At 40.7% G+C, this 72089-nt stretch overlaps 2 protein-coding genes across 9 annotated transcripts in view; both read right to left on the bottom strand.

Annotated features, from left to right (window-relative positions):
• The window catches only part of ehbp1 (EH domain binding protein 1), a 160362-nt gene extending 156866 nt beyond the window's left edge, over positions 1-3496 (bottom strand). For 5 of the 7 annotated variants that reach the window (XM_039783401.1, XM_039783405.1, XM_039783406.1 and 2 more), the window contains exons 1-2: positions 3074-3496; positions 2010-2477 (exon numbers count right to left, since the gene is read on the bottom strand). In XM_039783401.1, coding sequence (XP_039639335.1) covers positions 2010-2113 — 104 coding nt within the window. In that variant the 5' untranslated portion in view covers positions 2114-2477; positions 3074-3496. The remainder of the gene's footprint in view (positions 1-2009; positions 2478-3073) is intronic. The other 2 variants (XM_039783403.1, XM_039783408.1) reach the window with 1 other exon arrangement.
• Positions 3497-34530: 31034 nt separating this feature from the next.
• b3gnt2b (UDP-GlcNAc:betaGal beta-1,3-N-acetylglucosaminyltransferase 2b) lies at positions 34531-64343 on the bottom strand. 2 transcript variants are annotated; one of them, XM_039784111.1, is made up of 4 exons: positions 64135-64343; positions 47223-47358; positions 46852-46955; positions 34531-39092 (listed from the first exon to the last, which is right to left on the bottom strand). In XM_039784111.1, the coding sequence occupies exon 4, from the start codon at positions 39065-39067 to the stop codon at positions 37877-37879; it is 1191 nt and encodes a 396-aa protein (XP_039640045.1). In that variant the 5' UTR covers positions 39068-39092; positions 46852-46955; positions 47223-47358; positions 64135-64343; the 3' UTR covers positions 34531-37876. The 2 variants fall into 2 exon arrangements, with proteins under 2 accessions (XP_039640045.1, XP_039640044.1); XM_039784110.1 differs by lacking the exon at positions 46852-46955.
• Positions 64344-72089: the final 7746 nt, after the last annotated feature.

Genomic DNA, 72089 nt, shown 5'->3' with positions numbered 1-72089 from the left:
CACATCTTTATGTATGGACACACTAAGTGTTCACCCTTTCTTCCAGTTACTGATGCCAGAAATGAAAGAACTGTAGGTTTTCAAAAATCACTTCTGAAGGCTTCAGGATTTCAGATCCATTTGAGCTCTGGGGACTGTTTCCTCTGCGTAGATGGAAAGTTTCCACTGCAACAATAACATACCGTACTGATGAAGTCCAAGGAAGGCAGAACGTGTACGCCAACGCTTTCTCGCACACTTTGAGCCAGGCATGCACACATACACAAAATCGAAGACAAGCAAAGACCCTGAGGCAACACTCTCAGCCACACTCTGAATGTAAAGGCAGAAATCTCTTGTATCCAAAGTTATTTAAATACTATTTTATGCAGTACAGCTGAAATTCAAGATGAGTGGTAGCATCACACACTGGCTACTTTTTACTTAGCACTTATCAATCTATTTCCAAGGGTTGCTAAATTTATCACAAACTACTATAGACAAGAACTAAATTACCTAACAACAAATGGCTGTATATACATATTTCTTCCATTTAATAACGAAAGGGTTCTGCTTAGATTGCAAGACAAAGCGTATTACCGACAGTGTGCTGAGCCCACCCACCCTTTGCTCTGGGAAGAGATGTACATTTTTCTCATTCCATTCTCCAACACGTTAACATCTGTCCCAGGTCTAAGCTCTGCGGGGCTGAGTTAGTCACGCATACGGAAAGCTGCTTGAGAATCCATGTCTGCAGGCTACATCTTTGCTTCTAAGTCCCTGCTTTTTACTCATTACCGGACACATACCTGCAGGCTCAAGTGTAGCATACTCATCTCCCCACACCTCTGAAAACACACCTCAGAGCTCCTGCACCTCCTTGCAGTGTATATCATTCATTCATTCACAACAGAAATATCTTTGGGTTGTACTTTTATTGTCTTATTGTAAATAAAAAAAGTTAGTACTTGATATATAATCGTGATTATATTATATTTGTATGATTCTTGACTCTCGCAGTATTTGATTTTCCTTATGCACCAAAAAAACAAAGGCAAATTCCTTGTATATGAAAATCTACTTGGTACTACCGGTAAACCTTCTTCTACTTCTTAATTTATACAATTCACAAAAAATGTTGTCGTTTTCAGAATTTCAGAATGGTATGAATGACTATGCAACTAAGCTCCTGTGATGTTTGAGCTAGCTTTAGAGCTGGGCGATATGGAAAAAAATCAAATCACCAAATACATTAATGCCGATATTGCCGCGATAATGTAGGGTTGACTATTGGTGCTTTCACAAAATATTAACTCAATGAGAGTTTTGATAAATAATCACCACTAATGTGGATACAATGGCTAAGTGGGTAAAGGCAAACAATAAAACAGCTAGTAAGTCTAGTTTAGAAACTCAAGTTTAGAAAATTACATCACTTTACTGTTATGTAGCCTTTACAACGAGGAAAAGACAGCACTTGCATCATAGCACGATATCCAAAATTTAAGACGATATCTAGCCTCATATATCCATGTCGATATAATATCGATATATTGCCCAGGCCTAGCTAGCTTTCTATACATCAATATAATAATAGTTCCAAAATTCCCTCATAGTCTCCCTACTTCCAGTGAAGTCAGAAGTCAGGATCAGATTCCCTATAGCATCCCTAGAGTTGGTAGGGATTTAGTGGTTTGCTTGCATTTTAGGAGCACAGGGAGGCAGCTTGAACCAAACCTTTCAGGTTGAAGGAAGGGAAATCTTTTTGCCTGCCACCCTCATTTCATGACTCAAACCAACCAAATTCAACGTTGGTGCACAAGATGGGAAAAAAACAGTAATTTTACAAGGCAGCCAGGCCCCTCCCAGCATGCAGACATGCCTGCACACCAAGGAGACTGAATGTGTGTGTGTCTGTGTGAATTATGGCCACCAGGAACGAGCTCAGCATTCCAGCACACAGAGACACACAGTTTTCATGGGGCTTAAATGACAGCACTGTGGTCGACTGTTATTCCCAAAAAACTCACCATTTCTTAGTGCATTCCACCATCAGTTCCTGATAGGAAGCCACGAACTGGAATTTGGAGGCATGTTTCCCCACACGTTGCAGTCTCTTCCAAACCGAGGCCATGTTTCTTTAGGAGCAGGTAGTTTCTGTGTACCTATCCCGTCCTGGACTTCCTTTCTTGGGCTTCCGTCGCACGAAGTCACGATAATGTTTATAGGAATCTGAGCACATCCAACCAGTGTAGACACATAATAAATATTTTACCGGAAGCACATTTAAAAAAAATCAGTGCACATCTAGTCGTGGCTGCTGGTCTTTAAAAACCGCCTGATAAATCCAAACGTAAGGACAGGGAATCTCTGCAGCAGTGGTCGAGATTTGATTTAACGGCGCGCATGTTGTTGTGAAGAAATGTACTCCATGATTTTGAAAGGCATGATAAGTAATCCACTTGGTATTAATATAATATTTCCATCTGGTGATCTTTCTGCAAAAGAAAGAAAAAAGGCACAGTCAGTAGAGCAACATCAGAACTGCAAAGCTCTGGCATTCCGGAGTATTCTCGCTGATTTCTAACGTTAAACGCTCCACTACCGTCCCCAATACAGGGATGCTTTGTCCGTGCAAAAGCTTTGTTACCGGCGGTTGTAGCACCATAGATGTTAAAACAACCCGGTTTATCTGCATCGCTAACATAACACTTTGTTCATGTGTAAGAACGTGTTTAGGACTCCAGCACCACCACTTCTGCTGCCAGCACAGCGCGCCGGGGGCTATTTACTGGTGTGGCAAGCTAACTTGGGATGTTTGATAATACAAAATATGGATGTGTGTATTGAAACATTAACCGAGAAGCAATGACATTACATTAAAATAAGTCGTGTTAACCATTCAGTCTGACAAAAACTGCTCCGAGACACGCCACCCAAAACTGAAATTCAAATAAACATTTTATAAACATGGAATATTTTGAGGAATGTCTCTGAATCCAGGGAATAGTCTGAGCCTAACCAGAAGGATTCAGCTGCTATGCTAACGAGTTAACATGTGAAACTAGGTTAACTGTGCCTGTATGACACTCACCTTACTGTGATATCCAACGCATTGTCCGTTATGTGTCCTTATCAGTAGTGTTAAGAGATGGCAAACTGTCTACAACAAACTAACAACCGAGCGATTGTAGCCCGCTTGCGAGCTAATGATCGCCTTCTTTGCAGCAGTACCGAGACCAGCCATACATACTGCTAGCCAGCCTGCTGCTAGCGACGAGGACTAGCCATCACAACACGGCACTAGCGGAAACCGTTGCTTGCCAGTTGACACATTTGCTCCACAGGTAAGCGCAAGCTCCAGGACTCAGGACTTGAGTCAGAGCCGACATTTATTTCAGCTTGAACCCAAAAACAAAGCTAAACAAAAGTATTCCGACCCCAGGCAGGAATTCCCACAGCAAAGTAGTTCAACTGTTACTGATAGTTTGACCGCTCTGTTCCTCTGGAGTGCGTAAAGTTAGACAACATTTTTAAAAGATTTCCGTTCGGGGCATTTCAAATTAAATCGCTACTGGATAGAGGAGCTAAACATACGTACATTATTATTATTATTATTATTATTATTATTATTATTATTATTATATCATAACGAATGTATAGTAAACCAAATTACATTTGTTTGTTTCCTATTTTAACAATATTGATTCGAAACATAATGTCCTTTTCGTCCAAAAGTAATACATGTATTTTATTTTGAAGGCTAATCTCTATACTTCCGTTTCTGTTCTATGTTTATCTAACCAGCTTGACCCAGCTTCGCCTCTCCATCATTTCGCCTGCCGCCTGGATGACTGAAGGCTGGGAAAGACGCCCCCGGGCATAAACCATTGGTGGAATTTTTTTGTGCCATTTACAGATTGTTTACTGATTCATGAGGCATTTCTAGGTTGTTGGTATCACAATGGTCAAATTCAACATCCTTCACCCTAACATTTAATCCTTGACTGTGTGTGAGTGTAGAGATAAGAATGCTTTCTGGCTCTGGCCTTTCCTTGGAATGATTGTTGCTGTCCTAAAGACTCATTCAGAGATGGATTAAAAGATCTATTGGTTGTGTATGAAGTCCCCAAAGCAAAAATGTTAAAGCTAAATAGCCAATTAGCCTACAAAAATAACATTTGTATGACATTTATATTCTTACTTAAACGAAACAGCAGCCTAACTGGCAAAATCATTTCAAAGCTTTGGAATCAAGACAATACATACCAGAGCTGGGACACTATAGTATCAAAGCTCACCCCCCTCAGGTTAGTGCTAATGAGGATGAGACTTCCACTTCCTGGTCCTGTCACATTAATAAGTGAGTGTTAACCTTGTACTCCTGCATGCCGGGGGTCTTTTCACATGTTAAGAGGAAATAAACACCTACCATCCATCAGAAATCAATACCCTCCTCCTCCACACTCACACACACAGACACAGACAGAGACACACACACACACACACACACACACACACACACACACACACACACACACACACACACACACACACACACATCTCTACACATCCTCCATACTCCCTGGTTGTAACCACTGGCTTGTAAATGCAAACTGTAGCAGGGGAAGCAGCACTGCTCATGGAAAGATTAATTTAATCTCAAAAAAGATATGGCTGTAATAACAGGAAATTGATATTGTATCCTTTTATATGGCACTCAGGGATATAAGCTGCAAGAGAGATGGTGGCTTTATTATGTTTTTTTTTCTTTTTGTTGGAAGGGGCTGGATGGAGAGAGATCCAGCAGAATATAAAATAACAAAGTGCCAGTGTTTCACTTTTGATAGTTACAAACATGCACCCAGGAGCCATATTTGCTCTTTTAGTGAACCCACACTTTGCACTTCAATATATCTGCCCCTGAAAAAATCTGGAACACTGAACAATCAAAAATCTGCTTTGTTTACTCTAATGTAAAATAACATATTTTAATGTTTATTCAATGTTAATGAAACACTATAAGGATTTTCACAGAAGTGACTGGTCACCTTCAGACATTTGCTTATAAAACACTAATATTTCTGGAAAAAAGGGGGAGTTCTCTGCGCTTCTGCAGACCACAACAATCCGGTGCAACCAAGGCAGGACACAACAGAATAAATAGCAAAAAATTGCCGGTGCAACACGGATGTCTTCTACTTGATGATTTTATTTCTTAAGGTGCATAACAGTGACTAACGTTTCGATGCATAGTTACATCTTCATCAGAGTCCTTATATTTCTGATTATAACATCTGCAATTTCACAAAATTGGAAATATATGCACCTCTAAATCAGGTTTCAGAAAAGTATCTTGCCAAAATGTATCATAGATAAATAGTATATTGGGTGTTTTAGGATAAAACACGTCAATCTTACCATCAAAACACAAAGCAGCATTTCAGATCAGCTTTCATTCAGTTATGTTTTTGTAAACTGAGAACAATTTGGGGTTTAGGGTCATAGCCGATTTGACAGCAGGGGGCCTGCTGATCCTGCTGCTCTGTGTCGCCTGTTTACATTTTACTCTGACAGAAGACAGGGAGCCTCCCTTCATGTATCAAGGAATGCTTTGATGTGACAAATGACCCGGTGCTAAATGACGCTTTGTGTGTCTGCCTGCCCACACGTCAGCAGAGGCTTCATTTTATACATGACACAGGAGGAGGACGGGCCTGCTGATGTGTGTCTGTGTGAAAGAAAGACTATATTATGGAATGACAGTGAGAGAAGAGTGCCAAAGGTCAAGTGGAGTCCTGTATGCCAACTCCAGACACCTCCTTTTTTGTTTTCTGAAATCAAATAAATGATAATTAGAAACCCCTGTTACCAAATGATTATTTTTATTTCCCATTTTTATGCATCCTTCAATTGCCTAATTATTTTTGGGGAAAACAGAGAAGGATAATATTCATTATCTCACAGCAAAAGCAATGTCATCCCTCACCATAACAACTTTAATGCTACACCAGGGAATCGTTTCATGTGCAAATAGATTATTCTCAGCCTAAAACACAAAGTGGGGCTGCAATAGAGAAAAACATCATACCCCCCCCCCCCTCCCCCCAACTGAGATTTGCCCTATTTGGCCTCAATACATTCTGTTTCCAATACTGTCACTTCTCCAGCCAGAGAAAATGATGAATCCAAACATACAGACTGACATACAGTCAGCAGTGAGTGAACACTCTGTCCAGAGAATGCCAAACATGATTAATGATTACCTGATTTATTGGAGTTAAAAGCAGGTCGTCCCTGCTGCTCATGCAGTCGTTGGGTAACATTTTGACTCTTGACGTGTGTGTTTGTTTTGTCTGATTCCACAAAGGATTTCATGAGAGCCACTGCCCCTGCTATCTCAACACAAAATGCTTTTTGCTACCCAAATACTATGAAGCACATTGCAGCTTTATTTTTGCACTGATGGGATTTATCAGTAGTAGCAGAGTGGTACTTAATGTGGGCTTTATATTAATTGTGTTAACAGTGATATTGTCTCTACCTGACTGCGCAAGGAGAATGAAAGCTTCACACCTTACTTCTCTCTGTGAAGAGCAAACAAAAACACGGCCTCCAGGATCTAAGCCAGCTCTTCAGGCGCAGGCGTTTGGTGTTAGACCACTTGAAAAGACCTGTTAACAAAGCAGAGTTCTTTAGATATAAGCCAAGTGAGTCTGAACCACTTCAGTGAAGCACAGATAGCCAAAAGTATAACTGACATAATTGTGGGAAGAACAGAAAAACAAGACATGAGGCTGGGGTAGGCAGTTTAAAGAATTGACCCTGTTGTGTTTTCTGTGTATCCAAAGCATGATATATCTTATTCCTCTTGCACTGGGTGATATGCTCCTTCTATGGGATGAACATGGGCACTGTAATTAGAGCACCAAATGTGTATTAATCCACAGCTGAAAATAGTCCACAATACATACACTTTTAAATCCTGTTCAAGTTTGGTTTGCTAAAAACTAAAGTGCCCATGCAGCTGTTTTCAGAAATGATTCAGCTTTTAAAAAAAAGTTGGGATACAGTTTGGAAATCAGAAAGTATTGCGAGACAGATTAACTAATTATCTAATCTTTGGGAATTGCTGGCAATAACAAACATTTAGAATAACTCCAGCTTTATCCTTTAACACACAGAAAATGGTCTGCTATTTGGAATTATGATGAGTAAGGGATACTCAAGAAAGCTATAACAATCATGACTATAACTGATTGTATTTTCATGAGGCAGCTTGGGTCATCATGTCATATTTTACTCCTTCCACAGATTCCTATTTGTGCTTGTGTCCCTGTTAAAATGTGAGTGCAATGCTCACAGTGCCAGATAAGCATCTTCCTCTTTGATCTGCACCATCTTGACTCATGGCAGAGTGTCTGGTGGTATCGGCGGCTCGCTGCGGTTACAGGAAGCCTCTCTGTTTCCCGGTGGATTTACAGATGGATGAAGGGCGTGGCCATTTCCTCTTGGAACGTTGCCATCAAAGCCACAACTGGGATTAATATGGATTTGATTTTTATGTGATTTGGTTTTATATTTCACTATGCAAATTGAGTCGCAACAGTTATTTTCTCCCTTCTCCATCACTTGTGTGCCAGGTTGGCCTTTTATGATACATGACACATCCATATTTCTTCCCCATTTGTAGTTATTAATAAAGTTTGTTGATCTCAACTGCAACGTCATAAAACACAAGACTTTCACCCAGAAACGCACGTTTGTGTCCTGGGAATACTACTTAAGGGGGTTTTAATCCAAACCCCGATCTTTTTTCTAATCTTAAGTAGTCATTTTGGTGCCTAAACTTAAATTTCGTCGGCGCATGACGGTCACCTTTTGTCTGCTAAACTCAATTGCAACGGCCCCTGAAAGGACTGTCACCTCACGCAGAGCCCTGTACCCGGCACACATTCACCTTTTGCAACTGCCTTTGAAATGACCGGCACCTCATGTCACGGTTATCGGTACCCTGCTCACGTTAACCTTTTCTTGGCTGTTTTCTTGGTTGGTTTATTATTTTTTATCATTTTGGACTTTTTGTTGGACAAAACAAGACATTTGAAAATGTACTGTATGGGCTTTAGGATATTGTGCTGGACATCTTTCACTGTAGACCAAACTATTAATTGATTAATTGAGAAAACATTTGCAGGTTAATCGATGATGAAAAGAACCATTAGTTGCAACTTCAATTCCAGTTTAGCGTTAATCTGATGAAGAGAAATTGTGCTCTGAACATCACCTAGGTGTAATCATCAAAACTTTGTGGTATTAGACTCTCAGGACCAAAGCGCAAGGGGTTCTTTCCAGAGGAGCCTGTTAACACAAAAAACATTCATAAATGCAGAAATCCATCAAAGACAAGACAGACAGGGCTCCATCAACAACAGCCCAGAATGCACTGCAGCCACAAGTTACATTTAAGTAAGGGACACAGGTGCAATCATATGAATATGCCAATACGTTATTGCTTACTAAAAGCAACAAGCTCACACTTGCTCTCTAAGGGCTGCCAAAATGCGTTCTGGGAACCAAAGGTAATTTCTCAACTGAAGTAGAATAAGACAAGACAGGTGGAGGGCAATAGAGTACAACGAAATGTAAATTATTACAAACCACTTCATCACTAAGTAACTCCTGTAATGAATAGAACATCTCAAATGGATATTTAACAGTGTAAAAGTGGATCAAAGGGTGACTTATTTTTTTTTACATTTATGGGCACATTATACTCAAGTCTTTGTGTCAGTGTCACACCACTGCGGTCAGAGCACCTCGATCTGCTACATCACTCTGAATTTAGAATGAAATTAATCTGTTTTGCCTGTTCTGCTGAGGAATGGTTTTTCAGGAAAAGCAAATTACCCATTTACACTCATCTGAGTGGTTATCAGATCCATGTCTGTGTGAAATTAAACCCATATTCAACCCAGGAGAGCCTGGACTGTGCACGAACTGCGCAATGATCCCTAGTTTGAAGAATCACTTTTCCTCTGGCGAAACATGGTGCTGATTACATATGGCCTGCTGGCTGCTGATAGTGAAAGCCAATACATCACATTCTCATTTTATGCTGACTGTGAGAGCGGTAGAGATATGTAGTGGCCAGTATTGCTTCACAATGATTACAAAATAAATGTTTACTCAAGCTGTCATGGTTTGAAATCCCATCATCTGCTGAGTGCAGTGTATCTGAATTATTTGAATGACCTGCAGTGAGGAGTTCAAGGTGCTTATTTTTCTTTAAAAGTAGAACTGGCAAAAAATAAATAAAAATCCATTAAGGGTCAACCCAATTTGTGCCTTGAGTCTTCAAAAAAAAAAAGTTTAAAGCATATGACAGTTGCGTTTGTTTTTTATTTAAATGAATCAGGATGTTTAACATATAAGCAGAAAGCAAGATCTTGAACTTTTAGGCTCAAACAGGGTAAAACATGATTCATCTAGCTTGAAGATATACAGTAGATTTAAGAGGTATATTGAAAATAAAGTTATTCTCAAATTTCAGACCAGCAAGAGATGTTTCAACGCTTTCCTCTGGGATTTATGAAAGTGAAGAAGAAGGGTCAGAGAAATGCTTAAAATATAAATGTAAATATGTGAGCGCGCAGCAGTATGATGGTGGAAAATATAACATGCATGCCCTGTTAACCTCCCCGACAGAAAGGGAACAACCAAGAGAGATGTCACTAGATCAGCACACTGCTGCAAGATCATTAGCTAACAAGCGTCAGCCAGTATCAGCTCACTGAATGAACAGTGACAGTCCAGCAGACAAGTCACTCTCCAGTTTCTCTCCCCAAGAGAGGGCTCTTCACTTCCATTCACACAACCTGAACAAAGGCTAAATGAGTCCCTGGATAGCTGTCTTGGGGCTTTTAGGGAACCCAGCCAGGCAGGGTTGAGTGCAGAATCACTTCCTTGTGACCTCCACCACCACCAGCCTAGATTAAACACTCCTGTCTGCCTTTTTAAATAGCTTGTTAATTAGCAGCAGGCTGGCTGGATGAAGTCATTAAGGGGTTCACTGCAGGAAGTAATTCATCAACATCACAGGCCTTGTTCATGTGCCGAAATCAATATAGCCTTTGCTTCTCTTTGGTGTTCCTTATTGATTTTGCTTATTGTGGAACAGGAGCTGTATCTGCTACAGTATTTGAGACACACTTTCAGGATGTTCTCTATGCTGTTTATTTTATTTAGGTGCAATATGTAATACTGCCAGCTAGTGTTTAAAATGCAGTACAAATTCAAAATACTGGAGAAAGTCCTCTCCCCCGCCCCCTCCTCCCCAGACTCTAAGTTCACGGAGGTTGCCGGGCTGATACCGCAGCATCCAACAATGTTGCTAGACACACATAGCCAGACATTACTTAACAGCACAGCGGAGTAGCTAACATTAGATGCTGGCTATATTGACAGTCATAAAAGCCTGTGCTCACGCGGAGCTCTGTACCCAACTGACAGGCACACTTTTTCGGCTTAGAATTACGGTAGGAACCCTGCTTCTGGGGAGTTTACTCCCCGGAGTCCTTATGTTTTTTCACCCAGTGTATTTCCTTGGAGAACGTTGGCACCAAGATCTTGGTTGCAGCTGTCGCCGTTGTCCTGCTGCACTCCCTGCTAAGCTCTGCAGTGCCCTGCAATGTCATGCTGCGTCCTGCAATGTCATGCTGCGTCCTGCTGAACCCTGCTGCTTCCTGCTACGTCTATCCATGCTCTGCTGGGCCACGCTACATCCTGTAACGCCCTGCAGCGCACTGATATGACATGAACTACTACGACTACCATTTGACATCACTCTTCCATTATTCAGTCCCTCCAGAAAAACGCGATTATGCGATCGCATAATTCAATGCATAATCAGCCAAAGTCCGCATATTCATGCGGAGGCCGCATTTTTTCAAATATGCCGCACTTTCGCCGCATAAATTGCCGATTTCCGCACAAAACATGCAGCGCTTGCATGATTTCATAATCCCCGCAATTTTCGTTGCAAAAAAGTCACATATATCTTAACAGAAAGTTGCAAAAATGTTGCGTTTACTCATAGACAGTATATAAGCGTTTACGCTTATATTTAAGAGCAGTTTAAGAGCAGCCATTTTCCCCTGTTGCCATGGGAACGTTATGAAGTGACGTAATTACGCGACGTGAACATCATCGAAAAGCAGGTGTTGGAGGTTGAATTTGACATGTACTTTGAGTCTCTTAAGTTGGTATCAGAAAGCTATCTTAATATCTGATGTCTACTCAAATTTCTTTGTTTAAACGTACAATATGTAACTTTCTGCCACTAGGGGTCTCTCAACCAAAACAATGGACGGTAAAACTGGACTTTTGATGACGTTGTGAAGTTGCGTGGAATTATGGGAGTTTTAAGTGTTAAACACCTTCGCTGCCAGTTAGAATGCATCAGTTCACGGACGAGTTTACCCGTTCAAGTTTATTCACGTTACGTTTATTCATTCTAATAAAATAGCTGCAGTTTCCCCAACATAATTACGTTTTTCTTGATTAGATTTTTATTTGTAGCTGACCAGTTAGCTCGTGAGCCAGCAAGCTAACAGTAGCCAGCAGCTAAAACACAAAATATTTCACATATCAGTGTCACCTTTTGGATCGTTTCAACACCGGGGCGGACGGGGTTTGTTGTAACGCTAGCTAGCTACTAAACGAGGCTGAGAGACGGGTGTGGGTGGGGATTGTCGGGGGAATCTCCGCGACAGCGAGCCAGGACGTTCGATGCCGGTTGTGCAGCAGCAGAACATCTCCCAGCTGCCCGGAATTATCTCCCCTTCACTTTTCAGTAATCTTAACTTTTCGTTTTGGTGCTTAACTCACCTTTTGTCAGGTTAATTTAGCTAACCGTAAAGACAGCTTAACGCGAAGAGGGGAGAAATTCGGCAGGGAGGAGATTTTCAGCGAATACACCGGTAGCGCTGCGGAGATGTAGCTAACTCTATGGATGGCCGCTGTTGTGACTCGGTGCCTGGTCTGATATGGTCCGTTTCCCGACGTTTAATTAAACTGCCGTTAGCACCAGGCACTGGAGATAAGTTCTGGCCGGGGGGTTGCTGTAATAAAAGTAGCTGGCTGATAGCTGACTGGGGGCTAACGATAGCTAGCTAGCTATGTGTCCCGGGGCTGTTGTCAGCTGTCATCCCCGACTGAGTCTCTCTGCGCCGGGGGAGTGAGGCAGACAGACCGGGGTGTTCTAGCTGGCTAAATTAGCATTAGATTAATCGTCTATCTATACAGTTAACGTTGCTAGTGAAGTTATTCGTGGGTTGGCCCAGTCCTGTTAACTGTGGTCTAAACAGTCATACTAAAGCGTGTTGAATGATGTTGTAACCTCATAATGTTACCCACAAAGCATTAGCATCAATGTTAGCTACTTGTCGATATTGAACTTTCAAAATAAATAAGGTATCTGTTGTATTACTGTGATAAAAAGTGGGATGTAATTAATCACAAAATGATGCTTTATGGCCAAAAAAAGCAGTATTACGGTTAACAAGTATTTGTGGTGGGGGGGGGGGGGGGGGGGGGGGGGAGGGGGGGGGGGGGGAGGGGGAGAGGGGGGGGGGGGGGGAAGGAAGAAAAAGGGGGGGGGAGAGGGAAAAAAAAAAAATTGTGGTTAAAGATTTGTGGTGGAATTTGGTGGGGTAAGAAAAAAAAAAAAAAAAAAATATATATATATTTTTTTTTATTTTTTTTGTTGTTTTTTTTTTATTTTTTTTTTGTTTTTGTGTTTTTTTTTTTTTTTTTTTGTGTTTTTTTTTTTTTTTTTTTTTTTTTTTTTTTTTTTTTTTGTTTTTTTTTTTTTTTTTTTTTTTTTTTTTTTTTTTTTTTTTTTTTTTTTTTTTTTTTTTTTTTTTTTTTTTTTTAAATGTAATTTTTTATTTTTTTTTTTTTTTTTTTTTAAAGGGCGGGTGTTTTGGGAATCACTTTTTCTTCTTTTTTTCATCAAACCGTTTTTGCAAGTTCCCGCATTTTTTGTAAGTTCCCGCAATTTCATCGCATAAAATTGCATAAATATCCCGCATATTCCATCGCATTTTTTAAGAAAACGTTCCGCATAATCAAGGATTTTTGCCCGCAACAATCCCCAAAAAAATCCGCGTTTTTCTGGAAGGACTGATTATTAATGTGACTATTATTGCCACTGTTCATCATATCCCCAACCAGCACCGTCAGACAGCGCCTACCAAGAGCCTGGGTCTGTCCGAGGTTTCTTCCCAAGAGGGAGTTTTTCCTTGCCACTGTCGCACTGCTCTTGAGGGAATTACTGTAATTGTTAGGGCTTTGTAAATTATAGAGTGTGGACTAGACATATTCTATCTGTAAAGTGTCTCAAGATAACTCGTGTTATGATTTGATACTATAAATAAAATTGAATTAAATTGAATTAAAACACAACGTCGCCGCCCTCTCCACCCGACGGACAGACACACTTCCTCGCCTTAGAATTACAGTGAGAACCGCTAAAAATAACACTACCTTGCCGTCCTCTCCACCTGACTGAACACACTTCATTGGCTTAGAATTACCGCAACAATCGCTAAACACACTGCAAACTCACGGTCCTCTCTTCCCTATTTACAGCCCCCCTCTCTTGGCTTAAAATAACTCACCGTTTAATGGCTACGGCCGCTGAACAGGCTACACGTTGTAAACAGCTGTGGTCTGCTTGCCTGGTCCTCTGGTAACGTTAGCTAGCAGTTAGCAGGGTTAGCATGGCGGCGTTAGCCAGGACCAGTCGGGATCACTTTACTGGCTGTGTCTCAATTATGATTGCAAGTAACCAACTTGGGTACTCTAGCTATTTACTGTAATTCAATGTGAGTACACAAATGTTGAAATTACATAAAATGCCCGTCCCTTGTAGCCGTGATAAATTATCCTGAAGCTAATACTTACCTGTTCAGGAGGAAATTAGCCAACTCAGCTGTCTCAATCTTTCAAATACATCTCCAATATTTACCCGGGGATTGTCACGTCTCTGGTCACGCAACTGTTAGAAACATGCAGTTTTTTTTAGGTCGGGTAGAATCTATCTCCATTGAACCTCTTTGTTTGTTTGCTGCTTTTATTGCTGTAATAACGTTACAGCTGTAGCGCGCTGGGTTTGCGTTTTTACAGGTATATCTGGCAACCCGGCCTGGCTGTCAAACTGGGCAGTTGATAACAACACACAGGCCAAAACACAAAGAGAAATTCCGTCACGGAACGGAAATTTCAAAAGGAGAAAATACTGGCATTAGCATTGTTGTCAGAAAAGATAGTATTTCAACTTAGCATGTTTCCTCAATATGTGATGATGTATTGGGGTCATTGTTGGATTTATTACAGTAAATACATTACATGTTGGACCTTTAATTATTTGTTTTATTTTGCAAGGACAGCAAGTGTCGCTTAGTCTGTCAGCCCACCACTTTGGTCTAGAAATTGTTCCATGAAATTGTGTGCAGATGTTTATGGTCCCCAGAGGACAAAGCTTACTGACGTTGGTGATCCCCTGACTTATCCTCTAATGCAGAGATCTTCAACAGGGGGTCCGCAACCCCTAGGGGGTCCTTAAGAGTCACTGCAGGGGGACCGCCAAATTATTGTTTAATACTTTTTTGAAAGTCTAAAAAATAAACATTAACAAGAATCCAACATAACGGCCTATTCATAAAAAACAACAACATTGATGATAGACCTACTGGCCTATAGGTAGGGTAGCCACTATAGCCATCCACAGATACAGCAAAACATACACTGTGCCTTCCACATGTATGTTTGACATTAAAACATGATGATATATAAATATGTAAAGAATATGTTATTTTAATAGCTTAGTATTGTAGGGTAACATAAAAAGGTGTGTGTAGGCTTTAGGCCACCCTATAGGACCAGTTTATTATGCATCTCAATTTTATATAATATATGGTCCCAAGAGGATGAATCCTAATGACTTTGTTGATCCCCTGACATTTCCTCTAGCACCACGATGTTGACATTTGTGGTTTTTGGTCAATTTGCCCTTTGCTTTTGGTTTATGACCAAATAACTGCAAAACAGCTGTACTTGATGTTTAATAATAAGTAGCCCATTTTAGCATGCTCACATGCAAAGATGGAGAACATGGTAAACCGCCTACATCAGCATGTTAGCACTGTCATCATGAGCATGTTAGCATGCTGATGTTACCATCTCGCTTAAAGCACCACTGTGCCTTCTGTACAGCCTCATAGAGCCGCTAGCATAGCTGTGACTGTAATCTTGTTACTGTATAAATAACTGTCTGTTCTGCAACTCTCTATTGCTATAAAGCTTTAGTGACTAAGACTATTTTACCAGAAGCAGGAAGCAGCAGTTTGTGTACAATAAACAGTAGACAGTCTGGATTGTTTGCATGTGAGTGTTCCTTAATCAAAGTCATGTTTCCACAGCGAGGACCGTTTGTTTATAGTCCTCTTCCACTTAAATGAGCCGGTTCCTCGGTGGCAGCAGGTCAGGTCAACTTCCTTTTAAAGCAGAAATAAAGTTATGGAAAAACATGACACTTTGACAAATATCTTGCATTAACATCGGCTATCAGTGGCTAATCTGAAAACTCATCCAGATGTGAAGACTTTGGTTGACAATGCAAGGCTTTCAGTGCTTCGTAATGATGACTGAGAACACATTCCTCTGTTGGAGGAGGACGGAGGGTCACGTGCATTCATATATATTTTGGGCTGGGAGAGAGTGCTATTCATGTTCGTTTTTAAGGGAAGAGGAAGTGTTACCTGTCTCAATTCCACCACCCTGATTTCTGCAGATATTCGGCTGATTTGAACTGGCCTGTTTCCAGTCACGATGCCACTTCTCTTGCTTTCCCCTTAATGCAAACACAACAAACCATTAAAGGCTCAACACTTCCAGTCAGCAGTATTCATGTAATTATCCTCTTGTGTCCATTTGTCATTTAGCTCTGACACTGCGGACAGAGAGTTTGCAGCAGTAACATAAGTCAAGTGCTTCCAGAGTTTTTCGTGAAAGACCCCATAAGAGTCTCTGTGGGGCAAAACTCAGCAACAGAAGTGAGAAATACAAGAATCAGGTGCTGGTTATGTTTATGTATCGCTTAGATGTCAGGCTGTGGATTCCCTTTTCTCTTGTTGAACCGAGCTGAATATCAGACTTGAATGTTTCTTTTCCCTCCGGCTGGTTTGTCAGAGAAGAGAACTTCAATTTTCTCCCCGCTGTCAATGAATAAATAAGAACAGTTCCTGTCTGCATATTGTTAGCTGTAAAGCATTTATTCCATGAGACAGAAAGCAGACAGTGATTTATAATATTTAGCCGAGGGAAAAACAAAATTGTGTTTGAGCTGCAAATCAAAGCAAAGAGATATGAAGCAACAAATATGAGCAAATCCCCTGTTCCCTCATTTCACAACAGTTGTGAAATATGTCAGCTCGTGTTTTGAGCAACAGTTGCTTTGTAAGGTCAAAAGTTCACCGTAAAAAACAATTTCAAGTCATTAATATACTTCAGTACGGATATTAAACTTTGTATTGTCATTTTCATGACACCTCTCATAGATACTGTAATATTAGCCTAATGATACGTGATAATGAACCAGTTATAACATACAAACTATTCAGTTCATGACATTGTAGAGGAGTATAGCAGTGTTTTAGCAGGTACAGGATACATACATTTATTATTGTCATGAAAGTATAATCAGGAGAAAATGAAAGCCTGTATTGAAAGTTCACTGACAGGCTGTGATGAAACTGTGCTGATTAGTCACATTTTGGTTTTTAAATGTCAAACTTCATCAATTTTATTCTATTTCAGTATTATGTTTAAATTAGGGCTGCAGTTTAAGTTCATTTTCATTATTGAACAAAGCGACGATTATTTTCTTGATTCATCTGATCTATAAGATGTCGGAAAATACTGAAAAATGCATTATGAAAAGCTCAAGGTGAAGTGTTCAAATGTCTTGTTGACAGATCACGAGCACCTAAGTATGTCACAAGATAAAGAAAAGCCGCAACTCATTACAATTTAGAAGCTTAAACTAGAGAATGTTTCGCATTTATGCATGAAAAAAGTTGTGAACTAGCTGTTGTTGTTATATAAGACATACTTACTGATACAGACTTCAACCTGTAAAACAAAGCTTGAATACTTAAAGATGTGATGATTCAGCATGGAGTCATGCTTATGATTGCTAATACTAAACAAACTTTCAGAAGATATTTCACAACACCTGCGGCTTATGAAACACTGCTTCTGTTGCAGTGCACAGTCGGCAAAATCTGAAAAAGTCTCTGCTCTTCAGAGAAAAGCTCGCTCTGTCTCCCCTCTTACACACTGAGATTGGCGCACGGATAATTGATTTGCTCTGCAGTTTATTATCAGGAGTTTTTCTCTCTGGCTGTCCAAACATATTGAAGGCAGGAGCGAGGGCTGGAAGACTTAATAGTCTTGGCAGTGTGTCCACACAAACTAAAAGCAAAGAATTTAACGACTGGGAGGAAAAGGAGATTGAATAGAAAAAAGGAAAAAAAAAGAGGAAGATTGAGGATGCAACAAATATGAAGTTTATGTGTTTGAGAAAAGAAAAAAAAGAAAAAACAAAATGAATTTGGGAGCACTGAGTGTAGAGTCTCCTTTGCTGTCAAACTGCCCTAGAGCGAGACACTCAACCCAGAAACAAAGAATCCATGCCCATCAAACTTCCATTGATGAGGTTTAAAATAAAAAAAGCAGAAAAATGGAACGAGCAGGAGGAAAAGTAGCTGCATCAGAAAGAAAAAGAGGAGGATAAAGAGAGAAAGTGCAGTAGGAAGCCTAATATTCTCCTTGGTTGATCGCCAGTCTGCTTGCCAGCCCACTCATTGCTTGCAGGTGTAATAACATGCACTGATCCCGTGCTGGGGGCTGGGGGTTCAGCAGCTCACAGAGAAGCTATTTCTACACCCCTCTCCTCCCTCTCCTCTGGAAAACAGCAGCTCAGCTAGTAAAAGGTTGCATGTCTCTGTCTCTATCTGCCACTATGAAGACACTGGCATCAGCCATTAGGAGATGAGCCCAGATACAGCCTCCATCCTAGTCCTGCTTTATTATCGCTTTTATAGCTGTGCTGTTGCATTAAATCATGTTGAGTGTTCTGGACTTGAAGCCACACTATTGCAAGTACCTCATCTTTTGTGATGGGCCATATTTAATAAACCATTTTGGAATCTAATATTAGTAAAGGGGGGAGTTAAAATCCAGTTATTGTCATTCAAGCGGCTGAGATTATTGATTATATTTTAACATGTTATTGATCTCAGGAGGGGAATTCTCTCCTCCACTGCAGGTCAGAGGTCAGATTTAGGGGTTTGATGTCTTGTTTTGAAGCAATTCTGCTGCATACTGTAACTGTAACTGCTTTCCTATTTGGATTACAGTTTGTAGATAATATGTCCAGGAACGAATTGCTGCTACAATGTTCACCACTGTCACTGCATGTGAGGTTCTGTACTCCTTATACCCTTCCCCTGTCAATTATTCTCCACGGTAACATGTAAGATCTCAAAATTCCTCTGCACAAAACAGACAAAGTCTACAGTTAGTAAAGAGGTAAAAAAAAACATGTAGCATCACTTCTGCAGATCTCAAATTGAACCACTGTGTAGTCAAAGTTACTCAGGCATGAAGAATTAAAAAGTGACTCTAATCAGAGAAGAGGATAAGTGGTGTAAACTGCACTGAGGGAAATTTAAACCAGATGGTGGTTGACTCTGGGTCACCATGGCACTCATTTCACACAAGGCCAGACAGATGTTACGAGTTAATATAGTTGCAAATGTAGTGAGGCTTTTGGGAAATAAGCTCAGAATAAGAATCAGAAAATCAGAAAAAGATTTATTGCCAGTTAAGTAGCACTTACTAGGAATTTGATAAGATAAGATAAAATAAGATAATACTTTATTGTCTGTTACACAAGTGTTACAGAAAATTGTCTTTAACAAGGCTCCAGTCACAAAGAGACATTCACACGGACATATAAAAAGAAGACATGGGGGTGTTAAGGTATCAGCTGACTGTGGTGTTCATTTTGTGCTGTTCAGTATGGCTGTTGCAGAGGGGATGAAGGATTTCTTGTTGGTTTGGTGCATACATAAAAACATATTTAAACATTAATATGAAATGAAACAAAATACATATAGAAACAAAACACACACACACACATATAACTATATAACAAATAACATACATAACTATATCACATTAAGAAAGAAAAAAAAGAGGCTGTGTGGATGAGTGCAGGATGTGCAAAAATGTTGAGAGACGTACAAAGTTCAGTTATCGACCTACTTACTGCATGTTTGATAAGCCATGTGTTCTAAGAGCTTGTATTTTGAGATGATGTAAAATTAGACCTCTTCTAGACTGCTTCCCAGCAGGACTGCAGAATCAGAATCAGGTTTATTGCTAAAGTAAGTTACACTTACAAAAAATTTGCCTCGGTGGTTGGTGCATACATAAACAAACAATATTAAACATTAATATGAAATAAACAATAGATACCGAAACAAATACATGTAAGTTTAACATAGGCAAAAGGAGGCTGAATGGATGAGAGAGACTGTGTGTTACCATTGGTCCACAATAACAGTATAATTTACACTCTCTGATATTATTTCTACAAGATGGTTATACATGATGGAAGCAATAAACAAGTCCCCCAGAGTATAACATACTCAGATTTTAAGCCAAAAATATCACAACAATGATAGACCTTTCTCTTTGGGAAGTTATGGACATGGCTCATTAGCTCAGAGACTCTGAGGTACAAAGCGAGGCTAAAGAGCAATGCCACCGTGCTGGTTTGTATGTGTAACTCTATTATATGTTTGTAGGTAGTATCTTATTGAGGCATATTACATAAAACCAGCACTTAGTGAGCTGCTGACTTCTCCAACTGACCCTGTTTTCCCTTTGAGAATCAAGCATTTGAAGTGCTGCAAACAACACACCAATACATTCATGTTCAGCAAAAAAAGGCCTCCTGGGTAACTCAATCAGAATAATTCAATTCATTACTTCACTAAACAGACTGCTCCGCTATAAGTGAATACAAACAGTTGACACAACATAAGACAGCGGACATAAAATGTAGACAAAGCTGCCTCAGTGTCACTCAGAAGCTAGCAGCTAATAAAAGAAATACAAATAGAAAACCTGATTACTGACTGTAAAAACTTGTGTTAAAGCCCACTGGTTTAGCTGATTTTTGTGTGAAATAAAGCCCCTTTAAGCCATATTGATTTATAACTATAAATTTGATTATATTGACAATATGTTTCTGCACTGCATTAGAGATCACTTGTCAAACAGTCTTTTGATGTTGAGTTACTGTTGATGAAGTTCCTATTTGTTGTGCTCTTTTGTATCCAGCTTTCTATTTATATATCTATTATCACCTAGTCTTGCTTTGCCATCCACACGCTGCAGAGCGGAGAAGGGTCTGGCTAGTCCACATAGCATTCCATGATGGGAGAAAAACGTGCTCTGGATAATTGCTATTTCTTTTAACCAATCACAATCGTCTTGGGTGGTGCTAAGTGCTGGACAGAGCCGCTGTAAAATAGTCGTGCGAGAGAAAACTCAGATTGGAGAGATAGTCTAGCTAGCTGTCTGGATTTACCCTGCAGAGATCTGAGGAGCAGTTAACCCTAGTCCTCATAAACCCACCTGAGTTTCAAATTCCAACACAAAGAACGCGGAAGGAAACGGACATCGGCGAAAATACATGCATCCGGCGGAATTTCCTGCGGCACCGGAGCAATCCTGGAAGTGAAACGTCAAGGATGTAGACTAATTATCACCAGACTACCCAGTATTTCTTATGTAAAACTCAAGTCAAAATGTAAAATGCATCACCTGAAAGAACTATCAGAAACAACTGTTTCATTGTAGACACACATAGCCGTCTACGTCTGAAAACTGTCCTGCACCAAACTTCTCTTGCACCTAACCTTACATATGTCTCAGTTGTCAGACAACTGAACGAGCATAACACAATGATTTGATCGAAAGCTACCTGTTACTGTAACCACCTTTAGCTCTTGTGCTTTTGTGTCCTGAGACATTGGTCAAATCAATATTTAATGATCGGGAAGTTGTATGACAGAATAAAGTTGAATAACTTGGCTACAGCTTGATCGACTATAGTGACATTTAAAATGAGTGATCACAGAGGGAGGTGGTATAGGCAGGGCCGGGGCTAGAAGGGGGGTATGGGGTGGCACCAAATATGATTGGCTCCCCCTGGTGCCCCCTCCCCCCAATCCATTGGGCTAGAGTGCTGTCAAGCTGACAACTGTGATTTCTACTGGATCAGAGTACTGTCACTTGGCTGTCTGTGAAATTAATAATGAATGTGAAGTTTTATTTCCTATATTTCTAAGCAGATTCCGCAACGCTACCAAGCCACGGCCGAGCGACATGCGTTGCCGCAATTTTTCGAGAGGTGCACATCAGGCTACGGCGTAGGGTCTGGCGTAGGGTCTGGCGTAGGTCCGGCATAGGGTCCGTGTCTCCACGTACTTACGTACGTAGCCACGACTTCGATTTTACGCAGAAGCATAAATCACACTTAAGGATGAGCAGGGAGAGGAAGTAGGAGAGACACAGCAGTGAAGGTTCAAGTTGAAATCAGTTATTCCAGTTGGGATTCTGTGCCACCACTTTACTTTCCTCCGTGGTCACATCTGCTTTTACTGAGGGAGATAAAGATACAGTTCGCTTTACTGTTTGTTTGGTTTGATACAGTGAGAAGGCCGTTTGACGCAGGTGAGAGAGCAACGGTATGGCAAACAGTCCTCACGCGCAGCAGGTCAGATCGTCTGAGGGAAGGAGAGGAAAGGGGAGAAGGGAGAAGCACAGAGTGGAAATAAACAGAGGATGCTTGAAGTGTTTTAAATAATTTCACTCGGTTCAACAAAAGGAAGAGAGAATGAGATAAAAGGTAGAAGAGAGGAGAAGAAAGAGGAGAGGGTTCACAGAAAACAAGACATAGACCGATTGAGGGAGCTTCATGAACGCCCAGATGAATTATGAATTAAGATGAAAATGAGTGACTTAGGGGGTAGGGGTATTCCCCTGAGGTGTGTCTTATCATTAATAAATATGACATTATAGAAAGGACATTAAAAGATGGTGTGATTAGCAAACACCTTTTCTCAACTTTACATCTAAAATCATCTAAAGGAAATAAGCAACAAAAGAACCAGCTAATAAACCATTGATCAGCCAGGTGCAGACATGTCCGGTCTTGAACTCTACTGCTCTGCTTTGGAACACAAACTCCCCACACGGGGAGAAGTCTCAAGGCATTCCCATCAATCTGGCATTTCCAGCTGCTTGTTAATGAAAGATTGGGCTAGGAGTCAACCTGTCTCATAGAATACAGCCAATACAGTCGCATAACGTTGACACTAAGTGTATCAGTAAAAACGACAGTGACAATCTCATTTGTTTTCTGACAATATCCACTGGTAGCCGCTACAGCATTGTTGAACTTTTTATCCATCCTAATCCAGTGATGTTTCTCACCACTGAGTGCAAAACATATTAGTCCAACAAGTCTTTCAAACCATACGATGATATAGGTTGTTTATTCCTAACCTCTAATACGACCCACAGGAGCGTTTTATAAATTAGCGTCCCTAGCGGCGGCAGGAAATACATCCCCCAGGAACGTTTTCCGTCCTCATATCTAAACCAAAACACGTCGTTAATGTTGTGAAATGATCGCAGTTTGGTTAGGTTTTACTAACCAAAACTACTTAGTTAAAGCTTTAGTGCGTAACTTTTTGATATTAATAAATGCCCGTTACATTCAAGCCGTTGCTAAATGAGTTGCTACAAAGCTAATTAAGACTATCAGCTCCACACAACTCTCTCTGTATCTCTCAGTATGGCTATGTTCAGAAGATTGTGGCGTCTGGCGACTTTCCCGCGCAGAAGCTAGAAGATAATGACCTCTTCTGAAGAGTCCGTCATGTTTTTTTTAATCCTCCGTGTCCTCCTTGGCTACCAGCAACTGCGTGGAGGAGGGGTGGGGGCTTGTATAATGTTGATGCGCCTACAGTTTTGTTGTCATTACTTAGAATTCCTCATGGGGGCGACAGAAACTACGCACTATAGCTTTACGTTTCGAAAAAAGATCTTGGTTTCGGTTAAAATCATCTGTTACGTTACTTCACTTCTGGTAACGCGTGTGACACAGAATGTGACATAGTTCTGTTTGTAAAAAACACTCACAGGGTACTTTTATTTTCAAATAGGACACAAACCCTAGGTTCCTGGGTGAAAGTCCTGTGTCTGTTTGACTCATCCACCGTCCAAACCTATCTCTGTAGTCGGAGTTTGGCGCTCTTACACTTCGTCACCTTACTTCCTGCTTTGCTTCCGTCATAATTACTAACCCACTAGAAGATGCCGCCTCACAATAAAAAATAAATATGGGGCGTAACTGCTGCTTGAACAAACAACTTAAGGGATCGGGCGAGGAATGTCTCAGTTAGTATTATATTAACTAGAGTGAACACCGTAGCGTTTCTATTTCTAAAGATTTCCCTGCATGATTTTGGTCTGGAAAACATCGACTGAGAATCAAACGAGCCTCGAAGCTGGACCAAACAGCAAATTAAGTGGCTACAGGACGTCTTTCATAGCTACTTATTCATCTTCATATTTGGTGCCTATTTATGTTCCTCAAAGCATTCTTTTTGCTGAACACTGGATTGCCAATTTCACACCTCTAATTTGTTCAGAAACCAATTCTGGTAGATATTGTAGGAGAAATTTGATGGTTCTCGAACATACTGACGCCTGCGCAGCCAGACCATAGCCAGACAGACAATAATGAAGCAGAATTTGTGGTACGTGTTTGCAGCCAAAAAAACTCACACATATATTTCTGTTGGATATTTGAACTCTTACTTCTTTCTCTTTCAAAAATATCTCTATTATTTGAGTCTGTTTCAAGACACCATAATTCAAGAGTACAGGAGGGGACGTTGGGGCTGCTGCACCAGGCACTTCATCACACTGTAGAGGTCACACACGCATTGTAATAAAACATTTTACCTGTGTTTAGTCTCTTGGGGAACATCATGGATCCTGGATCATGAGTGTATGTTCACAGGGTCTGGTTTAACGAGTCCTTGTGCTGTTAACTTCAGTATTAATGAAAACAATGTGGCTGACATGCAGCAGTGTTTAAATGCAGGTAAAGATCTTCCACTCCTGTGTACTGCAGCATGGGTGGAGTCGTATTAAAAGCACATTGTAAGTCTGCACGCTGCAGCAGCCACACTCTGAACTGCAATCTTTGCATTTTGATATTCTTTTCTTCCATGAGTCGGGGCAATGATATCCTCAGCTACGACTCTCCAGGGCCTCTCTGCTCATGCCATCATTTCCCTCCTCACACTTCTCTCTTACATTTTCTCCACTCTCTAGCCTGTAATGAAATATTTCTCTTTTCTCTCGCCTGCCTTTCTTTCTTTCTCCATCTTTCTCATGCCACATTCCCAATTATCCATCATTTCTTATTCTACACTGCTTCTTCTGTTTCTTCTAGGTTGCCTCCCTTTTGATTCCCTTCCCTCATCATTTCTCTTCTCCCCAAAGTATTCAGAGAATTAGAGCACAACTTCCTCCCTCTGAAACACAGACTGGAAGAGCTGTAAGCTATATGATCATTAAAACCAGGAGGTGGCTCATCCATCATAACTCCCTCCCTTCAGGACACTGTTTCAACTTTACTGTTGCGGTAAATTGCCCTTCTTTCCCTCCTGTGAGCAGAAAGTGCTTCATGTTCAGAGTCATGTACCGTTCGGCCGACAGTGTTCGGTAAACACTGAGTCTCAAGGGTTTGTGTTTAAGCAGAATCATTATTTTTATTACGGTAATCAGTGGCTCTTTAGAGAAGTGTTTCTTTTTTGTTAAAGGGGTGATAGAATGATTATATAGGGTATTTCACACTGTTCCTTATGGTCTCCTAATGGGGTATGTAACATTAGTTGGGCTGAAAATGGCCTGGTTGATATTTTATTGGCCCTTATGCATCCCTGTGTTTTGGCCCTATTTGTAACAAGAGCTTTTCTTCCAAATATGGTATGGTCATGAATATTTAGATGAGCTGCGCGCTGCTTGGTTGAGCCTTAGCCCCGTACACACACATAGAGACGCGCTGATTGGTTGAGCGACTCGCCATACACACGCATTAGAGGTCGTGTGCGCTGATTGGTTGAGCGAATCTCCAATACACATACATTAGCAAAAGACGCCAGAATCTCATATTCCAGACACTGCAATGTTTCCTTACCAAATTCACTTCTGAGACTTTTTTTGCGAGAAATCAACGATATAAAGCTCAAATATGGGCCGTTTTACGAAAATGGATGGCTAATTGCAAATTTGGTAAAACTGTGTGTCGGAGTTCAGCTGCCTGTGTTAGGGCTCGCCGCCTGGCCTGCCTTCCTCCACAGACCCCGGCTTGCTGTGAGCTCGATTGAGTCTGAACGGCTGCTGCAGCCCACAGCACCTCATACCCGCGCAAAAGTCACCGTTTGGGCTGGTGGACTACTACCAAACGCCGCTGCTCTGACAAAGCGCCAGGGCCTGCATCTCCTCTCTTCCTGCTAGCTAAATGGCCCGGGTGTGTAGCAGCCGGCGTCAGCAAGCTTGTTACACCAGCAATCTCTTACCAAATGTTACACACATGTCACGCCACTTAGCTATACAACATATAACTATATGTTTTATAAAGCTAACAACGGTGTCCGATTTCAAGTTAATGAATATTTGTGAGCTGTACCGGTTTCTGTTGCCGCACTGTCCCTGCAATCCTATGTGTACATATTGTGGCTAGTTAGCTTAGTTATTTTGGTCGTAATTTGAGTATATTTACAGTTTGAATTTCATCACGCCACTTATACAACATATAACTATATGTTTTATAAAGCTAACAACGGTGTCCGATTTCAAGTTAATGAATATTTGTGAGCTGTAAGGGTTTCGTTAATGGCGACTGTCCCTTCAATCCTATGTGTACAGATTGTGGCTAGTTAGCTTCATTTTTGGTCGTAATTCTATTTACAGTTTGAATTTCGTCACGCCACTTATACAACATATAACTATATGTTTTATAAAGCTAACAACGGTGTCCGATTTCAAGTTAATGAATATTTGTGAGCTGTAAGGGTTTCGTTAGCTGCGACTGTCCCTTCAATCCTATGTGTACAGATTGCGGCTAGTTAGCTTCATTTTTGGTCGTAATTTGAGTATATTTACAGTTTGAATTTCGTCACGCCACTTATACAACATCTAACTATATTTTTTATAAAGCTAACAACGGTGTCCGATTTCAAGTTAATGAATATTTGTGAATTCCAGAGGAATTCTAAGAGGAGGCTAGCTAGCTCTCATTGATAGAGCTCCATCCAGCCGCAGGCTCTATCAATGAGACTCATGGACAAGCGGCGTTTATTTTCCCAATCGTTTGTTTAAATAACTCAACACATTATAATTACACACATTATAAGATTAACTAGAATCTGTGGTAAGAGAATGCTTGCGTAACAAGCTCGCCGACCGCTGCCACCTCACATACAGCGGGCATTTAGCTAGCTAGCAGGAAGAGGGGAGTTGCAGGCCCTGGAGCTCTGTCAGAGCAGCGGCGTTTGGTAGTAGTCCACCAGCCCAAACGGTGACTTTGCGGCGGGTATGAGGTGCTGTGGGCTGCAGAGTGCGCCGCGAGCTCAATCGGGCTCACAGCAAGGCGGTGTTACACCGGGGTCTGTGGAGGAAGGCAGGCCAGGCGGCGAGGCAGCAACACAGGCAGCACCAGCCTCTGAAGTCCGACACAGTCGGACAAAATTTGCAATTAGACATCAATTTTCGTTAAACGGCCCATATTTGACCTCTAAGTAGTTGATTTCTCGCATAAAAATTCCCCGAAGTGAATTTAATGGTAAAATAGCATATGAACAATGTATACATTTTCTGAGATCTGCGCACCTAGATTCAGAAGACTAACTGATCTCAGGTCAGTTGTGTAGCCTATGTAAATGTTGGGGCGTGACCGTTCTCTTAATACACCCATGGGCTGACAAAGGTTCCGGTTTTGGGAGGTTGACGTCAACTTCCAGCTTTGTTGGGATTCGCCCGTTTTCAGCGGCAGTTTCAAAATATGAAATTTTCATAGTAAAAGGGTGTCAATGGGATTTTGAGCTTCTATGTATGTCCTATTTACCCACCGAACTGTCGTTATTCAACTATGACAGGGTAAAATCGGTTTTGCATTCTATCACCCCTTTAATGATTGTGTTTTTATTGAGAGAATAGAGAACATTAAAACATTATACATCTTAGATTTACATTGGCAGCTTCCCCTTTACCTTTTAAAGTGTTTCTTTGTAACTCACTGAACATCAGTGCTCTGACAGAGTTGAGTGTTTGATTCCCCGGGTAGAGAGAGGCACCAAAACTGGAAGTTCAACAAATAATCTACTAAATTATATATATATATATATATATATATATATATATATATATATATATATATATATATATATATATATATATATAACACAGTGGGGCAAAAAAGTATTTAGTCAGCCACCAATTGTGCAAGTTCTCCCACTTAAAAAGATGAGAGAGGCCTGTAATCATAGGTACACTTCAACTATGAGAGACAAAATGAGAAAAGAAATCCAGAAAATCACATTGTAGGATTTTTAATGAATTTATTTGCAAATTATGGTGGAAAATAAGTATTTGGTCAATAACAAAAGTTCATCTCAATACTTTGTTATATACCCTTTGTTGGCAATGACAGAGGTGAAACGTTTTCTGTAAGTCTTCACAAGGTTTTTTGTTGCTGGTATTTTGGCCCATTCCTCCATGCAGATCTCCTCTAGAGCAGTGATGTTTTGGGGCTGTCGCTGGGCAACACGGACTTTCAACTCCCTCCAAAGATTTTCTATGGGGTTGAGATCTGGAGACTGGCTAGGCCACTCCAGGACCTTGAAATGCTTCTTATGAAGCCACTCCTTCGTTGCCCGGGCGGTGTGTTTGGGATCATTGTCATCCTGAAAGACCCAGCCACGTTTCATCTTCAATGCCTTTGCTGATGGAAGGAGGTTTTCACTCAAAATCTCACGATACATGGCCCCATTCATTCTTTCCTTTACACGGTTGTCCTGGTCCCTTTGCAGAAAAACAGCCCCAAAGCATGATGTTTCCACCCCCATGCTTCACAGTAGGTATGGTGTTCTTTGGATGCAACTCAGCATTCTCCTCCAAACACGACGAGTTGAATTTTTACCAAAAAGTTCTATTTTGGATTCATCTGACCATATGACATTCTCCCAATCCTCTTCTGGATCATCCAAATGCTCTCTTGCAAACTTCAGACGGGCCTGGACATGTACTGGCTTAAGCAGGGGGACACGTCTGGCACTGCAGGATTTAAGTCCCTGGCGGCGTAGTGTGTTACTGATGGTAGCCTTTGTTGCTTTGGTCCCAACTCTCTGCAGGTCATTCACTAGGTCCCCCCGTGTGGTTCTGGGATTTTTGCTCACCGTTCTTGTGATCATTTTGACCCCACGGGGTGAGATGTTGCGTGGAGCCCCAGATCGAGGGAGATTATCAGTGGTCTTGTATGTCTTCCATTTTCTAATAATTGCTCCCACAAGTGATTTCTTCCCACCAAGCTGCTTACCTATTGCAGATTCAGTCTTCCCAGCCTGGTGCAGGTCTAAAATTTTGTTTCTGGTGTCCTTTGACAGCTCTTTGGTCTTGGCCATAGTGGAGTTTGGAGTGTGACTGTTTGAGGTTGTGGACAGGTGTCTTTTATACTGATAACAAGTTCAAACAGGTAACGAGTGGAGGACAAAGAAGCCTCTTAAAGAAGAAGTTACAGGTCTGTGAGAGCCAGAAATCTTGCTTGTTTGTAGGTGACCAAATACTTATTTTACCGAGGAATTTACCAATTAATTCATTAAAAATCTTACAATGTGATTTTCTAGATTTATTTTTCTCATTTTGTCTCTCATAGTTGAAGTGTATGATGAAAATTACAGGCCTCTCTCATCTTTTTAAGTGGGAGAACTTGCGCAATTGGTGGCTGACTAAATACTTGTTTGCCCCACTGTATATATATATATATATATATATATATATATATAATTTTTTTTTGTAATTATATATTTTTTTTTCTACATTTTTGTTATATGCTCATTTGTTGTATATGTTTGTCGCAAACTATGACTATTTCATATTTTATACATCTCAACACCTTAAGTGGCTACTCTGTCAGAAATGCAACAGAAGAAAAACAAGTGGTTTACTGTACATCCTTGCTTAAAATGAAGTGCATGTCGAATTGACAGCATCTGAAACCTCTTTCCGGTTTTCCAAAACAGACAATCTGACAATAATGGCTACTTTATGCAGCGATTAGCCAGGTGTCTTCTATCACTTTTTGTGCAACAGAAAGAGAGACTTTCCAATCGCTTTTAGTGCGATACATCATGACGTGCCAACAAAGACTTGCAAAAGACACAGAAGTCTTGGAGAGAGATTGTAACAGCAGTGAGATGAAGCCTGGAGGAAGCGGCCAGCGGCCAGTGTGGCCGTTTGAAACAGGTATAAACAGATCTGCCTTTAGATGTGGTCAGACAACATATAAGACTTAAAGGTGCTGTAGGTAGGATTGCGAAGATCCAGGACTTAGCCAAAAAATTTGAACTTCGACAACTTCTCAGTCCCTCCACCCCTTTCTGCTTAAGCCCAAAACTCCTAACTCCTAAGCCCCTCCCCCCACATGGGAGAATGAATGCGTGTGCATGAGCAGTGATTGACACGCAGTTGGCCCTGATTGGTGCATCTGAACAGGGAGCTGTGGATTTTTGCAAATCGCACTACAGGCTGTAGGTGGTGCCAGAGGAGCCGAATTGTTTTATTTGTATTACCTGCTTCATGTAGTTCTACTGGAACATAGGGTCAGTTTCAACAAATATGACAGAAAGTTAGTTTTATAAGGCTTTAAGTTAGTTTGAAGTATACTGAACCCTAAACTGTGGGCTGAGAGTATTCATCACATCAGCTAAGTTTCAAACTGAGCTCACAAACTTTGGTCATCTGCAGCATCATGTCTGTAATGTACATGCATTGTTTCCTGTGACTCTCTTGTGCATGTGTAACATGGTGTTTATATACAATTCATTTTGAGTCTATGTCACTTTTGTTTATGGCTTGGTTTGCTACTAATATAGTTTGTACATATAAATAGACAAAATATTGAAATAAAAGAAAGCAAACTTTTATATAGTGCGAACAAGAAATGTATATTTATTTAGTAGAAAGCAGTTCCAATGAAAACTTCTCACACTGATTATGGGAAGACATGTTGCTGGTTTTTAATGCTATTTTTCATTACAACTGTATTGGGAGGTAAAGGCAGACAATCTCAGAAACAATCTCAAACACAGTATCTCTTGGCTGAAAAACCACTACATGTCGTATTGTAGCATTTAAACATCAACAAACAGAAATGTCTTGCATGTGGGAGATTTAACTGGAAAGTGGAGATTTGGATCAAAGTAGTGACTCACTCCCTCCATGTCACATCCTTTGCCAGGCAAACCTGTGACCGACTGTTTCCTCCACTTCACTTGTTCCAATTTTCCAAGTTTCAAACATCTTTGGTTGTAGGAATGAGACTCAGTCAAAATACATGCAATTATATAAAGATGCAAGACTAAATGTATTTTAGCAGCACTGGTAGTGTAATTTCACCCTCTTATTTAGGTTTCACAAAGGCATGAAAATGTAATTTTACTTCTTTTTATTTCCTTGTATTACCTGTAACTGCTGCAGGACTGATCCAAAGTCTGAAGTGTGATTAATGTCAGCTCACTTCCTTCAACAAAGTTGCTGCAGAATACAGAACCATTCAGCCTGAAGGATCTGATGAGTTATCTGCTTTCATTTTATCTGCAGGCACCAGTTAATGCCAGAGGCTTTCACTAGCCTCTACAAGCATTAAAAATGTATGCTGTTTGCGTCATGTATGTGTGTGTGTGTCAGATGGTAGGTGAGAAAGGGAAGGAGGGACAGGGTTTCTGTGTGTCCGTGGTCCACAATAAGAATGCTGCTTCTTTAGTCCCAGAGAGATTATATTCATTTCAATGAGGAAGTGAAACCTCCTGAGACCCTGAAGTGCACATCAGCTCATCTATGTGTGTGTGTGTGTGTGTGAGAGAGAGAGAGAGAGAGAGAGAGAGACAGAGAGAGAGAGAGAGAGAGAGAGAGAGAGAGAGAGAGAGAGAGAGAGAGAGAGAGAGAGAGAGAGAGAATCGCTGCTCCCATCGATTTCTGAGAACTTAAGTTTCGGTATATCATCCCGGCTTCCTGGCAGCGTGCTGCTGATGCCATCCATGAGTCAGGATGTGGTCAGCTTTGATGATCACCTCGGGGAGTCAGATTTATTAGATTGTTGTATCCAATCAAATCCCGTCCCACGATTGGCTGAGTGAACAGAGACCGCTTTAATAGACTTTTGAGGATTTAATATATATTGTCATTTTCTAAACTAGTCTTAACCTTTACTTCCCTAAAATGGAGATTGTAATTGTGTTTTTTGTTAAATTGAGCCCATGATCAGATCAACTGTACATGTCTGTCTCAGCTGGTTTAAAGTCCACATTTTGTCCTTAAATCTGTCCCACAACACATACACACACCTTGTGATCTTGCTGCTTCCCAGTATCCTTTTTATTGAACATTCTGTACACTAATCCTCGAAATGAGATGAAAATCATACGTTTATATTATGTTGTCTGCATTACCCAAACAGCAACAACCATCCTAAAATAGAGAATTTATGAAGGAATACCAAAACAAGTTCCCCAAAATTGATACAGATATATACTCTCTATTTTCAATGAAATCCATCAAGTATAAGAGTATGATTTAAACTGAAGTAAATCAAATTAAAACCAAACAGCAAAATAAAACCAAACAACAGATAGAGGAAGAGAGAAAACTAAATAGGAAACAGAGAGAGAAACCTTTTGAGCCTGGATAGCTCACCTAGAGCGTGCGCCCATGTACAGAGGCTTAGTCCTCGACCCCTTTCATGTCTAAAGCTGCCCTATCTAATAAAGGCCTAAAATGGCACAAAAAAAAATCTTTAAAAAAAAAGAAGAGAGAAACCTTTCACGTCCTTGAAAAAAATTTAACTGGACTGAGCTCAACATCAAATTCCAAGCTTTTAGTAAAATGTGTTGGAAATCCTTCTGCTGGAGAAGAAAGTGGAAAATAGTTATGAGATGCTTAATGTGTTGCTATTGTCCTAAGAATAATCCCTGCCAACAGATGCAACGTGGCGTCTATAGAGGAAAAGGAAACAAGGGTGGAGATTTCAAAATACACAAACATACAACGATAGTTGTGAAAATTCACGTTTTGAATAATCTGTGGTGGTATTATTGGTTTTAATTCATATCTGGGACATGGATGCTTTGCTGTGCACACTTCACTGTGAGGCTTAAGAGATGCTGTGCACCTTATTAAGACTGAATACAGTGAAGCAGATCAGGGCACAGATGTTTCACTTGGATTTTCTGAGTCTTGTTCCCGTGAAATGGGTCTGGGTCTCCGAAGGTACGGAGGCTAGGCTTTCTTTGGCTGAGACTGTTTCACAAAGTGGACTCTATCTCTCCTGGCAAAGAACAAGATAAAACAGAACATGTGTCTTTTTCAAATTTCCTTAAAAGGTCATTGGATCATTATCAGTGAGATAATAGTACGCAGAGAAAACACATACACACGCACACACACAGGTTTGTGTCACTATCTTTGTGGGGACCCATCATTGACATAATGCATTCCCTAGCCCCTTACCCTAACCTTAACCATCACAACTAAATGCCTAACCTTAACCCTTACCCTCACCCTAAACATAACCTAATCATATCCATACTCCTACAACCAAGTCTTAACCCTCAAATAGCCCTTTAAACTTGTGGGGTCCAGCATTTTGGCCCCACAAAGCTGTCGGGACCCCACTACTGGACTCCCGGTTTTTGGACCCCACGAATATAGTTAAACAAGCGCGCACACACACACACACACTCTTGTGAACCTCTTTGCTCTCCCACACCTGCACCAGATGAGGACTGCCACCACTTTAGGAATATGGTTGTCATGACAACCATGTCCCATCTTTCCCTTATCCCCATGTGAAGAAGTGGAGGGTAAACAACACCCGTGAGAGGAAAGGGCAATGAGTTTGTCTCTGGGGCTGCTGCTGCTTGTGTCTTATGTAGTCCTTCTTTGGCTCAGTCTCAGCATATTTATGCACATGTATTTGCTACAAGAACGTTTGAATTTCTGTGTGTTTATCAGCAGTTTACTGTTGTAGATTGTTGTTATAATTTTACCCTAACAATATATGTTGGTTGTCAATCAAACTGCAACTTTGAAAAGCTGTCCATTAAACTTAACCGAGACATCAAAATGTTCCTCTTAAGTTGCAATACTTATTGTTTTATTCAAATGTATTACTAGCAGTGATTAGTTCCTCCAAAATCCTTAGTGCATTGCATTGTGGGAGAATAGTGTGCATCAACAGCACACACAAAAATCAACCGTATTTAGTATGCAAACTGTGTGCTTTGAGTATACTTAGTCTCTTTACAGACTTAAAACCTGCTTATAATTGGTATGTAGGGTGGAATTGGGACACAGCATATGTGTCAGTGCTCAAGCAGTTGATACTCTGCTGCCCTCTGCTGCTGAGGTACTTTCACTGCATGAGCCAATAGGAATGAGATCATTGGGGTCTCCATTTACAGGTCATATCCAATGAATTGTTCTAAAATCAAATATTTTTAATTTCTGCATTACATCTTTAACTAGTTATATGGGCTGCAGTAACCATCCGATTTATCTCTAGTTTTACATGTGCTGGAATGGTTTAGTACAATGGTTTCCATTGTACTAAACCTAAATCCATTGTTCTTCTACAAACGTAAAATACTGAATACTTTCACCTCTTCAAGCCTCTAAAAATCCTTCAAATAAAATAATGCAAGAAGGAAAATCCACTTTTTGAAATTTGCCTTGACACCATCAGAAGTGAAAGTAAATCTGCATGTTTTACTAAAGCATCTCCCACAGAATTAGTTATTTTCAAGAGTGTCTAAATCCTCACTGCTTGGGATCAAATTGAAAGATACAACCAGAGGTTTTGCACTGCAGACTACCACCTGAGCTGTAAACTTATGCCTTGAGACACAAAATTATTTAGTTGAGTTTGTGCGGGTTTATTATTAGTTGTCTTATGCCACGGCTCAAATTTCAGAGCGCTGGTATGATGGTCACCATAACTGGAAAGGATGTGCTTTACAAGAAACTTGGGCCAAAAAAATAGCATAGAAAACAGTATTTACAAAAACAGCAAAATATAACTTTATTGAAATACTCAAATCTAGGTATTAAAAAAAAAAGCAATCACGCTTAACATGAGTGAAGGATTATCTTACACATACAGTACATACAAACAGGCACATATTTGGTAATCACTTCTGACTAGTGCGACTGGTATCTCAAATCACAAGGAGTCTGAAATATAAGTTAATGGCTTGTGAAATGCAAGGCTTCGTCCAAGGTAATGTCTGATATTTGATCCAAATCCTGATTGATTGAATGTCCAAACACAATGTCCATTCAAATCACATAACTACTTCTTGCTCTGGTTAGATTTTATTGGATATTATCCCTCTGGTTGGCTCCGTTATGTTTATTAAAAGGTTTCCCTGTCAAGTTGACTAATACATTTCCCTGTGTATCAACATCATGGAGCTGGAGCTACAGTTAGGGTTTTCGGCATATTGATGGTAAAATAATGTTTTTCTATACCTGCTAGCTTACGGTTCTGCCTTGAAAACAACATCTACAGAAGCTCAGACAATGACACATCCAGGCTACTGAGACCAGAGAAACACTGACTGTATAAACACAAGTTGTGCGTGTCAAAAGTAACGGAAAAAAAAACAGTCAAGCAAAATTACAAAATAAGGACGCAGTGATGGATAAAAGTTAACAAATAAATAAATAAAAAAAAAAAATTTGTGAGAGGACAGAAAGATCAGACAGTAAAACAAAGAAAAAAGTTGCTCAGTGTGGACAACTAGAAAATACCTCTACAGCCAATCGTCACACAGCCGTAACAATTAAAAAAAAAAAAAAAAAAAAAAAAAAATTATGACTTTGAAAACATGTAAACATTTTAAGTAGCAATAAACTGTGTGCAGCAAGGACAGAATGTAACATTTTAGATTTTAAGATGGCGATACGTGACCCAAAGAACAAGAATAGAGTAGCTGGTGCTTGGACTTAAATAGAAGAAATGGAAGAGAAAAAGCCTCCACTCGGTTCTTGGCTCCTGTTTAGTCTTTTTAGTTTGTTTTATCCTACATGGAGTTGGATGGATTCTAGCATGAGGGCAATTTAAAAAAAATAATAAAAAAATAATATAAAATAGTGTCCAGTAAGTCGGCAATCCGAGAAAAAACTAACAAAATTAACCTTTAAAAAGAACCACAGTGACAGTATTTACTTTATTATTTTTCTTGTGTCAAACCCCCAACTACCTGACACCGATGTAGGCTAAAAGTAACCAAATAAAAAGTTACATTACAGTAAAACAACTGAGAGATGAGTTGCTTTAAGTGACAGTTTGGAGCATCTGAAGAGTCAAAGACTGAGATAATATATTAGGTCTTGAAACACAGTTTTAAGTCATGGGAGTTGTCAATGTCTGTATAAAGCTCTGCATCTTAACAGATCACCATCCTGACCAGCAGGGGGAGCTCTAACAGAGGCTTAGGAATGTCGCACTTCTCTCGGATCAAAAGTGGAACAACCAGGGTTAAGGGTCAGACTGAAAGTTATCACCAGTGTTGAATCCATGGATCAGGTCAGTGTCATTCCGAGTATAAATACTAAATACAGAAGAAAATCCACTTCAAAGTGGATTGCCCCCAAAACCTTGGTTAAGATATACATTCATGTTACACACTTCTCTGAACGGAGTTTGAGAGAAACAAGAGAGCACCTGTTTCACTGAGACATGTCATATTACAAAAGGTGCATCTGAAATCTCTGACTGTCTTACATACAGCTGAAAAGGAACATTACGTAACATAAATGCCAAGTAAATATGTGCAGCACTTCTCTCATGAAAACTAAAGCCATACAGTAGAGAGCTGAGCACTAGCTTTCAAATAACGTGAAGACTTCTGTTGCAAAATTAGTTATTCGCCATTTTAAATCACCGCCAACAATGTCCTGAAAAGAAGGTAAAACAAAGACAAAATAAATCATTTCCTCCATAAACAGATATGTAACATTTTGAAATGAAGCCTTCAAAATGATCAGTGAACATTGACAATTTGTCAAGTAACAAAGTCTTAGTTAGCTTACACGTGAATTTCCACCATGATCAACCTGTTTTAAAGCACTTTTGATTCACGGACATCACAGTAAAAACAACATTTAACAGCATTCAACATTTCCACACAACAGCTGCAGACACTCATGAGGCAAGTTACAGCGAGTATTTCAGACAGACTCTCTACACTGGCAGCTTGAGCTAACATCTGAAAATGCACTTAGGGTTCATATAAGCGTTTTATCCTTTCGTGTAAAGTGATCACCTGAAGCAGAATTAGACAGCATTTGGATTTCTCCATCCATGTCGAAACAAGCCCAGACCTGCTGAGCTGTACAGAGATGGACTCACATTCCGGTTTCCTGAAAGCAAAGTGTGTATTCACTCCACCAAACACCCCATTTTGAAGCTCTATGGACGTTCTGAGGAACTTTTGTCGTAACATGATTCATCTACAAGGTAAACTCAGAGGAACTATAGTCAAAATAATGAAGAGTGACAATGATGAATTTAACATAAATCAAAACTACTTTTCAAAAATGAATGAATGGTTTGTGAAGTTCTGACGGTATGAGTTTTTCTATGTGGAAAAACTGGTTTAGTTTAAATTGAGCTATTTACAAGTAAATACTTTGGGGAGTGTGGATGGGAATAGCAGCACGAACTAAGCCTCCAGCAACAATTACTAGGAAGTGTTCACCGGGAAACTCTTTTAAAGCCAGCAGCAGCAAACTGCTGCATGTGGGAACCATTGGTTGTTTCCAAGGCGTGAAGTTGAAGAACATCACTCGTTTATTTACTTTTGAAAGTTGCTGAAAACTATTGTTCTTTTCACCACTGCCAATAAAGACAGTGTCTTTTCCCTTGACCAAACAACACAGAGTCCCAGGTGGACAGTTCTTAGTCTCCTTATTTATATAATACAGCATTGAGATGCTCCACCACAGAGCTGAAACAGTGTTAAAGCATTAATAAGGCCATATAAATAGTTTTGATATAAATATGTGCACGCAGAGAAAGACACGGACACTTTTGGTGGAGTTCGATCGACAGTAAAGCAGGGATAGCTTGTCTACGGAAGTCGACATCAAGTCAAAATACTATGGTGGCCAGAGTTAATGACACGTCCTTCCTCATTTTTAGAGGTACAATGCATCAACTTCTCCAAGCGGAGGCTCCAAGTGACCTTTATAATAATATCTTAACTTAAAGCTGCCAACTCTTAAGTCATGACCCTGTTCACAATTAAATATTTGTCACTTTGACCTCTTGGGAACAACCTGAAAAATGTCTTCTTTTCTAGGGCCGTTTCAATCACAACTGCCTGCTGCGGAGCCATCACTGGCAGTTCAGGTTAGGACTGCTGAGCCAGGCCCAGATCTGGATCATCTCCTGCGGGGTCCTCGGGTGAACGAGCATTAAACTCTTGTAGGCGCAGGGGTTTGACCTGTACTTCATCTCTATGTTAAAGGTCCTGAAGCCTTTGTGCTTCTCGGGGGCCAGCCCTAGCTTCCGAAGGCACATGCCCGTGTAGACGTCATCTATCGGGTAGAGCGCTACATGTTCTGACACATTGTGCAGACGGGCAGCGACGACACCAGAGTAAAGGTACCCACCACCTCCTGCATATGGAGGGTACGTCCCGATGTACATGCTCTCTGGGATGAAGTATTTGACCTTCTTGTCTCGGTGGGGGCCTGCGTTGGTTATCAAGTCACCCACAAACAGGTCCCTGGCTTTGGGCTCCGAGAGGCCCTTGAGGAAGTCCAGGATGCGGTAGGTATTGACAAAGACGTCGTCGTCGCCTTTGAAGATGAAGCGAGCACCGGTGCAGCGAGTCTGAATCCACTCTAGGAAGAGAACTTCTTTGACAGTCAAGTTGAAGAACGAATCCCTGTAACCCCACTGGATGATGTCTTTATGACGGACGCTCTCATAGCGCAGCATCTCGGACAGATCCGGGTGGTGGTCCCCGGCTGTGGCGTTGCCGAGAAGGAAGATGGTAACCACCGTCCGATTGGCTATAACACCAGCCTTTCCCCAGGACTGACGGATGGCCTGGCGGCGGTCGAAGTGCGGTGCCAGGGACTTGACAGCCAGGAGCAGGAACGGCGGCTCCCTACAGATATCGGGCTGGTCCACCATGATTGGGTAGGAGCGGCAGTGCATGTAAATCAGGAAGTCCTTGAAGCGTTCCGGTAGGGAGTTGTAGTCTTTCACCTGAGTGGTAACCCTGGAGTTAGGCTGGCAGGGGTCAGAGGTCAAGCTGGTGTCGTTAGCCCAATCAGGCAAGTCTGCGTCGCTGTAGTTAGCCCCCAGGATGGGATTGTTGTGAAGGTCCAGAATCTGCTGCTGACGATTCCAGTAAGCAGGGCTGGGAACCAGTTTGTTCCAGAATGGTTTGGAGGGGATGCGGACCTTGTGACCGTTTTTGTCTTGACTGTTGTGTCGGGAGATGATGATGAAGATGAAGAGGTTGACCATCATCACCGTCACCACAAGCTTCAGTCTCCTCCACAACAGCGCCATGACAGTGTCCTTCCCCCGTCAGCACCTGAGCAGACACACAGAGAAAGAAATAAAGATGTCAAGGACAGGAAAATACTTTTGTTCATAAGCTGCATTTGAATACCATATGAGAGAAAGGACAACCTGGGGAGGACTTCTATGTAGTTGCTCACAGACAATATGGACCATTATATTCAAAGTCTGTGTAGTTAGATAGGGATCAATCCTGATGTACCTATAAAATATACAACTTCACAACAGAGTGTGACAGCCCAGCAAAAAAAGCAGATTGACAGCTCAAATGCAAATTCAGGGAAAGCAGCTGCTGAACAAGCAAGCCACAGAATACGTCCTTTAGATATGTATGTTGCGAAGTGATTCATAACTAGTGGACGATGACCATTTCACAAGGAGGCATACAACTTTCTGTAGAGCCATCAAACATTTAAGTAACCTGTACATATACATTACAGTGTGGCTTATGTATAAACTGCATGTAGCATTAACAAATAGTCACTTTAATCTCACTGTAACTAAACAAATAGGTCTATAAATGGGCAACTACTGTTGAAAACATGTTTGTAATAGAGAGTTCATGCAACTATGATTTTAAGAGAGAGTCAGTCTGGACAGGAATTTATGATGGAAATGGTAATGAACATGTGCTTTCCATTTCAAGAAAGTCATCAGTTTTTATGGCAAGTTAGGGCTGGCACAATGGTGAAGTTTGTAGTTTGCCACTTCTCTCTTTGTTAAGAAGGAACTGGTGGGAAGATTTTTCAACCACAAGACCAATGTGATACAAAGTCACATGCATATGCACAAACATTGTATTTATTACAAACGGCTGGAGGAAACTTCAGAAGAGCACTATCTAAGAATATCTTGAAATCCATATCACATTTCCACTTCTAACAAGAGTTAGGGTCTCTCTCTCTCTCAAATACACAACAAAGCTTAAACCGGTTAACCACAAGTCAAATCACAAATCCTTTTTTATTAGTATGGCAAGCTGTGATGTTTATTACCCCACTGCACAACACTGAAACAGAGAATCATTCTGCAAATCAACAATCAACAGATATGTCCTTCAGGTTACCAAGCAGTGTGTAACTTTTTGACTCACCGGCCAAGTTGGCGGGTAGATGGAAAAAAAAAATCCACTGGCCAAGCTTTTTTTTTTAACCGGCCAAAATATAAAATTGCTGGGGTTTTTGTAACATGCATCACATAAAAACTTTCTGGTTGGGGTTGCAATCCTGCTGGTTTATCGGACGCCAAAAATCACCATATGCTAAAAAAAAAAAAAGTCAGTAAACTTAAGGGAGGTGATGGGTGGCGTTCCGGTGTGTGTGTGTGTGTGTGTGTGTGTGTGTGTGTGTGTGTGTGCGAAGCTCCGACGTGCAGAGGAACAGAAGAGTAGCTACAGCTTCACCAAAATGAAGACTGAAAAAGAGAACTATTTTGGTACAAACATTTACCTGCCATGTGGCAGACAGCCCTCTGAAACTTACTCCTCGCCAAACGGAAAATGTACCCGCATTTGGCGAGTGTTAATATACCGTAGAACCCTGAGTGTGAGTGTGAGTGTGAGTGTGTGTGTGTGTGTGTGTGTGTGTGTGTGTGTGTGTGTGTGTGTGTGTGTGTGTGTGTATATATATATATATATATATAACATGATCAATTTTTACACTTCAACCCGAGCATACTGCTTTGGGTCTTTTGTTGAGTGATGATGACATGTTGCTTACTTAATTTAAGCAATATAACGACAGAGGACAGTTTCAATAAAGCCAAATATTTGAGGATGTATCGTCACCTTGGTTTTGTCCTTCTTGGCCAGGGTCAAATGAACCAAAAAAATAGAAAAGAAATGAGGACTACATGTGAGTAGAGGGTTCGAACAGTTCCAATGGACAATACAGCCTTTCAGGAGGTTAGAGTGTGCCTCAGGTTTCTGCTTTGGCATGCTCACACATCCTAGCGGATACATTCTCTTTTTTTACTGAAAACGACTGTATCCTGCCCCTCCCTTTTTTTTTTCCTTCCTTCTTGCCAGCCACATCGACTGTACATCTGCTCAAGCCACTGCAGGGTTTTCATTAAGTTATTGATGAACTATGCCTTTGAAATTCTTGTGCTAGTAACTTTTCTATGCCAGAAAACACTGAATGACAAAAACAATCCACTATTATTAAAAATGACATTTTTTGTCTTTATTTTGATAGCTGGCAGTAGAGTAGTGACAGGAAACGAGGGGAAAGAGGAGGGATGACATGCAACATGATCCCCAGCCAAACGGACGACTACATGGCCAACGGCTTAAACCCCTGGGCCACCAGGACAACTTACTTTAACTTTCCAATTTTAATTCTGAGGCTGTAAACTTCAAACTACACATATCTGTATAAACAACAATTTGAAACCAATAAAACAAACTGATGACTGGATGATATAAAAAAACAACAACTGATAAATAGCAAAAAGCGTGCAGCTTTTGAGCCAACAGGCCAGAGGGTGAGTCTAACAGCCAAAAGTCTCAGCATCTGGGAGATATTATAGTCATTTTGGGGCAGTACATGCTAGAAGCTCTGTTAGGCAGAGCGGAATTTTAAGCTAAATGCCAACATTGGCATTCCAACATGCTTAAAATGGCAATGCTAACATGCTGATGTTCACCATCATCATGGAGCGTAGCAGCATGCAAACATTTGCAAATTAGCACCAAATTACAGCTGAGGCGGATAGGAATGTCATCTTTGCAGGTTAGGATGGATGGATGGATGGATGGATTATTATCATCATGATGCAAAGAAAGAGGTACAGATGTAAGGAAAGAGAAATGCAACACAGCCTGACAGAGCTATAGATGTTCTAAAAGATGTACACAAAAAGAAAATGTATTTAAAGGTTAGCTCTCTGATCCCCGTTATAAATATGAACAACACTAAAGTGGCAACTTATACAGGTGTACAAACTTTACCTTTAAGTTAAAATGGATACCTGACTCGTGCTTCAGTGGCCTTATCGTCCTCTGCACCACTGCATGTATCCTTACTCCCTCTGCATCGTGTTACTCTCTCGGCATCCTAGCAACAACTCTGCACTGCTGCGCCCCAGTTTGCTTTCTTTCCTCCCTTTCCTTGTTTACCCCCTTTTATCCTCACCTCCTCTACCTGCCTTCTCCTATCCTCCCCTTTATGCCCTTTCCTTTCCCTTGAATTTTGCTGACATTTACGTGGAAACCGAGAGAAAAGGCCAGTCACATTTACACAGTTCGATGAAACATAATCCTGAAGGTATATCAGTGTTATATTACCAACAGGGACAAGCACACACATAGCCTTTTCTTTTGGGCCCCCTTCTTTCCCGCTTTTTCTCATGGATGATTAAGCTTTCCTGTCCTCTGTATCCCCATACAAACAAGGAGACTTCTGGGGAAATGGGTGGGCGGAGGGAAGGGGTGGGCGGGGGGATTCTAAGAAAGGAACAACATGTTGACAAGACCACAGCTTCCGTATGTCTAATTAACCGTCAGTAGCGCAAGGCTAAACATACACCTACCTGCCTCACCCTGATGGAACATCTGTGGCTGGTTTGTTTCAGCCGTAATGTTGCAACAAGAGTGTTTTAGCTGATGCTCCCATCAGTGGATCAGGTATGTTTACTACGTTTACAACGGCTGTAATAATCTAAAATCTGGCCTTCGATGAAACTGTTTACATGGAAACTATTCCACTCACATTCCAGTTTTAATGCCAAAGAAAAGAGCAGATTTACGACTGAGGGAGCCCTCATCACATTTAATAAAAAAGTGTTAAAGTGATTTCCCTCCATTATTCAATTGCAAACTCCTTTCCAGTGTTTCCTCTGTATTGATTTGACCGTGGCGGCCCCCCACGGCAACATTTCTACCCCCCACGGTATCAGAAATAGGGCTGCATTGTTAGAGTGCATGTCGGAGAATAGCGCGGACAAACAAGGATAACTAGCCAGTTGAGATTGTGTGTGTACGTCCTTGAGAACTGTAAGTCATATAACTTATGTTGTCAGTTCATTTAAAGGGAAACTTCACCGATTAGCATTAATCTTTGTATCAGTAGAAACCCGGTAGTATTTTTGAATGACCGTGCTTCCCTCCCTCATGTCCCCCTGAGAGGGGAGATCTCTGTATTGTGGGTCTGGAAAAAAGCCTCAGATGACGCAAAATGACGATTTTTGCGTCATCTGAGGCTTTTTTGCCCAGAGGCAAAAGACTACAGCCTGTATTAGGAGCCACTTCCGCATAGCCCAAAGGGGTTGGACTGTCGGCTTTTTCCGGAGATTGCCGAGGAAAAAACGAGTGTCAGCCATCTTGAATCCTACGGCTTCTCAGCAGGAGCAGAAACTGTTCATCCGGACGGAAATTTTAGAACAACAATTTTGTGCATTCAAACTACCACAACACGTGTACCACCGGGATACATTGGAACACATCGGAGAATATGCAGGACACTTTATTACCGACGCAATACTCCACACACTACGGCGAACCGCGCGCCACGGAGACCAGCGGTGCTGCTCGATTCCTCTGGCCGGTAAACTGACCTCATCAGCGGCGAGCGTTGAACGAGTGTGCCCGGTGGAAAACTTACGCTAGCCGGCCACCTGTTCCACCAATCCTTCTTGCAAGTGTCCGCTCATTAAACAAACTGGACTACATCCAACTTCAACGAAACTCCCAACGTGAGTTCAGAGACTGCTGTGTTTTTGTTGTTGTGGAAATATTGCTGTGGACAATCCAGCCTGCTGTCACCGGGTAAGACTACTACTGGAGGTGGGCTGTGTTACCCCGGACTGCCTGTTGCAGAAATGGGGTGATTTGTATCCAACTAACTGCTAACTGCTGGTGGAGTTTGTGACTGTAAAATGCCGACAATTCTAGCTACATCCCACGCAAATGTACGGCTGTGTTTATACTCGATGTTTATACCACAGCCCACCAAGAGCTAATGCTAGTAGCTATGTGTTAGCCTTCTTTTATTACATGGTTTGGTTGAATTCTAATGTAGAATGCGGTCTGTTATTTCTTGATAACAGACCGCCGCTAAGGATAACACACCGTTGCCATGCATAACAGAGCGTTGCCATGGACACAGTTCTGTTCACTCTGGAGCTATCAATCAATCCGCTGAAAGAAGTCCAGATAATGTATCAGCTGTGGCAAAAAAAAAAGCTTGTTTTAAATGTGTAACCACTTGAGCCACGGTGAAACGTTTTTTCGTGTATATGGTTGAAATGACAATAACACAGTTGTTGAGTTGATTGTCTCACTGTCTGTCTGTAAAGGGTAGGCGTGGCTTGGGAGTGGCCTCATACAGCAGCAAAGCAAGTGCATTCTGGGATTTGGTGTCTTTCATCCATATGAGCCAAAAACACATTTTCTGGCTTATCTCGGCCTAGAAGCCACCAATTTCAATTTTCTTTTCACATTTCTACTACATTAGTGACCCAATTTAAAGATATATTCAGCTTTCCAGCGGTGAAATTTCCCTTTAAGCCTAGTCTTTAAATTTAAATTAAGTTAACTGGTGATTTTGGTTGTTTGTATTCTTCACCTGCTAGCTAAATTGCACGTGGCTGTTGACTTGTTAGCGATTGCTGAACGCCATTGCCCACGTTTGTATTTTAAGTGCATTATTTACATGCTGAAGTAGTTACACTGCATTAAGATAATGTAATTAATAGTGGGTTTATTGTTATTTGCTACAGAATGCTTAGCCTATATGTCAAGATAAAAGTTGGCTTATATAGTAACTTAAAAAATACAGTTTAATCACAACAGAAAATATGCCTCATTGTGTGTGTGATTAGAGGTGAAAAAAAAAATATTAGTTTGTGTTGCAGCGAAGTGTCAGTACCGTTTCGGGGGGGGAAGGGGAACGCTGCCTTTCCGTTTTGTTGCTGCTGTGGTTTATGCCTGTGGTCGTCGTTACTTTTGCAAAAAAACTAAAATGTTGCATTAAGTTGTTCTTTATACAGACATACATAAGCACAGATTTAGATGCAGAGCACACAAGCACTGTTTCGCCAAGAAAAGACATACGAGTCAAAAAGCAGCCCAACTGGAAGCACAGCCTGTTTGTACTTAATAGTTGTGTAGAGCGCTCGTAAATGACATTACAGTGGAAGAGGGAGAAGTCTGCTCAGGGAAACAGCTTTTGCTGGATTGACTTTTTAATGTCCGGAGACGCTAATTGTTTCATGTGTACGTGGTAATGCATGATAGAGATAATGTATGAGGAAGGGTAATCAGATACAGGAAAATAAAAAAGGACCAGAGAGCGGTGAGGAGGCAAACCAGATTAAACTTTAGTTGCCTCATCTGTAAGTGAGTTTAGCATTAGTGTGTGGAACCATCAGTATTGCTATTTGCAGTCAAATACAGGCCAGGCTACTTAAAATACATAAGAGTGCACATGTTTTAAATGTCCTTTACTAAATGAGGAATATTCCGCATATCTTAATTTGGCTTTGCTTATAGTGACTATGATGTTATTTGGATTATGGTAATTAGAAAATGTTAGGTTAGCTGAACTTGCTTTTATGTGCTGTACAGTGGATTTTGCAGAAATCAAACTTTACCTTGTCATCTATATAGATTTTTAACCATACTATATCCCCTGTCTCCTTTTTACAGTCTATAGCTTCTTTCACTTCAAATCCACACAACGCAGTTCAGTAATGAAATAACAAGCTTGGTAAAGAACCATACACCCTATCACGAGCTGCAGGATTCAAATGTTAATCACATATCCTGTAAATAATTCAATAATTAATGAACATCCTGTATCAAAGGTGGATTAGCTTAATTTAATCCAATTATAAATTGAGTGGCCTTCTCATGCAGGCCATGTGTGATTTGTATATAGGAGATTCCTGTCTATGAAATACATTAAGTTCCAACTGGAGTGAACTTACAGGACAAAATCTATGTAAGAGTCAAGCGTTTTTTCTTTTTTGCATGTGGTTATCCTGATTATTCCCAGACTGCAACGTCCGCTACAGTTGACCACGTAGATGGATGCATTGAGACTAGAAAGCATGTGTACAATGTGTTGAATCTTCTTCTGGTTTGGTTGAGGTTTTGCACCATGAGTCAGTACTAAAGTCTTTGCAGCAAATGGTACCCAGGAAAAAAAAGCAGAGCGCAACAAACCAAATATCAAATTCAACTGTGATGGTCTTATTTTTCTACAACCAATGAACGGATGTTAAAATAATCTAGAAATTATATTTTTAGGTTAACATTTTACATATTACAGGTTAGATCCTGCAGGTAAGAACAACAGCGAGCCAGATGGACTTTGATGCCATTTTTAAGTTTCATTGAACAGCACAAACACACACTGATTACATCTGGTAGTAATTTACTAGACAATGGCAGGCTGTGTTTACCATTGTGGTTTCCACCTGATAAAAGGTTCATTGAGGTAAGGCATCTTACCTGTGTGGGGGATGGGTTTGAGACAGCAGAAAACAATGGCCGTGACAGGTTAAAAGGGAAGGGTTTCTGTGTGTGTGTCCCTGAGTTTAAGCATTGATCTAAATGAGTTTCAGGGTTTCGATTGGACACATTTAAATACCTCTGTAGGGAGTCAGGCGTTGGTTGGTACTAGGGATGCACCGATACCACTTTTTTTCAGACCAAGTTCAAAGTATTTACATTTGGGTACTTGCCAATACAGAGTACATACATGTACTATAATGTGTGATAACAGCATTACAGTTCCAACAATGACTTTGAAAACATGTTTTATTTGCACCTGATGCACCACGAAGTCCAGTCGGTGCCCACATGCTTTACCGTTCGTTGTTTGTTTACGTGTTGCCACACGGGTGACTTTACCGATACTGGCATCGATCATCCCTGGTTGGTACAAGATGAAATTAAATGAAATTTGGACATGTTCTTGAACACATTGTTCCAAATGTAATCATCTTCACACAAATTGAATGCCAAGGCTTACTGATAAATTGAAACACTTTTATGGTCAATTTTGCAGATTAAAGGGTGTTCCTAAATGTAAAATATGACTTCTATGCATGTGTCACTTTAACTCACTCTTTGTCAAAAGTAATGTGCCACCTAATCATATGCTGCCTGTATTTCTGAAGGTGTGAGTAGACATCTTACCTTTGCAGGTTAGAGGGCCTCCTCAGCTTGTGTCGTCTTGGTGTCTCCTCTCAGCTTTCTTACCCCATACTTAGCTCCGCCCTCTGGGAAACCACAGCCAATGGGAGGGGGAGAGGGGGGTGGTGGGGGGGGGGAGCTGAAAACAGATGAAACAACCTGTGTGTCAACAGGAATTTCTGCATTTACTTGAAGATCCACAGTCAGATATTTCCTTCCCACCACAGATAGCAGAGGCTGCTCTAATGGTTGTTTTCAGAGATTTTATCAGTTTACAGACATTTGTGCCCACCCATGTCATTTCCCCCCCGCAGGCTTAGAGACATTTATTATTAGCTTCTCTTACTCATGTAGGCACGCTGCTGCATGCACATCCATCAGGGATGCTGAGGGGACTATCGTTCAACCTGTGCCATTTTCTGTGAAGCATGTCCAGAACAACGTCGATATAACTTGGAAGTGTGCTAAATGCACCGATACCACTTTTTTTTTTTAAGATCAAGTACTTACATTTGGGTACTTGCCGATACAGAGTACCGATAGGAGTACTTAAGGAGAATTCCAGTCGATTTCAACGCGTAGCTCTGTCGTTTGTGTTCCAGGAGTGCTGTCAGTAGCAAGAAAAACGAAAATAATCGGTGTTGCCTACACCGAGTTATGCTACTGCTAGCTTTCGCACCCAGGTGGCTGAAGTGGGGCAGGTTTTAAAACGTGCTTTTAGCCTCTTAACATGTTTGAGATGTCATTACAAGTGCCTTGTCATGTGAACTGATTCCTTCCGAGTGAACACAGTGAATATGACTGCAGTAGATGTGAAAGAAATGCATAAAAGTTCAGCCAGTGCACATACCTCTGTTTAGTTCTGTTCAAGTCCACACAAGTCGACTGTCGAACTCATACGATCCAATATTCCAAAACATATTTTTTCCACCAAAAAACGATGGTCACGAATTGCCCTGGTTAACCCTTGTGTGGTCCTTCGGGTCCCAGTGACCCGAAGGACCACACAAGGATTATGTACTTCCCTTTACTTTGTTGAGAATTGCTCTCTAAACCCTGTTTGTGTAAAGTAAGTAAGTAAAGTTTATTTCTAGAACACATTTAAACACAGTTTAAGCTGACCAAAATGCTGTACAAACAAGAACTAAGGTGCTGTATTAACCCTTGTTTAGAGAGCAATTCTCAACAAAGTAAACGGAAGTACATAATCCTTGTGTTGTCCTTCGGGTCACTGGGACCCGAAGGACAACACAAGGGTTAAATAAACGTGGTAAAATAACACCAAATATCCATTCCAGCGTTTCCCATATTCACTCTCAGCAGTGCAGCGAGCCCATGAACGAGTCTGTGGTGAGTTCACACGTCTGTAAGAAAAGCAGGACAGCTGCGTACTCTCTGGTAAAGTCAGGTGAATCACTTTGGACAAATTTGGGCGCATCGTTTTTTGGTGGAATTTTTTTTGTTGGGAATATTGGATTGTATGAGTTCGACAGTCGACTTGTGTGGACTTCACCGCAACTAAACAGAGGTATGTGCAACTTTTATGCATTTCTTTCATATCTACTGCAGTCATATTCACTGTGTTCACTCGGAAGGAATCAGTTCACATGGCAAGGCACTTGTAATGACATCTCAAACATGTTAAGAGGCTAAAAGCACGTTTGAAACCTGCCCTGTTTCAGCCGCATGGTTGCAAAAGCTAGCAGTAGCATAACTCTGTAGGCAACACAGATTATTTTCATTTTTCTCACTACTGACAGCACTCCCGGCACACAAACAGAGTTATGTGTTGAAATCGACCGGAATTCTCCTTTAATAATCCCTCTGGGGTCCAAGGGTGTTTTCAGACACACCGATGACTTTGGCCTTCTCAGCTATTGTTGTTGATTAGAACAAAGCAGTATTTTAAGTACCATGCCTTTTTTTCTATTCAAAGCTCAGTGCCTGGGCATTTCTCCGGGATAGTGTCAATAAAATAAATCATATAATTCCTAATATCAAAACACTGAGTGAAGTTTAGAAAGAATGAAGAACGCAAAGTCCATTGACGTCATTCACGTGCATATTAAGTACCTATGTGGAGTTACCGATCCAGCGGAGAGGATGGTTTGTTTACACCAGCAGCTAAGCTCACAAATGTAAAGACTTGTGGCAAACTATAAGAGTTAAAACAGTTAGACTACACACAGAGCTTTCGTATCAGCTGGTTTGCTCCAAATATCAGTGGTGAAGTTTACGGGCAACAGGCTGCTGATGTGCTTTTTCACAAAGCAGCTTAGGAAACACGGTTTCTTTGATGCGGTGACGGCTGGGAATCTCTCGGGACTGAAGAGACGTCGAAACCCAGTATTATTAACGACAATGGCTGGTCGCCAAGGGCAATCATGCATTGGGCAAGAGCCTAGTTATTTTTTTTACAGCCAAAAATCTCCAAATGGCTGCCATTGCTCCTCTTCCGTCGCCTATACCTGCTTGACGGAGAAGTAATTGTCACATTGCTATGAGGTGGTATCGGGTGTGGTAGCAGGGGAGTAATTTTAGGACTACCAAGTACGAGTACATTCACACGGGATTGGACCGATACCCAATATTGGCATTGGTACATCCCTACTAATGGCTTATAACTCCCATCATTCTTGTTGTTCCCGTTTCTCTTAAGTCAGGTCCTGTTAAGGCCTTGCATCGGGTTTCCACATCGATCTAGATTATGTCTATATCAGTCCCTCCAGGATTTCAGGAAACCCCCCCTTTTTTTTTTTATTTTTTTTTATTTTTTTTTTTTTTTTTTTTTATTTTTTTTTTTTTTTTTCTTTTACGTTTCGATTTTTTTTTTTTGATGTCAAAGTATCTCGTTAGTCATATATATACAAATGAATGTTCGTCAATCGTTTTCCCCCCCCCCTTGTTATTTGTCAAATTTGCGGTAAAGTTGGGGTGGTTGGTCAGAATTGCGAGTCGCACTGAATTCACGGCGATTGGTTGAATTTGCATTAACTGTTGCGATCGCGACATCGCAAATTCCTGGAGGGACTGCTATATGCAGGTACGAGTTTTGTACATCACAAATAGGTCTGAAATTCAAAAAGGACAATTTGTGATATTTTAAATAATATTATATAAATTTACGTATGGGAACAGAAAACATTTCCACTCAGCCACGCTGCTAGACAGGCTTTTTGGTACCTCTACTCAACATGGAAACCTTTTTCAAGGTGTTTTCTCATGCTGCTGTGATCAAAAAAAAAAATAAATAAATAAAAAAATAAAATTGTGTAAACAGGATTGAAGCCAAATACACAAGGGAAAAAACATTAGCAGGGTACACACCACGCTTGTAGCATGCATTTGGAGTCTGACTGCAAACCAAGTATAAATATACCTTTTGTATATTTGTCACGCTACGGACTGCTGTCAACAGATTGTAAAACGGTAAGGATTAATAACACCAACAGGAAGTTTGTGAAATCTGGAATGAACACCAGTCAAGTACTAAACCAACCCCCAGTAAATGGTCAAACACGGGCAACACACAAAAAAATAATAATATATATAATCTTTAGCTTTTTCCAAAGGCACTGAAATCTCCCTTAATACACACAACTAGGTTTTGTTAATCATTAAACTGCTGGTTCTACTGGTCAGATATGAGGGGTCAGCACTCCGTGAAAGGGGATATGGCTTTGTTATATGCTGTGTGGTGTTCTGTCTGAAATATTCACTTAAAGATTATCCAACACCCAAAAATGTTAAAAAAGGAAGAAAAAAAAAAAAAAGCAATGCAGTTAATCAACAATGGAATGTCTCTGTCTATAGCTTCTGAATGCACTCACTGACTCTAATCTAAATACTGTGTCTAGAGTTCACTCTCTGTTTGTGCTTCTTCATTTACAAAAGAAAAGTACTTCTTAGACTTAAGTCGGTTTGAATTATTCAGAGACATTACACCTTCAATTCCTGGCTGCTAATTCTCAATTGTAAATGACACAGGTCTCTTTTAATGTGTTTTTTTTTTTGGTATTAACCCTTTCTTTTAAAAGTGTTTTAATGTTAGTGTTTGAAAGACCAAATAATCCTGCACACTGTCGATCACTTGCAATCACTTCATTCACAACATACCTACCTAAGCAAAATAAGAAATGTACGTCCCTATTCAGGCTAGAGCTTCAGCTTATTGCAGACGTAACCGTATTGGTGTATAATGTCAGCCAATCCACACAAAAATGCAGTACAGAAACCCCAAACAAGGAGTGAGGTAATTTAGAAATAGTCCCACTTAGCATGTATCATGTTCACAGTTCTTTGAAATAGAGTTGGGCAATATATCGATATTATATCGATATCGTAATATGAGACTAGATATCATCTTAGATTTTGGATATCGCAATATGGCATAAGTGGTGTCTTTTCCTGGTTTTAAAGGCTGCATTACAGTAAAGTGATGTCATTTTCCTGAACTTACCAGACTGTAGTAACCGTTCTATTATTTTCCTTTACATACTTAGTCATTATATCCACTTACAAATGATTATTTATCAAAAATCTCATTGTGTAAATATTTTGTGAAAGCACCGATAGTCAACACTACAATATCGTTGCGGTATCGATAGAGGTATTTGGTCCAAACTATCGTGATAATTGATTTTCTCCATATTGCCCAGCCCTACTTTGAAATCAGAAAAGGTTTTATTGCCACAATAACACAGAAAAAAAACAAATAACTCCAAAGGCCAATATATTGTTATCATATTCAAATATCAATATCTGCCTAAAGAAATCCAGCAAATGTCGGGCTGTACTTCAGAAACTCGCTAAAAACGACTTAACAAGCTGCAATCCTTCTCCACTACCTACATCACTACATGCCACAAAGAATTACCAAGAAATGTCAAAGGCTTGTAGGAGGTGTAGGGTTTCCTTCATCTCAAGCCATTTCAGGGTTGTTTCACTGCCACAGGGACTTTATAACTGCTGTCGATAAAGCATCAGGTATACACAGCAACTCTCAACTGGAAATAATATTCAGCATACACAGCTGAGAACACAATTAATGAGGCAACACTGATTAGCACAACCTGCTTTTCTTTTAGCCAAACATAATGGCAGGACTCTGAATTAGACAAGGGGTTTAGTTGTTGTGAAACGGTGTATGCAAACAGGCTATAAAAAGTATACAAGAGTGTTCTCTCACTAATCAGTTAATATCTCGCTGTTTGAACACACACTTTCCATTTTGAGACGTTGATTCAGAAACAGGAAGCAATGCTGAATGAATAGTAGTAACACTCAGCTACATGTGTTTTTATAGTGCAGTTTAACAGTACACACACACACACACAAACACACACACACACACACACACACACACACACACACACACACACACACACACACACACACACACACACAGCTTTAAAATGTATTATTTTCAAATGTCTGGGTAAAAAAAAAAAAAATACAACTTCTTTTCCCCCTTGAACACTATGTCTTTTATTTTTAAATACACTGCACACTGGCAGGGTGATGGATTTCAAAACTGCACCGTCTGTCCTTGACGACTCATAAAAACAGCTCATACCACAGGAATGGTATGATGGAAAATTTTAGTGGTTTTGCAAAACCATGACTTTTTCAAACCGTGGTACACCTTAAACCGGTAACCGGCCCATGTCTAGTGTGTTTGTGTGCGTAATAGCAGATTAAGAGGCAGCACAGCAGACAAGTGTCCACTGAGGCCACGTCAGGTCTCTGGACAAAGTTCAACTCTAAACTGGCAGAGGGAAATCAATCAACCAGAGAAGAAGACAAGGAGGAGGGACAAACGATACTAGAGACTGTATCTTTCGATTGATGGTTTTTTGCCCCCAATGTCTCCTTTCAGGCAGCGCTGCGACCGTTGCCTTCAAGGCACCTAACCATAACCAGTGCCTAATCCTAGAGAAGTTGGGGGCAAAAAACACCAATAAACGTATCTTTCAGCCATGTTTTAATTGATCTACTTCTGTCATGTTCCACTTCCCAAATTCAATACAATGTTCTCAGTGGGAAATAGGAAAGGAAGCCACCCATGCATGCTAGGCCTGCACAATATTGGAAAAAAATGGACATTGCGAGATGTTTTTTCCCTGCGTTTATTTTTTATTGATAGATAGATAGATAGATAGACAGCGATATGAATAAAAGACTAATTTTTACAAGATGACATAAGCAGCTCTATTTGGAAATAATACATCATTCTCGACTACTGCAGTGACATAAGCTTTACAAAACACCAAAGCATGTAAGCGCTGTGACTACTCTTCTTAAGTGATTTTTAAGAGGGAAATTAGGTAGAAATATGCTGGTTGACTGACATGACACCACTGTAGCCTATTCATACAATATTATCAATCCAGGCTAAAGTGTAGGATATTAAAAATGCTTGCATGTTGCTTCTTCTAAATTTCAGGTTGTGGTCGACTAGCGGGGCCTGCTTGTTTGTTTGATAAATTGATCAACATTGATTGTGATTGGCGGTTCGCTGTGCATGCAGACCTGCATGTCACGCGCGCTAGCAACAAACTCTGTGTATCCAAGAACAATTAAATCAGTGTAAATGACGTTATATCAGACACAGACTTCTGTTGTAGATTCGTGTTACGTTTCCAGCGTCGCAGCTCCGAACCATAACGTTTGTTTGGACAGACACCTTCTTTCTTTAGGCTAACTATATTAGCTTTAGCCTGGATGGTAGCAGCTTTCTGTTGTGAAAGATGGCTGGGAGATGTGATTACGTTGCATTAATCAGGTGATTTAGTTCGTATTTGCAGCGAACATAAAACACAGACTACTGTAGCTTCACTACCCATCGAAAAGTACGCGCATCACTGTGTCAGCGGCAGCTGCCGCCAAAGGTACTTTTCTCCACACGGAGAGCCTCACTTCCCATAACAATAAATCCCGTCGGACTAACGTTACGTCACATACACACGCTGCCCACATGGCTACCTGTCTTAAAGGGGAAGGGTCGGACGGTATCTATCAAGTAAAAAGGAGAACGGTGAGTTTACTTTTCTATCAAGCAGCAAAAAAAGTTTTAGTGTCAACATTGCAACGTCCTGCGATGGGACTCTTGCGCACGAAACAAAATATTGTGCAGCCCTAAGTGTGTTTAATCCAGTTACTACTGTAGCCAATGGTAGGCAAACGTTACCTGCTGCCAAGTGTAACGTGTTAATAGTGTTACTAGCGTGACGTGCAGCGATGTTTCTGTTTTGGAGCATCAGAGAGCAGCGCAGGCATTTAGGTGGCACCGCAATGAGGCACCGAAATCAGTGTTGATATTCCGTCCGGTAGATACCAGGCACAGGTGCCATATTAGCACCGGATTTTAACATGCGCCATTAACGTGAACAGCAAATTGTGTTGCCTATGCGCGTGTGGAAAGCAGTCGCACAACAGCTGAAATTTTGTGTTGCGCACGAATGGAATGTTTAAACTTTACCGAGACAACCAAATGAAATATTAACTTCTTTTGAAATAAGATTTTCCAGTTTTGTAAATTTTTATATATTTAAATAACACAAATATTCAGTCTGGTTGCCAAGGGCAACCGGTACTGTCGAGCCCTGGACGTCATTGCCATTTTTCTCCGTTTTATTTCATGTATTTATACATTTACATATGTAAAGCACTTTGGTTTGCCTTTCTGCATGATTCATGCTATATAAATGAATTCCTTGTTTCCAAACACATTGCATCTTGCACCTGTGTATATTATAACTACCAAAGGAGATATGTATGCGCTATACTTAACCCAGGTCTGAAGAATACAAGAGGACGTTACCGCATCAGGGAATGTGGGCCTAATAGCGACATGGTGCGAAGAGAGAGCACCATAAATAGCCTGGAGGACTGAAACCGAGAGATGGGCCGTCTGGAGCTGGAGTCTACCCACCAAATATCGACAGTCAACACCAGTAGGCCTATAACAAGGGCTAAAGGTCCTACTTCAGCTATTACAGCTAGTCACAGACACGTGGACTTGACTGATGATTTCTTTGGCTTTTAAAAGTGGTTATGGTCGGTTTATTCTTTTTAGTCAGATGTACACAACAGGTTCTGAATGAACCTTTAATGTAATGTAATCCTGTTTGCAAAATAGCTACAGTATCTTTTTTTTTTTTTTTTTTAAACAAACATTCAGTTGCTTTGATAGACGGAGGAGGTCAGACGCCTGCACTACAAGGCAGGATCAACATGCCCTGGATTTATGTTTATTTATTTAGGCTACCCGGCTTCACCAAACCCAACAACCGCGGTCCCGCATAAGCTGTGTCACGACGGTGGTTAACAACTAGTTCAAATCAACCCAGGGTTTCCCCAATCCAGCGACGCTCGCGTTCACATAAAAGAGGCGGTGTTCGCACAGCACGACCAATCGCAAACATCTACCAGAGCCGCATATTTTTCACAAGAAGAGCAAACTATAATTCTACATAAATATGAAGAACGCAGACACGGATTTACAGGCAAAACGCAATACAGTCGCTGCTTCCTAAAACAGGAAAGGAAAGCTGGCAAAAAAGCTGACGCTGTTATGCGTAAATCACAACGCTTATCAATATCACTTCCCCATCAGTCAGGCACAAGATCGGACTATACATTACACTTGCGCTTTCCATAAACTGTCGTTGCTTTAGCCCATTATTTCAGTTGCAACCCTGGCAGTGGTTAGCGATCGTGAGAGCAAACAAATAATGTAAAAACATAATTCAAACCGATTGGCAACACACGGCTCAAGAAGCCGACAAATAGCCTATACGCAATTCCCTCCGCTGAAAATCTATATCTTTCATAAAAATACACATCAGGGAATGTTAACGGGTTTGTCGGTCTCTAAATGTTTTAACTTTTCTGAGCCCACCTTTCTCTCTCTGTGCACCAAGCTCCACCGGATCTTCTGAGAATGGTGACGCCGTTATCAATCAAGTATTGATTGGTCAGTAGGCGGTGCTTTTACACTGCTTGACCTCCAACATAACCTGCTCCCGAACCAAGTAACAAGTGATCCACCGTCAAGGAGTGAGGTAATTTAGAAATAGTCCCACTTAGCACGTATCATGTTCACAGTTCTTTGAACTCAGAAAAGGTTTTATTGCCACAATAACACATATGTGGAATTTTCCTTGGTGAGAGGTGCATCCATAAACAAACCTATTAAACATTAATATAAAATAAACAATACCTACAGAAAAAACAAATATGTATACAAAGTAACCGTAAAAAAAAAAAAAAAACTCCAAAAAGGCCAATCTATTGTTATCCTATTCCAATATCGATATCTGCCTAAAGAAATCCAGCATATGTCGGGCTGTACTTCAGAATAACGACTTAACAATCTGCAATCCTTGTCCACCACCTACATCACTACATGCCACAAAGAATTACCAAGAAATGTCAAAGGCTTGTAGGAGGTGTAGGGTTTCCTTCATCTCAAGCCATTTCAGGGTTGTTTCACTGCCACAGGGACTTTATAACTGCTGTCGATAAAGCATCAAGTATACACAGCAACTCTCAACTGGAAATAATATTTCAGCATACACAGCTGAGAACACAATTAATGAGGCAACACTGATTAGCACAACCTGCTTTTCTGTTAGCCAAACATAATGGCAGGACTCTGAATTAGACAAGGGGTTTAGTTGTTGTGAAACGCTGTATGCAAACAGGCTATAAAAAGTATACAAGAGTGTTCTCTCACTAATCAGTTAATATCTCGCTGTTTGGACGGTTGTGGACATGCACGCACACACGCATACACCTCAAGGTCACCTCTCTCTTCGGCGTGACCCGTTCACTTACACTCAAGGTTATCTAAACTTAAGGCGTTTGTGTGTGTGTCCGGAGTGACAAACACGTTTGCGGTCTATGCCGATGCTCAGTTAATGCATTATATAAAACATGTACACAGAACACGCCAAGTTTAATCCTGACACATGACTCACAGCGTGACCTGATGAGCAAAGACACTGTGAACATATCTCAGGCTGCAAAATCATGTACTAGTAAATACTGTCATGATTGTACTTACTCCAAGATAAATAACTGTAAGAGCAGTGATATACCCTACATCAAATAGTCAGGATTAAGATTAATGGCATTATAAAGCAGCGTTACATCCATGGATGCAATAGCAATAGAGTTAAAACCTATAATTATCCTGCATGTCCCAATGCAGCTGCTTAGAATAATCTACAGCGCTCAGTCATCAGGCACTGAATTATTAGGAACCATTTTCCAAACTTGTTAGCGAACACTTTCCCACTTACACGTTTAGCAAATATTATCATTAATTTTTCTAGCTTTGCACTAGTCTCCACCAGTTCCTGTGAAAAATATTTGGCTATTTAGCTTTTAAATGCTCCATTATGTTCATCAGCTACACACCGACATCTGTCTGTCTGTCATATAGGGCTGGGCAGGGAGGTTTTTTTCTTGAAAACAGTAGCTTGGTGTGGCTGGATAGTGGTGAGAATGAACCAAATACAAGTTTCTTTTAGCTGTTTTTTGTAATACTTTTAACAGTTTTTAAACTGCCCTTTGTTTTATGTAAAGCACTTTGAATTGACTTGTTGCTGAAATGCGCTATACAAATAAAGCTGCCTTGCCTTTTTTTCTTCTTCAAAAAGCAGACAAATGGCACAATTGTGGTCGAAAAATGCAATGCAACGCTGAGTTTTTGCAAGTTTACGGGGGATGTGGTTGTTAAGCCTTTCAGTGGGAAATTGCAACTAATGACAGCAGTTATTACAGGAAGGCAAAGAAATCACCAGAGAAATACAGTCTCTGGGTATTACAGAGTACATCTTGAAAAAACAAAAACGACCATAAGAAAACAAACTGGTTGCTTGTAAGATAAGGTGAGACAGTCTAAGTAGTGAGTGTCAGTATACTAAAACAACACACTTTGTGGCTATTGTTTACAGTAATAATGCAACTAATGCTGCATCCAGGAAGACAGTTCTCATTAAGCTGTTTAAGTAATGGAGTATTTTGCAATGCTGAAGATAAATAAATGAGGCACTGAAGTTGCTACAAGAGAACAGAGAGAAATAACAATATTTTAAATAAATATAATTTCGCAGTTGCATAAAATGCATTTTAAAACAGAGTGAGGAAATATGAAAGATCTCAAACTTTGCGAGCTATTGTTTTAAATCCACCCTTCTTTCGTTTCCTGATAATCTAAAAATGTCTATTTTACGTCATTGAGTGAGCGCTGACTCTGCTTCACGCTGTGCACTTCCTATCTTCTTACATGACACGATATGACACATGAGCACGTTTCAAAACAGGATACTGAAGTGTCTACAGCATATGGTGCAGCATTCACATTGTGTTTGTTCAACTGCGCTTAATCTTATCTAAAAATCTAAATGAAGAGCTTAAGAAAGTCTAACTGGATCCCTTTACAACATCATATCTAGCATTACGTCTGGATTATAAACTACCAACGGCTAAATAAGGATGTTACACATCCTCAGGGCCTGGGGGTAGGAAGAGGGCATGGGGAAGAGAGAGAGGAAGTGTGCAGACAGTGCAAACAAGGTTACCGGAAAACATAGTGTCCAACTTTCTGTTAAAAGCAAAAATAACTTATATTTTTTGTTTTAGTTAGTAACTTGGTTTCCACGAACTTCACATGTATTTGTGGCGTGATGTCATTGTGTTTCAGGGAGGTACTGTGCTTGTGGAATTACTGAGTGCTAATTTTCCTTGTGACTGTGTTGCATCACGGCAACTGCTCACATGTCGTTTAGCCTAACTCCTAACGGTTGTATCCTGTTGCACAAGCCCTGAGGGTTGCCTCATTTACCCATCTCATTCTCATTGCCAGACAGTTAACAGAAAGGAGGAACAAAATTACCAGCCTTCTTTGCCACACCAAACTAGTGGCTGCACTTTTAGCCTGTATAGCTGGCTTCTATAGATCATGGGGGGGTGTGAGGGGTTGGATGTAGGAACAGGGGGTGGGACTCTGTAATAGGGGATCTGTTTGGGGATATTCTTTATGAAAATGAAAAACAGCAACTGTATAACTGCATATTGATTGTAAATTGACCACTGCATTCAATAAAAATATATAAAAAATGAAATAAAATAAAGATTGCTCTGCTGAGTGGCTTTGTGTTCTTATATTTGTGTCATACTGTGTTTAACACTTCTACAGTCAAATTGTCTTCTACAGTCATGTCCTACTCCCAAAGCTGACCCAGGTACATTAACTAAATGAAAAGTGACTGAACATCACAGAGTCAGACTGAGGAATTCCTCTGGTGGCCAAATTGTTGAATGCTCTTCAGTCATTTGATAGTGTTTAGGGACCAATGACTGTGAAACACGCAAGAAGCAAAGATTGCTGCAACACAGACAAGGCAGAATCTGTGGGTTAAAGACATCCACCCACAGACAGTGATATATACTAAATGTAAAGCAGAGAGTCACCTCATAGTGTGTTTGAGTACAGAGCCAACAAAACAAACGTGTGTCACTGTCCTACCGTCTAAATGCATTTACTTAGAATGAATTGAAACTTTAGTTTGCTCAGTGTGCCGAATCCATGCAAGGTACCACTTACATAAAAAGGCCATTACAGGCAATACTGATGTCAGTTTACAGCTTTCCCTTAATGCCTAAAAAGCATTTAAACCCACTGATGTATTTGCCATTGTCAGGAGCTACTGCTGCCGGAACATTTACTGTAACATTATGGATTAGTTGTGTTCATGCAGCAGCATATCCCTGTAAGCTGGTTTTAATGGACCTCAGAGAACAGCGGAAGCCAAGCACTCTAGTAGCAGCAGCAGCTGCATCCGACTTTGTAAAACAGCCTACACATTTGGGTTTAGACTCGTTATAGGCATTATTGGTAATAAAGAAAAATAACCAAAACCTGGCCTTTCAACCCGGGCTCTATTTTAAGGGTTAAATTAAATCTGGATGGACAAGAAATTAAAAGAGCTTCAATTTTGGTTTGTGTAGTCTGACTTTTACTGTGCTTCTGGGGTTCAACTAGTGTCTCATCAGAGACTCAGCCTCCTATCAGAGTGACACAATAGGTCTGGAGATCAAAGTGGCTAAAGTGACTTCTATCAAGAGTAGTCATTCCTGACTTCTGTACTCTCCTTGAGTAAAAACTTTAGCCAGACGAGAAGTTAACGGGTGGACTACAAAGAGGAGTGTGGTTGGAATTATGACTAAGCCTATTTCACATCATGGTGACAAGCACAGGAAGCAGGTAAATAGTGCTGAAGTATTGCTATTGCAGATCTCTGTCAACTATATCTGTTGCCATGTGTACGAAATACTGTATATTTTCTTACTATGCTGCAAACAAAGGTTTTCTGAACAGTTAATTTTATAAAATTATCAAGTTTCATCAAGCCTTTTGTCTCTGAATGAAGTTTGGTGAGCCTGAGCCTGAAGCTGCTGCTAAAAAAAGAACTTTATTTATCCTGGTGGAAAATGTGACCCCCCCCTGGTTAGCGGTCAGCTAGTGTCGTAGGGAAATTGGTGGGAAAAGCTAGTGAGCCAAATAAAAGTATTTCTGCTCTGGTTGCTCACTAATGTTAGCTGAAACATTGAGTATTTATCCTGAGTTTCATAGTTCATGAACAGACAATGGCGACATGAAACAGGACATGAAAATTCCTTTAAAGATGAACCAAAACCAAGAGGAACACTAGAGCTGGTTGATTACTGAGTGTTCACGTAAACCAATGCTATGACTGTATATAGCCAGCTTTCATTTGTTTATGTAATTGCTAAACAAAACAAAATATCTGCAGATGGTAGCTAGTGAGCAGCGTTAACAAGGGGATGTTCATTACTTTATTTAGCTGTTCCATCTGCTCAACTGTAGACAGGTTTCTGTTGATATGTATCATAATCACACAGACAGTGCCCATTTTGTCTATAAGGAGCTCTCGATGGTGTTTTAACCCTTGTGTTGTCTCCCCGTCAACCTTGAATAAAACACTTTTTTTTTACGCCTTTTTTCACAGTTTGTTTTTGCTTTTCCAATGTTTTGAATTGTAAAATTTTTCTTCTACACATTTTCAGCGCTTATTTCTACGTCCCATATTTTAGGATATAAAAAATAGATAAATTGAAAAACGGGTCAATTTCACCCGAAGTCAACACAAGGGTTAAGCCTCCAACGTCGCCTTACAGGCAGCTAACCGTCACCTAAAACCTGCCTTAAACATAACCACTGCTGCGCTTCCTGGAAGGCGACGTTGGGGGCTAAAAACACCAAACACCGCATGGTGGGAGGGGCTGTGTGTGTGTGTGTGTGTGTGTGTGTGTGTGAGGAGAGCAGGGAAAGGAAACGCAGAAGAACGTGTTTTACATAGCGTTTAAAAAAATAAATAAAAAATGAATAACTAAACGCAATGTGCGGCGGCCAGTGTTGATAGTGAGGCGCACCGCCACACAGTCTATGTGTGGGAAACACTGAAAGGTGAGTTACAGTAGTTTCATGAAGAGAGAACTTGGTCATAGAGACCAATACAGTTGTTTTTTTGTACCAGGCATGTTATATCGCTGTAAAGTTGTGCATTTTAACATGGGGGTCAATGGGGATTTACTCCCGTTTGGAGCCAACCTCAAGTGGATACTCAAAACTGCAGTTTTTTTGGAGCTTCCCCATTGGCTTCATTTTACAGCACGGGAGGTTGCCGCTTGGGTCTGAGGTGTCAAACTAGTACTATTCGAGATTGTGCGACAGTCTCTCTAAACAGGACAGAGCATATTTCTGTGCCAACATGAATGACAACGTGGTTATAGTACAGACTTGATGGGATGTTACGTAATAAGCAGCACCTCTGGGTAGCTCCAGATCTCCCATTTGGGATGTGCTGAATTACTGACCTTGACACGAGAGGCTGGCTGGTGTAGAGGCAGATCTTTAAATCAGCTGCAGCTTTCAAGTGCAATGCAGTACTTCATTCAACACTTGAGAAAGCCAAATTCCTTCAACTAGGCCTAGCCTGCAACACACGGTTTTCTGCTATTAAATAAAGTCAAGGGCAGATCCATCAAATAAATAGTCGACCCGCCTTTGACATCTGTGTTCTTGAACACATTAGGAGGAAACTTTAATCAACAGGTGAATGTACATCCTGTGACGGTCAAAGTGTCCTTGAGTAGGAAACTGGAGCTGGTGCCTGCTCACTGAGCTGGAGGAGGCCATCAGTAAATGTCTAAAAGTAACGCGCCCATGTACAGCAGAGGCTCAGTCCTCGAAGCAGTGGCCACAGGTTTGGTTCCGACCTGCAGCCCTTTGCTGCATGGCATTCCCCCCCTCTCTCCCCTTTCATGTCTAAGCTATATATATATATATATATATATATATATATATATATATATATATATATATATATATATATATATATATATATATATATATATATATATATATATATATATATTAACATTCACCCTAACTACCAAGCCAATCATTTTGTTCCAAAAGGTTGTATTTTCAATATAAAGTCGTATGAAATTCAAGACCATAATCAATCCGAAAAGGGGTTTGCACAAGTGAAAAACAGACGGTTGCCTGAAATTAACACTTTTGCTGTCATTTACTTAATAATAATAATAATCTGGTCACGATTTAGCAGCAAGACAGAAACTTACCCTCGGCTGGATGGAGGCTACTCATCCAAAGTGTGGTTTGGACTTTTCTGTCTAAACATAGCAGGCCTACACACACACACACACACACACACACACACACGCACACACACACGCACACACGCACACACACACACGCACACACACACACACACACACACACACGCACGCACACACGCACGCACACACGCACGCACGCACGCACGCACTGCAACTCTGGAAAATGTTGCTCATGTGAGTAAAAACTTTTATCATGGAGAACACATATGGCATCAGAGAGAGAGATAGAGAGGAAAGGATAGGCGGAGGAAATACGAGTAGACTATAGGTCTGGAGTAGTAGCTTAATTCTCCAGATTAGAAATGTAGGTTAGGCTACCTGAAACCAATCAATGGGCAGACAAAAGCACCATTCAGAAAACATTCTCTCGGTTATCTCCTTCAAATATTGGATTAACGTTTGCCTGCTTTCCTGCCTCCAACACATAATGTTATTGTTTGTGTAGGAGGTTTAAGGGTCACATAGCACTTGTGCACTTTGCAAATGTTAGCCTGCCCAGGACAGCAACTAGCCTAATGATTTTTTATTTTATTATTTTTTTACCATAAATTAATCTATTTTTTAGTCTCAATCAATATCAATATATGGAAAATGCCAACAACTTCCAAGAGCCTAAGGTGACAAACTATTATTGGGCTATATTGTAATTTGTAGGATACAAAAACAGAGAAAAGCCGCAGATACTCAGATTTGAGAAGCAGGAACCAGGACTGTTATTTTGGATTGATAAATGCCTTAATCATCAGAACTGTTGATTCAATTTATATCTATCAATTAATCCATTTTCACTAACGTTACTCCTTACAGCACCAGACCTCGCCTAAAGTTAGCATAGCCTAAAGCTGTAACTTCAATGATGACGTTACTGCTGTCATATTGCTGTAGCATATCGTGTTTCTCACGTTTCTTGTTGTCGTTACTAGCCTAAATATTCTTTTCTGAGTTTTGGTTATCTTCCAAAATTAAAAGTAGGCTACACACGCATGCACCTTATAACCACATTAACATGTTCGTTAAACGTATTCCTAAATCACGCTTTGATGCAATAAGTCAGCTAACGAAAACTCAGTTAGCTTAACGTTACTTCTGTGACCGGTTAGATTGTCGCCAGTGACATGAACGCAGTTTCTCCTTTAAAGTCCTGACAGAAAACTCCTCCGGGGCTTGGTTAACTCACTTGTTTTCAGCCGTCCTTCGTCACCCAAACAATGGCGGACCAGTTGAATAAATCCATGCGACTGTCTTTTCGGCGGCTAAAAAAAAGAACCGTCTTTTCCTTTTTACCGTGTGTTGTTGCTGCTGTTTTCACTCCGCCGACGACTCAAGACTCTGAAGACTCTCAAGATTGTCTTCTTTCTTTCAGCGCTCTCAATGTTGATGATGACGCTGAGCTCTTTGTTCTGGGCGGAGCAAGGCTCTCTCTCTCTCTCTCTCTCTCTCTCTCTCTCTCTCTCTCCCCCTCCTCACACACACACACACACACACACACACACACACACACACACACACACACACACACACACACACACACACACACACACTTCAAAAAGGTGAATTGTGGATACCTAGGCTACTACTAAGAATGAAATATTTCCATAAGTCAGTATTATATACTGATTTAAATATTTACATAAGTCAGTTTCTTTTTATAACAGTTTGACTGACTGTAATGGTCTCTGATTAACTGACTGACACATTATTGGGATGTGTACTATTGAAGTATATTTATTGATTGATTCATGTGTTCATCACTTTAATGTTGCACCTGGTGAAGCTGGAGCTAATTTCAATTACTTTATATAGCTTACTGCAGTATATAAAGTAATACAATTAACTTTATACTGAAATATAAAGAAGCCAAAAATGGAAATACTCATATAAGGAACAAGTAGGCTTCCTTAAAATTGTACTATAAGTGCAGTACTTTAAATACTTACTTACTTTCCACTACTTTCCAATGAGGCACACTTGAAACCATCTGTGTTGCCAATGTATGATGCTTTCAAATGTGTCGTGTTTACTGCGTTGATGACAATACTTAGGCCTATAAATTCACATTTTCTGTCTAATAGTCTGTCTAATACTCACAGGCTCATATGAACATTGCACACTTTACTTGCTGTAATCATTTTCTCATGTTCATAGTAGCCATCAAAAGATCCCTTCCTGACATGCTTCCAAGGGAAGAGATGGGGGACCAAAGTTGGTTTGTGCAAACATGTCTTGCTCAGTTTATCTGAAGTTAATATGAGACTTTATTAGGCTTTTTATAAAGCTTTAGAGGTGCTGCTAGGCAACTTTTGTTACCTTAAGACACAGCCAGGCTGCAGTCTGGTCTTAATGCTAATGCAACTGACTGCTGGGTCCAGCTGAATACAGTGCCTTGCGAAAGTATTCGGCCCCCTTGAACGTTTCGACCTTTTGCCACATTTCAGGCCTCAAACATAAAGATATAAAACTGTATTTTTTGTGAAGAATCAACAACAAGTGGGTCCCAATTATGAAGTGGAACAAAATTCATTGGCTATTTAAAACTTTTTTAACAAATAAAAAACTGAAAAAGTAGCTGCAAAATTTTTCGCCCCTTTACTTTCAGATCAGCAAACTCTCTCCAGAAGTTCAGTGAGGATCTCTGAATGATCCAATGTTGACCTAAATGACTAATGATGATAAATAGAATCCAGCTGTGTGTAATCAAGTCTCCGTATGAATGCACCTGCTCTGTGATAGTCTCAGAGGTCCGTGTAAAGCCGCGAGAGCATCATGAAGAACAAGGAACACACCAGGCAGGTCCGGATACTGTTGTGGAGAAGTTTAAAGGCCGGATTTGGATACAAAAAGATTTCGCAAGCTTTAAACATCCCAAGGAGCACTGTGCAAGCGATAATATTGAAATGGAAGGAGTATCAGACCACTACAACTACTACGAACCGGCCGTCCCTCTAAACTTTCAGCTCATACAATGAGAAGACTGATCAGAGATGCAGCCAAGAGGCCCATGATCACTCTGGATGAACTGCAGAGATCTACAGCTGAGGTGGGAGACTCTGTCCATAGGACAACAATCAGTCGTTTACTGCACAAATCTGGCCTTTATGGAAGAGTGGCAAGAAGAAAGACATTTCTTAAAGATATCCATAAAAAGTGTCGTTTAAAGTTTGCCAAAAGCCACCTGGGAGACACACCAAACATGTGGAAGAAGGTGCTGTGGTCAGATGAAACCAAAATCGAACTTTTTGGCAACAATGCAAAACGTTATGTTTGGCGTAAAAGCAACACAGCTCATCACCCTGAACACACCATCCCCACTGTCAAACATGGTGGTGGCAGCATCATGGTTTGGGCCTGCTTTTCTTCAGCAGGGACAGGGAAGATGGTTAAAATTGATGGGAAGATGGATGGAGCCAAATACAGGACCATTCTGGAAGAAAACCTGATGGAGTCTGCAAAAGACCTGAGACTGGGACTGAGATTTGTCTTCCAACAAGACAATGATCCAAAACATAAAGCAAAATCTACAATGGAATGGTTCACAAATAAACATATCCAGGTGTTAGAATGGCCAAGTCAAAGTCCAGACCTGAATCCAATCGAGAATCTGTGGAAAGAACTGAAAACTGCTGTTCACAAACGGCTCCCATCCAACCTCACTGAGCTCGAGCTGTTTTGCAAGGAGGAATGGGCAAAAATGTCAGTCTCCGATGTGCAAAAACTGATAGAGACATACCCCAAGCGACTTACAGCTGTAATCGCAGAAAAAGGTGGCGCTACAAAGTATTAACTTAAGGGGGCTGAATAATTTTGCACGCCCTTTTTCAGTTTTTTATTTGTTAAAAAAGTTTGAAATAGCCAATGAATTTTGTTCCACTTCATAATTGGGACCCACTTGTTGTTGATTCTTCACAACAAATTACAGTTTTATATCTTTATGTTTGAGGCCTGAAATGTGGCAAAAGGTCGAAAAGTTCAAGGGGGCCGAATACTTTCGCAAGGCACTGTATATGCCATTGGTATCAATCTTTTTTTCCAACTCTAGGCAAGGATCCGTGTATACTTCTCAAAATGTCAAACCCATTTCTTTATTAATATAGAAGGGCCTGAAAACCAAACAATGCCTTGTTTCAGGTACCCGTAATAAACCAAAATGTAATTTGAACGTCACTAAGATCAGTATTGTAAGGTGTGTATGGATGACATTGTGGCTTTTGTGCATGTGGTAGGGTGTACAAAACGAGAAAAAAGAGAACCAATGGTAAAGTAAAGTCGCCATATCACCAGGGAGTGCCTGTCTGAGTGAGAGAGTATCAGATCTCAAATTTATAATCTTGGAGCACAAGGCCCTGGCGCCAGCAGAACCAATTGACCAGGCAGACACTGCTGACTAACAGCAGGGTCATCACAGTAGCAACTTTTAACATCCATTTGGCAGCTTCATTTGTCTGAAGACACTGGCCACAAAGGTTTTTTTTGGGAAACATTAGCGATTTAACATTGTGGGGAATACACCTAGTATACTTTATCCGCCAAGAGTTAGATGAGAAGATTGATACCTCACCCTTACAAGGCTGGATATTAGTATCCCTTCACTCATCTATTTTATCATAACAGTGATCAGGCTGACAAGTCGTTTGTCTCTTTGTTTGCTATATATATATATGTATATATGTCTTGTCAGTCTCTAAACATAGACCAGTTACACCTGTTACAGTTTAGTGGGAGGGACACAGATACAATGAAAGAAGATAGTATAGAGAATTATTGAGACAGAGCAGGTGTTTGCTCTTAAATATTATTCATTTACTAGTTAGGCAAAGAGGTCTTGTTTAGCTCCTTTAATTGATGAACTGAGAATTGCTTCATATGTCGTCATCCAGATCACACTTTTGCTCCATCCCCATTACGTAATATGCCAATTCTTTGTCTCTTCTTGTTTCACTTCATGTTTACTGAAGGGTCCAAACAAGAGGCCCCAGATGGCAGTTTGTCAGAGGTCTGTGTTGTGTGGTATGTGTGTGTGTGTGTGTGTGTGTGTGTGTGTGTGTGTGTGTGTGTGTGTGTGTGTGTGTGTGTGTGTGTGTGTGTGTGATGGATGTGGGGTCTCCAAACAGCAGGGGGGCAGTCCCCAGGCTGTCCTCTAATGACCCAGGCCAAGACAAAAGGGGGTCTGCTGTGTACAAGACCGGAGGTTCTACATCCCTCTGTGTAACAGACCCACAGCTGGTCACCCCATGGAAACAATGGACACCAAGCCTAAACTCATAAATAATAATAATCCTGAGGTTCGCATATGATTATGCTGTACATGCACACACTCAGGAACTCTGACTGAAAGTTATGCTTTCAGTGTTGTCTCTTTCTTCGCTCTCCCCAAACAGCTCAACGAAGCAGAGGAGACCAAACTTGTGGTTTCAGGCTCATGTTCAGTAATGACTGAAACTCCAGGTGTGCTCTCTTGATGGTACAGTTATGACTTAAATATTTCCCCAAAACAACAGGCAGAGTTACACAATCTCTATGGAAGTAAAGTGAAGAAACAAACAAACTAGTCACATGGCATAGTTGCAGGCAAAATAGTTTCATAAAGTCAGGTTCACTGTTACCCATTACATCCTTGCCTATACTTGGTCAAGAATGCCATGTTTTGTTCTTTACTGTAACATCTTTCAACTGCTCCTTAATGGATTTCAGTTCTTGTTTTAAGGAGCAGGCGAGTTTTCAAGAATTGTATAGAGATACTGGAAATGAAGTAGTGCTGGTGAGCCAAAATGGAAGCTACAGTCTTTTTCCATTTTGCCTTACAGGCTCCTCCGGGCATCTCCTCCTCATTAATCCTCTAGCTGCTATAAGTAAATATACAGCAGCCATTTGCAGAGAGTGTTGTATTTATCAGTGATGTCAAGAACATGCCAATCATTTTTTTTTACTGCAGGGCTAAAGATAAGGATATTCTATATTTTTCTTATTGTCAACAAATCCCAGGAAAAGATGGAAACCAACAATTCATTGACTCTTGTATTGTCTGTGTAGCAAAAGTCTGATAAAGAGAAAATCTTGTCCTCTGTGCCATAGAGCTCCTTTGTTGTCCGAAAACTATTAAAAACACATCAATGACCCACACTGTTGCACTGGGTGACATGTTCCTTCATTACCATGAACACGCAACGCACACTGTAGTTTATTTGACTCAATCCCACATAAACCATCCGGCTGATTTAAATACTCACTAGTGCCCCAAATTTCTATTAATCAACACTTGAAACTAGTCCCTAAAGAAAGCTACAGTGCCCAGCTGTTTTAGGAAATTACTGAGCCTTCAAAAAAAATTTAAACTATACATTTGTGACAGGACAGCGACAACCAATGGGCTTGGGGCTGCGTGCCACAGGATAGGGAATTCGAAACGTGTCGTGAGACTGTTGGTTTTGGTCAAATAACAAAAATATAAAATAATGACAGGCTTATTCTAATGTAATGGATATTAAAGTGCCAAGAGAAAACCCCATTAGCCTTCAGAAGCAGACTAATGCATTTTTCCCACTTGTGTTGCCGTATATTTTCCAACATTTCCTCCTATGTGATTATCTGCTAGCAGAATGAATATATTAATATTTTAAGGCTTAGATATGATGGATCACATCACATCCTCACCACTCTCCTCAACAAAAAAAGATTCCCTACACTGACATTACCTCACAATTGTCCTGAATATAATGAGGGGATCACCTCATTTTTCTCAGAGATTAATGTCATACACGTGAATACATGCATGCATATGGTCCGATGTGGGTTAGAGTTAATTGCCTGTCGTACATTCAAGCCCTCCACCAATGACTGTGTCAAAAGAACCGAGGGCAGAGTGCTAATCCGGTCTAATGATGTTACCGTAACAAGACAGAATAGGATGACCAAACGGAGCAGCGGGTGTGAGGAAGCCTGCAGACAGCCAGGACTCAGGTGTCTCTTCTGTCCACCTCCCAGAGTCTCAGGTGGTCAGTGATGCATTGTTTGTTGTGTAGTGATCACCCAAGGGTGTCTGTAGAGAATAGGCTGGCACTGCTGCCACTCAGCTGCTCATGTATCAGGTTTAATCACAGTGGGACTGACACACACTGCTGTTAATGAGGTGCAGGAAAAGAGAGTGAGGAATCGCTGGGGTCACTGCACACAAGAAGATCCGATGAAACAGTTGATTTAAACAAGAAACGTTTTGCCTGACTGAAGTGTTTTCATCTGTGTTTTTACGGCTAAGTAGTGACTGACAGGAAGACTTTGCTGACACTGGATACAACATGGAACAAATGATGTGAGTAGCACTGATGACTAAAGACTGGTTCACTAGCAAGGACCACGCCACAACAATATGTTGTATAAAGATTTATTGAATCCTTGGTTATGTAGAATGTGAACGTAGGAGTAGATTGAGGTGAGATTGAAAAGGGGATGTCGTCTGCTTGGTTGGTCCAGGGAGGATGTACTGGAGACCGGGTGGAGTGAGACTCAGTGTGGGTTTCCGTCTCAGGGGCTTTCACCCGAGGAGATTTCGGACCCCACGGACGGTACTTAGAATGAGAAATGAGAGAGGTATGCACTGGGTTGAGTAGGAAGAGATGAGGGAAGAGGGGATGAAGGAATGAGGTAGGGGGAAGGTTGAGGTATTGAAGGGAAAGGGTGGGTGGGTCGAGAAGTCGGAGACAAATAGCACTGAGTGGGTTGGCAAGGAATATAAAGGCTCGTCAGGGGATTAGAGGTGTGGTTGAGGTGTGGCCCAGCTCCCGAACCTAAGTTAATTCATTGACTTCATTTCACACCGAGCAGATCTCAGACCAAGTGTGAGAATGAATTGTACTGATTTGTGTGTGAGCTTGATGGGGGTCGTTTATTAGATTATTGCAAATATAAGAGCGATACGCCTGAGATGACCAACAGCCTCAGTCATCTGAGTGGCAAGCCTTTTTGCCTTTAAGTAACATAGTGACGTGGAAATGGGAGGCAGAAGGACAGGGGAGGCCGGTGACTAATTTGATGAAGAAATTGATACCCGACCAAGTAGGTCTGGATTGTGGAGGACCTGATTTTCTGAATTATTTTGAGCGTGGGTGATGAAATTGCAGACCGTCACGATGTTTAGACTGGGAAATGGTTGCTGGTATGAGGAGTGATATGCCTTGAAGCAATTCTAGCCTTTTAGGTAGGCTGAGAGAGTGCTTTGGGCGAGGCTGTTGAGGATGGTGTCTCGAGACGCATTTGTGAGCTGTTCTTTTGTGGAGTTAGTTGAAGGTTGCGGCTCTGATACTGCCTAAAAAGCTAGTATCCGCATGGGCAAGTACTGGAGTTTATGGACCGATCTGACACCACGTAATTTAGCCCATAAGAAAATCTACTTTAAAGTAGTTCATATATGTTCTTTTTCTGTTATGACTTACTGTCTAACTAGATAATAAAAGAAAGTTCTGTGGCGTTCGTTGTTAGTTTGTTCATGTTTCACGAAGAGTTTACCCTGAGCCAGGCCGTACAACAACGATAGCAATCATATCCCATCCATACAGGCATAGTATAGTATAGTCTACAGCTGTTAAAACATAATAAAACATATGTAGTTTTGTAGTTTTTAACACGCTGGTATCAGATCGGTACTCTGTATCGGCCGATACTCAAATTTTTCTTTCAGGATTTCCATTCAAAATATGCAATTTGGTTAAATGCTGGGATCTGAAATGAAGACACAAATCTTACCAAAAACTATACATAATTATACAAAACTATATATTATATATTGCTTTAAATATGTCTCTCCAGATCTTTTGATTTTTATAATGTTCTCGCAGCTCAGCCTCTATGCGTTTAAGCGCAATTCATCTGTATATATATATATATATATATATATATATATATATATATATATATATGAGTGTGATGCTGTTAAGGGTAACTGAGCCAAGACTCAACACAATGCATGTTTCCAGAGTCAGACACACACACACACACACACACACACACACACACACACACACACACACACACACACACACACACACACACACACACACACACACACACACACAACACAATACCCACACACACACATACACACACAATACCCACACACACACTTTCCATTTTGAGATGTTGATT

This window comes from Perca fluviatilis, chromosome 19 (assembly GCF_010015445.1).
Source record: "Perca fluviatilis chromosome 19, GENO_Pfluv_1.0, whole genome shotgun sequence".
Classification (NCBI taxonomy): Eukaryota; Metazoa; Chordata; class Actinopteri; order Perciformes; family Percidae; genus Perca; species Perca fluviatilis.
Note: the sequence above shows the minus strand (reverse complement) of the source record. Positions and strands in the feature narration are given on the sequence as shown.

What these genes read in the sequence shown, in the direction of transcription:
- b3gnt2b (XM_039784111.1), bottom strand. Translation starts at nt 39,067, where the DNA reads ATGGCGCTGTTGTGGAGGAGACTGAAGCTTGTGGTGACGGTGATGATG.